Source organism: Silene latifolia, chromosome X (genome assembly GCF_048544455.1).
Source record: "Silene latifolia isolate original U9 population chromosome X, ASM4854445v1, whole genome shotgun sequence".
Classification (NCBI taxonomy): domain Eukaryota; kingdom Viridiplantae; phylum Streptophyta; class Magnoliopsida; order Caryophyllales; family Caryophyllaceae; genus Silene; species Silene latifolia.
Window position 1 is genome coordinate 69,964,776 of NC_133537.1, and position 65,004 is coordinate 70,029,779.

The 65,004-nt window shown below is 35.0% G+C and overlaps 3 protein-coding genes across 4 annotated transcripts; 2 read left to right on the forward strand and 1 right to left on the reverse strand.

Annotated features, from left to right (window-relative positions):
* The first annotated feature begins 22,037 nt into the window (after positions 1-22,037).
* LOC141623394 (LEAF RUST 10 DISEASE-RESISTANCE LOCUS RECEPTOR-LIKE PROTEIN KINASE-like 1.2) lies at positions 22,038-27,788 on the forward strand. Of its 2 annotated transcripts, XM_074439512.1 has the most exons (5): positions 22,038-23,001; positions 26,017-26,049; positions 26,138-26,383; positions 26,468-27,298; positions 27,567-27,788. In XM_074439512.1, exons 1-5 carry the CDS (start codon positions 22,242-22,244, stop codon positions 27,584-27,586), a joined length of 1,890 nt encoding a protein of 629 aa, XP_074295613.1. In that variant the 5' UTR covers positions 22,038-22,241; the 3' UTR covers positions 27,587-27,788. The 2 variants fall into 2 exon arrangements, with proteins under 2 accessions (XP_074295613.1, XP_074295612.1); XM_074439511.1 differs by having other exon boundaries at positions 22,039-23,001; positions 26,468-27,788.
* A 14,663-nt stretch (positions 27,789-42,451) lies between these two features.
* On the forward strand, positions 42,452-45,504 carry LOC141623396 (LEAF RUST 10 DISEASE-RESISTANCE LOCUS RECEPTOR-LIKE PROTEIN KINASE-like 1.1). The gene is made up of 4 exons (XM_074439513.1): positions 42,452-43,337; positions 43,416-43,448; positions 43,655-43,909; positions 44,411-45,504. Exons 1-4 carry the CDS (start codon positions 42,707-42,709, stop codon positions 45,340-45,342), a joined length of 1,851 nt encoding a protein of 616 aa, XP_074295614.1. The 5' UTR covers positions 42,452-42,706; the 3' UTR covers positions 45,343-45,504.
* An 804-nt stretch (positions 45,505-46,308) lies between these two features.
* On the reverse strand, positions 46,309-47,913 carry LOC141623397 (F-box protein At4g35733-like). Its single transcript, XM_074439514.1, has one exon. The coding sequence runs from the start codon at positions 47,786-47,788 to the stop codon at positions 46,658-46,660; it is 1,131 nt and encodes a 376-aa protein (XP_074295615.1). The 5' UTR covers positions 47,789-47,913; the 3' UTR covers positions 46,309-46,657.
* Positions 47,914-65,004: the final 17,091 nt, after the last annotated feature.

Genomic DNA, 65,004 nt, shown 5'->3' on the forward strand with positions numbered 1-65,004 from the left:
GGATCCGCCTCTACTTCTTACCTTCACTAGGCCACACAGATCCATATGTACTAGTTCCAGTGGTTCTTTGATGCTTTCCACTCTCTTAGATTTGAATGACGATCTCACATGTTTGCAACGAGCACACGAGTCACATAGCGTTTCTTGGTCAAACTTGTTTAACGGCAACCCTTCAACCAAATCCCATCTTTTGAGTTTATTCAGTATGGTGGAGCTAATGTGAGCAAACCTTTTATGCCATAAGCATGGATCGTCTAAGGTAGCTTTCATACATGTAAAAGAGTTAGTAGGTATTGCATTTAAATCAATCATATACACATTTCTCTTTATTTGGCCTTCCAGAATAACATTACTAGTTCCCTCAATTATTATACGATAAATATCAGACTGAAAGACGACTTTATTTCCTTTGTCGCATAATTGAGATATACTTAGTAAGTTATGCTTGAGACCTCTTAACAAATAGACATCACTGATAGCATGAGAGGAAGAGATGCCAATTTTACCTACACCAATTAACTCACCCTTTTTATTGTCACCAAAGGTAACCTTACCTCCATCAAAGGGCTCAAGTGAAAGAAACAGATTCTTATTTTCAGTCATGTGCCTTGAACACCCACTGTTAAGATACCATTGATTGTTTTCTTTAACCACAACATGCGAATATATTAGATGCAGTTTTTAGATACCCAAGGTAAGTTGGGTCCTTTGACGTTAGTCACTCTAAAAACTAGATCTTTTCTAACCCATACTTGTCTAATGACTTTTCGTTTAAGAAACGAAAAGGTCTGTCTAGGAGATGTCCTAGAATATACTCTGGGTTTTTCATGATGTTGACTTTCAGGTTGTTTTGGGGGAGCCTTAGTCTTATAAGAATCTATAGGCTTTTGTGGTTGTTTAGGTTCATTGACTCTTTTCTAATAATCAAAACTCATATCATAGAACCAACGAAAGTTGTTGTTTCTTTCATCATTCAAACTTGGTTCAGGTGTAGGGAAGACATTCTCCTCTATCACAGTGTCAGACGCTCTAACGAATTTGATACCCTCATTAAAATCTTTTATGCTTTTGACACAATTATCTAGAAGGTGTCCAATATGACCACAGTAATTGCAAATCAAATACTCAGGTAAGTTAACATATTTTCTTTTTCTGAAGTCTCATTCAGAATGAGTTGATTTGCATTTAGAGTCGTCTCTATAACCATAGCACTCATATCCTAAATCCATTTTCATGTTGTTGTCTGATTACTCAGTTAAGAAGTTTAGAACTTTTGTGCTTTCTGCCCAGTTATCATGAACCTTTCTAGCATGTAAGAGCAAATTTTTTTAAAGATTGGATTTCTTAAGACATTTGGAATGATCAATTTCTACATCTTTAGAAGGATTGTTCTCTTTATAATTATCACAAAAATCCTGAAATCTTTTATCAAGAACCCGTACCAACTCAGAATGTAATTTCTTAGTATCTGATAGCAAGATTTTAGATTCTTTCAATTGCTGGTTCAGAGAGTTGATTTCTTTCTTTTGATGTGAAACCACAACTTCTCTAGCTGTAGCTTCAGATTTAAGAAACTCTTTGACTTTTCTCAATTCTAAGGTTATAGCTTCATTAGCTACAACCTTGGCTTGAAGATGCTTAATGTTGAGTTTTAATTTCGAGGTTATAGCTTCATTAGCTATAACTTTAGACTCGAGAGCTATCTTCTCAGCATTTGTTGATTTTGAAGTTGTAGCTATATTAGCCGTAACTTTAGATTTTAGCTTCTTAGCTTTGGCTTTAAGAAGTTGATTCTCTTCAGCAATATCTAGAATTTTTTCTTTCAAATCTTTCAGTTCCAGATCTTGTTCGTGACACTTAACAAAATTTTGCTCGAAGTAATCTATTAAAGCACTCTTAGACAACTTCTTGACTTGGTTTTTAAGTTCAAGATAGCCTACCTCTTCTTCTTCATCATCTGAATCAGATTCTCCTAGAAGGCAACATACTGAACTTGAATCCATGCTATCATCACTGTCAGAAATATAGTCGAGACTAACGCTACTTAAATATAGGTTATCAACTTCTTCATCTTCAGACCCCTCGTCATCTTCTGTGTCGAGATCTCCCCAATGTGACGCCATCATGGCCTGTTTGAACTCATTTTTGGTCTTTTCTCGTTTAGTCTTATCCTTAATTTTCTCCCATGTGGGATAGTCCTTGATCATGTGATCAGTCTCTCCACACTTGAAGCATCCTCTATTTGCAAACGAAGTTTTTGACTCAGTTGCTATCTTGTTGAAAGACTTATTGTTATTGTAAGACGATTTTGGTTGCTTATTTCTAAATAGCTTCTATTTTAACCTTCTAGAAAACAAAACCGTTTCATCCTCGATATCAGAACCACCATTCTCACTTGCAGAGGCCTGCAGAGATATACTCTTATCTCTACTTGGTTCGGCCGCATCATCATCTAAAATGAGCTCGTGGCCATAAGAGCTCCTATAAGCTCTTGATAAGAGAGAGAGTAGTAAGGTCTCTAGCTTCCTCCATTGCAGTAACCTTAGGACGCCACTTTTTGGTAAGACTCCTAAGGAAATTTCTGACAATGTCCTCGAATTCGAACTTTCTACCAAAATTTCTCAGTTCATTGACAATGATAAAAAATCGTGCAGACATGCTATCAAGAGATTCATTTTTCTCCATTGTAAAGAGCTCATATTTTGAATCAGCAAGTCAATACGATATTTCTTAACAATTGTCGTTCCCTCATACGCTAATTCAAGACCATCCATATTTCCTTGGCCGAGGTACAAGAAGAAAACGATCAAATTCATTTGATGTCATGCCGTTTTGCAACAGGCTTATAGCTTTCGAGTTTTTCTCAGCCTTCTTGAAATCAGCCTCAATATAGTCTTCTTCCTTTTTCTCATAGGTAGTGCCTTCAGTTGATCCAACTAAAATTTTATTTGGTCCATTTTGTATGATATTCCAGCACTCCCAATCATGTCCTTTTATGTAGTGTGTCATCATGTTCTTTCAAAGTCCATAATTCTTCCCATCAAAGACGAGACATTTTATATACTTAGAATCCATTTCACACGTGTAAGGCAACGGGAAAAAAACAAATAAAATAAAATGAGATAGACAGATCAGCTTATTTGCGGTTAGGCAATCAAGAGCACGAGGCTCTGATACCAATTGAAGAGTCTATCGATCTGAAATACTCAAGGGGGGATTGGGTATTAAAAACTTAGCCCACTTTTTTGATTGTCTGTTTAAACGTGACTTAATAACTAATTATCTAAAGTTTTATCGATTAAACTTTAACTAATTAATTAAGTAAAGTAAAATGTAAAGAAATGAACGAAAAGATGCAAGTGACACACATGGTTTTGAAGTGGTTCAGTTTCACAAGTCAAAACCTACGTCCATTATTCTCGATTAATAACTTTAGTACCTTTCTACGGATTACAAAATTACCAATCCACTCGTACAACCCACTCTAGTTGTAACTCAATTGATTACTGTTAAATACTCGGTTTTGTCTATCTTACGTTAATAAGAAAGTACTTGATTGTTCTTCTAGTGTTCACACAATTGAACGAGTAAGAAACAATAAGAAGCACTATTATCCAATAATGTAATCTTTAGAAATAAGGAGCAATATGAAGCACAACTTTTATAAAAAAACGAGAATGCAAATCAAAAATCTTTTACTCGATTGAAAATAAAAGCTTAATTTATTGTTTTGAAAAGTTAGTTTGCAAAGAGTGAAGTACTCGTGTATATATAGTAGAGAGGAGACTTAGGTTTTCAATTGAGAAAACCCTAATGAGCCGTGGAGCTTTTGTGGAATGTTTCACAAAAAACAAATCCTATCCTCTTATATTTTAATTCATTAATATCTCATTAAGCAAAGAAGATAAATCCAAATAATTGTAAAGATATAATAATATATTTTAACAACTCAATCTAGATTTAACCTAATCATTTACTTGTACAATGAGTCACGTGAAGATGGACGACGGCTCATAAGCCCATCATCCTCAATTTGAAACCCTAGTTGAAATATTGATGCACGAATTATGGTTTAGGTTGAACAAGAGAAAACCCTAGATAGCATGACAACTCATAAGTTGTTTTACTAATCAATAGAATAATCACAAATTCATTCAATCTAAATAAACCCGAATCTCATTCTACTATACATTCATCATACTTGCTTTCAAGAAAAAGATATCAAAGTTTTATACTTTGAAATCTGAATTTAACCTTTAAATCGTGCTCATCATATCAGAGCTCAAAGTTATAGGTCAAGTGACTATAACATTAAGCTTGGTAAGTAGAGTTAGAGGTGAAATAGCTATAACTTTACCTTCCCAACAGTACTTCTAAAATTACCGTTATTAGACGATGTCCTATACTAGCTAATAGTCCTGGAGATCTTCAATATATTATCATCTTTTCATCTTGATCATAAGCTTTTCATATTGAGCTTTTTAAAGACTTGATCTTGTCTTTGCTTGAGGAATCATTAGGGTTGTAGTAGAAATAGCCACAACGATGCATTAGGGTTCTTCAATGTTATAGCTCAAGCAACTATAACATTACTTCAATGGTGATTCACAAATCTTCAATGTTATAGTTAAAACTACTATAAAATTACTTGCTTATATTTTAACCTTTATTCCATCTAACAAACGATTACGAGCAACAAAAATACATATTATAAAGCACGCTTGTCATTATCAAAACATAACATATAGCTATATAGTCCAACATTCATGATCTTCATCCATTTATTCATCATGGATGGCAATTTTCAAAGCCTCTTCAATCTCGGCTTCCTCTCTAGTCATTTCTTTAACAACTTAATCAATGATTTCAATTGTGAAAGCTTGATCCAAAATTGGTTTCTTCAAAAGATTAGGCAGATTAAACTCGACAACATCGCCGTCAATTCTAAAGGATAGCCGCTTATTTCTCACATCAATCAACACTCCTCCGGTAGCCAAGAATGGTCTACCTACGATAATGGGGGTGTGGCTATCCTCTGGATTATCAAGGACAACAAAGTCGGAAGGGACATAATGTTTACCAACTTTAACGGGTACATCTTCAAGCACCCCCATGGAGTGTTTGATAGATATATCCGCTAATTGAAGAGTCATGTTGGTAGGTAACAATTCATTCATTCCAATTTTATTAGCAATTGTAACACCCCGTATTTTATTAAGTTGGATAAAATTCTTTTAATTGCTATTTTGAATTTAATTACATCATTTAACGATTTATATATTTATGCTTAGCTAATTAATTAATTTCATCATAATTCGATACGTTAATTTTAATAATCATTAATAAGTTTATTTAAAGTTAGTTCGAGTTTATTGAAATTAGTTCGAGTTTATTTATTTAATAATTTCCGTTTCTTTACGAGTCCTTATGAAAGTTGTTTTAAGTAAACCCGAGATGGATTTTGGGAACAAAACCGTCCAATTAGCTATTTTGAGCTTATTTCACTAAATTAGCAATTTTTATTAATATCCGTTAGTTTTGTAAAAATCGCTAATAATTCCGATTCAAGATGATATTGTATTATTTACGTTAACTAGCTGAGTTTATTTTATTTTCACTCATTAAATTTATTTATTATTGATTCCGTTTTATTACTGAAACTTTTACTTAAATCGGTTAAATTTAACTCGAAACGGTTTTAATAACGATCGAAGTTTCTTAACGACGAAGAAACGTACGTATAATAAATAGCAGGGTGGTCGTCTGCTTCATTTCTTCATCCCTTCACGTCTTCTTCCTCCCTTTGTTCTTCTTTGTTCTTCTTTTCCTTCGTTTTAATTTTGATCTTCAAAATTGATACTGATGCTCCGTTTGTCATCCGTTTTCAATTATTTTTGTTCCATAGCGCTCCTTTCGTCGTTCTCGTCAATCCGTTGTAAGTAAAATTCATTTTCGTCATGTATTTTTACAAACCCATTTATATTTTCAGCTTTATTTATGATAAGACGGTTGTATGTACTAAAATAGACGGTCTGGTAGAAGATTAAAAAGGTAACGATAACGGATTACTCGATTTTACTTGTAAAATATGTTTATTTCGAATGCTGGTTAGTCTGTTTTATAATTAAGACGGTGTATAATTATATATAGGGATCCTTATGGATGTTAATTAGTCAGTTGTATAGTTGAGATGGTGTATACTGATATGTGGAGATGATTGAGACGGTGTATACTGACCTCTAGGGATCATTTGGGATGCTAGCTAGTAAGTGGTATATTTAAGACGGTGTATCTTTGACATGTATGGATTGTTTTGGGTGATAATTGGTGTGTTTTATAGTTGAGACGGTGTATACCGATTGTAGGGATTGTTTTGGACTAATTTGGACTCGTGTTGGGGCGATTTTTGTAGTCTTTAGGGTCTGTTTTTGAGTTGCTTTATACTTGTGGATTTCCGCTCTAAAACCGTTTTAAATACGGACTTAGTTGGCTCAGCTAGGACTGTTTTTAGGCGCGAGAATGGAGTCTTAAGGGGACGATTGGTACTCTGTTTTGGGCAGGGACGAGAGCTGTCATCGTGGGTTTTCACTTTGCATTTGAGGACTGAAGTTGGGGTCGAACTTAGGCATCTTTTGGGTTCTATTTTGGACTGATTTTTTGGGTCAGGTTATGAAATAGGGTGAAGGGTGACTATGGGTAGTCGGGTGGTGGTCATGTCGGACTCCCAGTGGCCTAGCTGTGGCCTGGCCGTGGCCTAACTAAGTCACGAGTTTGAGGCCATGTGTAGTTGGTGGTTAGGCCGAGTTTGAGGTTGTCATAATAATTTTAGAGCCGTGTCTATAATTTGTTTTGACGCTAGTTTGGTTTATTTAAAATATAATTAAATTAATTTCCGTCTCATATTTTATATAAAGATAATTCGTTAATATCGTCCTTTCACATAATTATTTTTAGGTGGCTCATATGTGGTTGAAGATGAAGAGTAATTTTGGGTTTTAGAAGCTTTCTCAAGTTATTACTTGTCTCTTTGCTAGCGTAAGGTAACTATTCCGAGTTACTCGACGAATTAATGTCACATTAGTAGTTAATGTGTGCCTGTTGTTTGTTAAGTGTTTAGGTGATTGATAATGTGTTACTTTCGTTTTTCACATGATAGAAATTAGAAATAGCATGAGAATAATATTGCGATAAAATTTGTAATTTGGGCCAAAGCAGGCCAAGACTCTGAGCTGGGCCAGATTGACCGAACGAGTTTGGTCAAACTAGGTTTAAACCAGTCAGCCTCGATTTGACCGATGACCCGTCGCGGGACTCGGGTCGAGGGTTTGTCTTTGAGGTGAGATTACTGGTTTAAACCTAGTTTGACCAAACTCGCCTCAAAGATGAAAAGTGTAATTTTAGTAACCTAGTTTGACCAGTCAAGAAAAGTGTAATTTTAGTCAAGAAAAGTATAATTTCAGTCCACTGAGAATGTAATTTTAGTCCATTGAGAGTGTAACATTAGTCCATAAGTCCAATGAGAATATAACCAAGTCCATTGAGAGTGTAACATTAGTCCAATAGAAGTAAGGGTAATTCTAGCAGAAAAAGTGTAATTCTAACGAAAAAAAGTGTAATTCTAACGAAAAAAAGTGTAATTCTAGCAGAAAAAAGTGTAATTCTAATGAAAAAAAGTGTAATTCTAGCAGAAAAAAAGTGTAATTCTAACAGAAAAAAGTGTAATTCTAACGAAAAAAAGTGTAATTCTAAAGAAAAAAGTGTAATTTTAACGGTAAACACTTTTTTTCTGCTAGAATTACACTTTTTTCTTTAGAATTACACTTTTTTTCGTTAGAATTACACTTTTTTCTGTTAGAATTATACTTTTTTCCGTTAGAATTACACTTTTTTCTGCTAGAATTACACTTTTTTTCATTAGAAAAAAGTGTAATTTTAGCAGAAGAAGTGTAATTCTAACGAGGAAAAAAGTGTAATTTTAACGAAAAAAAGTGTAATTTTAGCAGGAGAAGTGTAATTCTAACAGAAAAAAAGTGTAATTTTAACGGTAAAAAGTGTAATTTTAACACGAAAAAAATGTAATTTTAACAGAGAAAAATGTAATTCTAATAGAAAAAATTGTAATTTTAATGGAGAAAAGTGTAACTTTAATAATAGAATTTTAATGGAGAAAAGTGAGTCCATGTCTTACATTTGAGTCCATAAGAAAATTCACAAAATAAAAACAAGAATGCGATTTTTTTTTATGTATAGAGAAAAGTTGTAACAAGAATGCGATTTTTTTTTTATGTATAGATGGTAATAAACAAGAATGCGATTTTTTTTTAAAATATACATAAAAACGAGATCTGAAAAAAATAGATCTATTACCATCTATACATAAAAATGATATTTAACTTTAATAATAGGAAAAAATAACAAAAAAAACAAAAAAAAAAAAAAAAAGGAGTCGGTGAGGGTGGAATTGAAACCAAAAACACAAACCAACAAATTTGTATGCATGTGTATCAACAAATTTGTATGCATGTGTATCACACAAACCAAAAACATACACAAACCAACAAATTTGAACAAAAAAAAAAAAAAAAAAAAAAAAAAAACGAGATCTGGAATTGAAAGACGGAAAAGAAAAAGAAAAAAGGTGTCGGTGAGGGTGGAAGCAGTCGGTGGAGGTATCGGTCAGAGGAGAGGCCGAGAGGTTCAGGGAGGGAGGTGGGAAGCAGGCGGCATGTGGTTGTGGTTGTTGGTGAGCGTGGGCCGCAAAGAAAGGAGGGATGGTTTCGGTGGTGTGTAGCAGTGGCGGTGGTGGTGGCTTTTTTTGGTGGTGGTGGTGGGTAGAAGTGGTGGTGGTGTTGTTGGGTGCGTGGCGGCAGGGGTGGTTTCGGTGGGGTTATGGGGTGTCGTGGTGGGGTTGTGGTGTTAGTCGGTGGGGTGTGTGATGGGGTTGTCGGCAGATCTGACATAAGGGGGGAGGTGGTGGTGGTCGTGGGGGGAGGTGCCCGCGTGGGGTGGTGGTGGTGGGGTGGACGCGGCACAGTGGCAGCGGGGTGGGAGAAAAAGGGGGGGAATTTTGGGATTTTTTTGATTTTGAATTTGTTTGGTTTTTTAGAGAGGAGAGGTTTTTGAGAGATAAAAAATGGGTGAAATTATGAGATATGAGAGAGAAGTGGTGTTTTGGAAAAGTATATATATTAAATTAGTAGTTAATTAGGAAGAGTTGGTGATTAATTAGTATAGGTAGTGAGAGAGTGGGTTTAATGAGCTTTAATCCCTCCTTTTTTGCTTTCAATCTCAACCCTCCATCTTCCTCATCCAATGGCTCTAAAGGGAACTTATGGACTCAAGTGTAAGAGGTGGACTTAGATGATCTTATTACTATATATATATATATATATATATATATATATATATATATATATATATATATATATATATATATATATATATATATATATATATATATAGAAATGGGATCAAGTGAGTCCCTTAGTGTAAGTGAGTCCAATGAGTCCTAATCTAAACCATTAGATTAGAACAAAATTAAGGGCTAAGATTGAATCTGAAAATAAAAGTCCTATATAAAATCCACAAACCCTAATTCTTTTCATTTCACTTCCTGCTACTTCTCTCTCTTCCTCCCTTTCCCTCTCTTCCTCCCTTTCTCTCTCCGGCCCATCTCACTAACCCGACTACCCAACCCCGCCGCCGCCTCCTCTCCTCCCGCGCCCTCTTCCTTTTCTCCTCCCCTGCCTCTCTGCTGCTTCCCTCGGTCACCACTACCGCCGCCCTCTGCCTCCCTTCCCCGTGCCTCCCTTCCCCGTGCCTCCCTCGGCCTCCACCACAAATAAAGGTTGTCCCTGTCTGTCTCCTCAACCGCGGCTGTTCCGTCGTCCCTCTTCATCTTTTCTTCTCTTTTCTCTTTTTTTTTTTGTTTTTTTTTTCCAGATCTGGAAACTCGGGAAAAGAGGGAGGTGTGTGCGTGGTGGTGTGGTCGGCGTTGTGGTCGTGGGGTCGCATATACTGCCCCCTGTTCATATTTTTTTTTTTTTTCAATTTGTCGGGGTAAGGTTGTTGGTGGTGGGACAGGTCGGTGGTGATTGTCGCTGTTGGTGAAGGCTGCCATTCTCTTCATTTTTCTTTTTTTTTTTTGTTCATTTTTTTTCAGATCCGCTAGTGGTTGCGGAGATTGTTGGTGGTTGTGGTGATGAAGGTGTTGGTTTGGTGGTTGTGGATGGGACTTGGTGGTAATGACATATTGATATGGACCAAAGTTTCAAAGATATGGACTAAAATTTTGTAGATATGGATTAAAGTTTCACAAGACATGACTAAAATTACATTCCTAAAAGACATAAATTCAAGTTAGTATAAGTTACATTCCTAAAAAAATAAAGTTTCATAAATTATGATTAAAGTTACAATCGTAAAACATTAAAGTTATAACCATAAAATTAATAAATCAACAAAAATAATTAAAATCAAAATTTTATTTTAGAAAATGTCTAAAAATAAAGTTTCATAAATTATGATTAAAGTTACAATCGTAAAACATTAAAGTTACAACCATAAAATTAATAAATCAGCAAAAATAATTAAAATCAAAATTTTATATTAGAAAATGTCTAAAAAAAATTAAAGTGTCAATTTTTAGCATTAAAGTTTCACCTTTAAAACATTAAAGTTATATTTATAAATTAGTAAAATTAATTAAAATTAAATTTTTATATTAGAAATTGGTTAAAAAAGTTAAAGTTTCAATTTTTAGCATTAAAGTTTTACTCGTAAAACATTAAAGTTATATTTATAAATCAGTAAAATTAAATAAATTCAAATTTTTAAATTAAAAATTGTTAAAAAAAATTAAAGTTTCACTCGTAAAACACTAAAGTTACATTCAAAAATCAATTTTATATATTTAAAATAAAATTTTATAACATAAATCTAAATTTTTATTTATAAAATTACCTTAAATATTAAAGTTATAATTATAAAGAATTAAAGTTACACTCATAAATTAAAGTTTCATTTATAAAACACTAAAGTTTCCATCTTAAAATTTAAAAATCTCAACCATCAATCTTAGAAGATCAATGGCTAAGATGAGGACTTATTGGACTCACCATTTTAGGTGGACTCATTTGAACTCCTCTCTCTCTCTCTCTCTCTCTCTCTCTCTCTCTCTCTCTCTCTCTATATATATATATATATATATATATATATATATATATATATATATATATATATATATATAAGAGAGTTTTTTCGAGCGATCTGAGAGCGTCCACATCATCAAAAATTAATTTAGGAAAGTATTATAAATAATAATTTTTGATGTAAAAAATAAAGTGGGGAATCTTTTAATTATTATAATATATATTTCCTAAATTATATTCAAGTGATATTTCCAATTTTTATATCAAACTTTTACATTTCACTTGGCAAAAAAGTATCGTTAAAAAAATTATTAAAATAATATAATTAGCTTCGTGGTAAAAAAAATGTTATCATTAGAGTATAGATTTCATATTATTTGCACATATTAAAACTTCTTACTGTTAGTATTCATTAATCTCATTAATTTACATATTCATATATGTCACACTTTAATTTAGTCATAAAATTAAAACTAGATCTTATGCATGCAAACTTAAACAAGAGTAGAGAAGAAATTATCAATTCTTACATTGAGGTTTCAGATATTAAGGCACAAATGAGTTCTCCTTCTCACTTGTTCTTGAGCTTTCCTAATAATGGATGAACAAAAGGATCCAAAGTAGAATCCCTCCCAAAAGTTTTATACCCAAGGTAACCTCTTAAAAGACTAATATTATTAGATCTAGAACAATATTAATCTTACTAAAAATGACCCAAAATATTTGTTTTGGTCTCTTGTTATTCGGCCAAGAGAGGAAGATTTTTGAGATTTTATTTCTCTAATTTTTCATAAAATGTAGAGAGAGTATTAATAATTTCTTACACTAGAAATTATGTTGTGAAGTAGTGAATAATTAAGAGAGAAACCATTGGCATTTTACACCTCCAAAAACCGGTTGGCATAGGTAGAGTAGAGCCAATGCATGAGCTTGTTATTCTACCCAAGAAAGAATAGGTATGCATGGCTATATTAGGTTGCAATCATCATGTTTTCCACTTAGAAATAATTAACACAATTTAAACCTAATACTCCCTCCATTTTCGGCACTCATATAAAATGGGAGGTCCATTTTATATTTGTCATTTGTCAATTGTCACATGTTGCTAGTCATGTGTAATTGTAATGTATTTTTAACATATTAAAAATCAACGTATTAATAAAAATACGTCATGTACAAAATCGACTTAGTAATTCATAATTACTTGTACCAAAACGGTTTATCAATTATAAATCACAACGTCTTGTATTTATAATAAATTATTCATTCAATTTCAATTGTTTCATAAACAATAATTTTATCTAAGTAATAAAACAATTTGATTACTTAGACCGTATCTTATTTAATCGAATTACAATAAGACACGTCAATAATACTCACAAAATCGTCCGTCAATTTTAAGCAATTTAATTAACCCGTATCGACATACGATCAATTAAATAATCAATTAAGAGTGTCACTCTTTAGGTATGACCTAAGGGGATCAACTGATCACCACCGTCGCACGACAGTAATGTCAAACTCTAGTCAGCCAATCATTATCGATATGTATGGACTAGTTGACTGTAAAATATTACATCTCACATGTATTCTTAAAATGAGATTTAAACATGTGATCATCATGATCAACAGTTGTGATCGCATTATTGTCGGAGGACGCATATTCCAACACTTACTATGTAAAATTGTGTAATTTTTAGTATGTTTTGTCCCATATAGGAAAATAACGTAGGTGTGGTGAATATACTACATAAAAATAGTAGAATTGTTCCACATCGAAAGATTAGTATTAGGTGATGTGATCCTATGATTATAAATAGGAGGCATATTTGGAACTTATGTATCCACCCAAAAAAATTTGAGTCTCATAAATATTATTTTAAAGAGCTCTTAAGATTTTCTATCATTATCTACGATATGATATAAAAAAATAAAGTGGAAATCGTTGGGAACTACCCGGGAAAGAGCTAAGAACATGAACAAGAAAATCAAAAAATACAAAACTAAAGGTTTTACTAATGGTAGTCTCCTGACAAGTACAAAACTAAAGATTTTATTAATGGTTGTCTTCTAAATGCAGTAATAGAGCGTTACTGAGTCGTTATATGTACGATGTAGAGATCTCTATCTAATGATCGAGACTAAGTAGTTTTACCTTCAAAGAAAAATAATATGTATACAATAGTGGTTTTTTTTTAAGAAGAGACACGTACTTCTTGGTATGTTATATCTTTCACATTGAAAAATAATGTAGGCATGATGAACTACTACGTCTAAATAATTAAATTATGTATCTCACATCGAAAGAATAGTATACGGTAGGGTGATTCTATAAATATAAATAGGAGGCATCCTTGAAACCTAGGTATTAACCCAAAATTTTTTGATATAAAAGATATGTACTTTTTAGCATGTTATATGTCCCACATTGAAAAATAATGTAGGTGTGGTGAATATATTATGTATAAATAATAGAATTTTCCCATATATATACATTTTCTATATTATATTAAAGTGATGTTTATAATTTTGATATAAAAACTTTATATTTCATTTGACAAAAAAGGATCGTATGAAAATTATATAATTAGATTGTGACAAAAAAAAATGTTATCATTAGAGTGTAGATTGTATTGTATTTTCTCATTATTAAATCAGGTTGATGTCAAAGTAGGTGCGGAAAAAATGGTGTACTTAGTATGTTATTTGTCCTACATTGAAAAGTAATGTAAGTGTGGTGAACATACTATGTATAAATATTAGAATTGTCCCACATCGGAAGATTACCATAGGCAGAGTGATTTTATGATTATAAATAGAAGTCATAACCCAAAATCTTTTGATTCTCTTATGTATTGTCAGAGAGAACTCTTAAAAGAATTTGTATTACTATCTCTACAATAATGATTTCTAACCTAAGTTAATCTTTGGAAAATCTTTTAGTTATTATAATATATACTTTGTATTCCTTAATTTATATTCAAGTGATGTTTCTAATTTTTATATAAAAACTTTTACATTTCATTTGACAAAATAATGTCGGTAAAAAAATTATGAAAATAATATTATTAGATTAATGGTAAGAAATGTTATCATTAGAGTATATATAGATTTCATATAATTTGCACATATTAAAGATGGTGCATTTCATAGTATGTTATATGTCTCACATTGAAAAATAATATAGTGTGACAAATATACTACATATAAAAAAAATAGAATTTTTTCACATCGAAATATAGCATAAGGTGGGTGATTCTATGATTATAAATAAGAGGTGTCCTTGGAACTTAGGCATCAACCCAAAATCTTTTGAGTCTCTTAAGTATTATCTGATAGGTTCATATACCTATTATTAGACTCTTCTAATAGTGAACTAATTAACTTCTTAATTTGTGTTCTTTAGATCTAGTGCATGCATAACAAAATAAGAGATTAATAAGAAAAACAATGTCTCTTACATTGTAAATTTCGGATTTATGGGCACAAGTAAGGTCTCCTACCTTCACTTGTTCTTGAGCTATAATGAGTATTAGGATAATCCTCCAAAATCCCAATGTAGAGATTCTCCTCTTGATTGCACCCAAGATTAGCCCTTATCTCTACTAAATAATATTAACTAGATATTTATTTAGTAGTCTACCTTAAAATTGATTACTTATACTCATATATTACACTAATAATATTAATAATCTCATTGAACAATTTGAATCAAAATTTCTCAAGTTTTGGTGAAAGAGAAAAGAATATATGTGAGAAAGTGTGCATGTAAATGAATGAACATGCATAAAGAGAATAAGTAGAGAACAAAAATTCTCTAAATGAGAAGGAGGTGTACCGGTTTTGGAAGGGAGGAGGACCAATATATAGTCTTTCACTTTTCCTTTTTGTTCTTATCTAAACATTAGGTGTAAGACTAGGCTAGAGTACTCATCACATATATCATACACTATAAACAAATGCAAACAAACAAAAGCCATTTCATCCTACCCAAAACCGGTTTCTCCTCATAAAATGGACTTCCATTTTATTTTGTCAATTTGTCATTTGTCACACAATATGTCACATGTAGTATGTTACATGTTATTAATTAATTTAAATGCATATTTATCAAATAAATATCATTAAATCACATATAACAAATTGACTAGTGATACTTGATCACATAAATAAAATGGGTCATATAATTATAATTCACAACATCTTGTAATTATAATCAACCATTCATTCTCATCTCTATTGTTTTACAAACAATAAACAATTTAGTAATAAAATATTTGAATTACTAAAATAAATCTTATTTAATCCCATTACAATAAGACATTAATATTCTCTCTCACAATTGAATTGTTCAATTTTAAGGAATTGATTAACTTGTATCGTCATACAATTAATCAACTTTACTGATAAGGGCATCATCCTTTAGGTGTGACCTTAAGGGATCAACTGACCACCACCGTCATATGACAGTAACGTCAAACTCTAGCAAGCCAATCATTACCGATTAATGTTGATCAATTGACTATTTAATTTATTATCCCTTTCGTATTCTTATTATGAGATTTAATTATGATATTAAATCATGTGATCGCACTATTGTTGAGGACACATACTCCAACATTGTCTTGGAAAGCTCTTAAAAGTTTATATCATTATATTTTCTACCTATAAATTTTATATGTCCCATATTGAAAAATAATGTAGGTGTGGTAAATATACTACGTTTAAATAATATAATTAGAATTGTGTTAAAAAAAATTCTATCATTAGAGTATAGGTTCATATCATTTGCACATATTTTCATTATGATAAAAAAAAAATAGAAAACAAACGTATGAATATTAATAGATAATATAGTATTTGCTTATTATTAAACCGGGTTGGATGTCGAATTAGGTTCAAAAAATATGGTGTACTTTTAAATATGTTATTCGTCTCACATTGAAAAATAATGTAGGTGTGATAAATATATACTACGTATAAATAGTTGAATTGTCCCACATCAGAAGATTATCATAAGGTGGAGTGATCCCATGATTATAAATAAGATTTATCCTTGGAACTTAGGTATCACCCCAAATATATTGAATCTCTCAAAGTATACTTATTATATATGAGACTTTAAACATAATCTTAAATTAAATGTTAAATTTTTAAAGTTTTAACATTTTTTTAGGTGGGAGAAAGAGCGATAAAATGGTCAATATTATAACGCAAATTTTTCATGGTACCCTCGAATTTTGGTAGATTACACATAATACCTCTAATTTAAAGTTTCTACATATAATACCCTTGTGTTTACTTTTTTTCATAACGTCGTTACTCCTGTGAGTAATAAGATGAGTAATTGAGCATGCTATGCGATTTGTGTTTTGTTATTTAGGTATTAAATGTTAGTTTATTAAATAAAATATGGATTTAGGAATTAGATGATAAAGTGTTTGTGTAATAGATAACAAAAGAAAAAGGCGTCACAAGTCATAGGAGTAATGGCGTTATGACGGAAGTTGTCAAATGGTATTCTGAGAAAGAAAAATGTGAACACAGGGATACCATTTGTAGAAACTTAAAATTAGGAGTACCATGTGTAATCTATCAAAGTTCAAGGTTACCATGAGAAATTTTCAATGTTATAATTATATAGTTAATTAAATTTTCATTTAAAAGAGAGAGATATCCATACCAATAAAACAATAAAGGGGGTATTATTTTTTAATTGTTATTTTATTGTCACGCCATCAAACTTAACGTCCATCTAACAACCTTTACATTAAGGGGTACCATGGGCAAAAAAATGGAACCTCAAGGGTACAATTGGCAGATTCTTAAAAGTAGGGGTAACATGGAAAATATGACAAAATTAAGGGGTACCATGAGAAATTTCTGTATCTTAATTATGATAAAAAAAAATGAAGAAAAACAACATACAAATATTAATGGAGAGTACTTGATCATATTAAAAAATTTAAATATAACTATTAGATATAATGAGTAGCAATTGTTTGTATTCGGTATTCGGGATCTGGTTGGATGTCGAACTAAGTGCAAAAAAGATGGTGTAATTCTGAGTATGTTATTTATCCCACATTGAAAAACAATGTAGGTTTAATGAATATATACTACGTATAAATAGTAGAATTGTCCCACATCGATTGATTAGTATAAAGTGGGGTGATTATATGATTATAAATAAGAGTTCACTCACATATATATTAATCTTTTATTTTTTTTGAAAGAGATATTTTAATAATATGTAAACAAATCATTAGACATAGAATGTAAACATTAAACCCTTATAACATTTTTTTGGTATTATAAATAAGTTAATTACCCCGTTGCAACGCACGAGCATTCAAACTAGTATATTTATAAAAGAGACTTTTTTCGAGCAATTCTAAGCTGTCCACATCATCAAAAATCAATTTAGGAAAGTATCATAAATAATATTTTTTGATGTAAAAAGTAAAGTAAAAAATCTTCTAATTATTATAATATATATTTCCTAAATTATATTTAAGTGATTTTTCTAATTTTTATATAAATACTTTTTACATTTCATTTGAAGAAAAAAGTATCGTTACAAAAATTGTGAAAATAGTATAATTAGATTCGTCGTAAAAAAATTCTATCACTAGAGTATAGATTTCATATTATTTGCACATATTAAATGTGATATACTTCTTAGTATTTTATATATTCCACATTGAACATATATAAATAATAAAATTGTCTCACATCGGATGATTAGCATAAGGTGGGGTGATCCTATGATTATAAATAGAAGACATCATTGGAATTTATTTATCATCCCAAAATCTTTTGAGTCTCTTAAATATTGTCTTAGAGAGTTCTTAAAAGTTTATATCATCATCTTCACAATATGATATAAAAAATAATGTAGAGAATGTTTTAATTATTATAATAATATTTTCTATATTAAAATGAGTTATAATGTTTATAATGTTTTAGTTATTCAATTTAATGAGAATGAGAATATAAAAATGAGTTAGGTATGATTTCATTACAATGGGACCAACTCAATGCATATTAGTCAAACAATTAAGCGGATAATAGTGGAAGAAATCCAAGTATAGCAAAAAGCTCATGGTTCAGCTACCATCTTAGTTCTAGGAACTGCCAACACACTCATAATAAAATGTTACAAAAACATTTTCCTAAAAGACTCATAGGCCATAACGGCTTATGTAGTCTTAATACCAAATTTATTTGTATTTTGTTATCACGAATTTTTATCTGAGACGGAATTATCCGTTTTCAATCTTTTTTTTGTTTAAATAGGTACTTAACTTAAAAGACTTACAAACAGAGTTCATACATCAATTAAGGGGATGTCGAACTAGGTGCGAAAAAGATGATTTACTTCTTAGTATGTTATATGTCACACATTGAAAAATAATGTAGATGTGGTGAACATACTACGTATAAATAGTAGAAAAGGTGGGATCATCCTATTATAAATAGTAGAATTGTCCCACATCGAAAGATTAACATAAGGTGTGCTAATCCTATTATTATAAATAGTAGAATTGTCCCACATCGAAAGATTAACATAATGTGGGATGATCATTTGATTATAAATATGAGTCATCCTTGAAGCTTAAATATCAACCCAAAATCTTTTGAGTCTCTTAAGTATTGTCTTAGATAGCTCTTATAAGAGTTTGTATTATTAACTCCGATCCACAATAGTGAAATTTATTTGTATTATACTTTTGATTTTGGTGGTTTCACAATTATATAATTATATATAGTTATATCATCTCCTTTTCTACTCAAATTTAGTAGTTTAGCAATAAGTTATTTATTTTTTTAATTTTTAAGCTGAATTTTTAAATAACGAACATACATCAGTAGTATACTTATTATATAAGAGACTTTAAAAGTAACGTTACATAATGTTAATTTTTCATGTTAATTTTTCAAGTTTTAACATTTTTTTTCTTCTATAGAGTCCAACCCTTAAAAACTACTTAATATTTATAAGAAAAAAATGATAATTTTATACATAAGACAAACTTTGGACTTTAGATAAGATTAGTTTGTTAGCAATAAGATAAAATTGCACAAATGTTACCTATACACGTGCGAAAAACTTTAGACTCTAGATAAGATTAGTTTGTTAGTATTTGCTAATTATTAATCGGATTGGATGTTGAACGTACGAATATTAACATATAGTATTTGCTCATATTATTAAATATAACTATTATTAGATATAATGAGTAGCAATTGTCCGTATTTTGGGATTCGGGTTAGATGTCGAGCTAGGTGTGAAAAAGATGGTGGATTTCTTAGTATGTTATTTGTCCTACATTGAAAAATAATGGAGGTGTTGTGAATATACTACGTCTAAATAGTAGAATTGTCACACATTGAAATATTAGCACAAGGTAGGGTGATCTTATGATTATAAATAGAAGTCATCCTTGAAACTTGAGAATTAACCAAAATCTTTCGAGTCACTTAACTATTATGAAAAAGAGCTCTTAAGAGTTTCTATTATTAACAGTTAAAATTAAAATTTAACAAACTATAATTTTGTTGTCACTAAATTGTATGTTTGCTTATATATAGTGGCCAAAAACATAGATGAGTTTATCTTTTACGGCTTTACGGTGAAATGATAGAAATAAGATGATCATAGGAGTATACATTACACGTGCTTTGTGAAAGAAAGAACATAAAAATGAACTCTATGTATCAGTAATTAGAAGATTAATTATTATTATTATTAATTATTATTATGTAAAGCGGTCTTATTAATTGAACAGAAAAATTTGAAATGACTAATTTAAAAGAATGGCATGTGTAACTAAATTGTCCATATTTGAAGGGTAGGTATATGGTTCAAACAAAATATATACTCCCTCCGTCTCAGTCAATAGTTTACATTTGCTTTATTTCCCCTCACAAAATACAACAAATGTAAACTATTCATTAATTTCACACCTATCTTTATATTAATCATACAAAGCGTCTTGCTTGTGACGGGCTAATCCTGTCACAAGCTGAAGACCTCTCACAAAAAGGGAGAGGAGACAAGGTGGGGCACCCCCCATGTGCTCCCTCACTCACCTCTCATGGGTATTTTGTGTGAGAAAATGGTATCCGTCACAAACTTGTGACGGATATCGCCCTCTTCAATGAGATTTTGTGTTAATCATAAGGGATACCTCTAAGATGTCTACCTTCTTTCACTGTTTATGCTTTATTTACATTCCTAGGGGTATGAATAAACGGGCTCATGGCTTGGCACGTAGGGTCATGCGAATGTAGAAACATTTCTTATCGGCTGCAAAAAAAAAAAAAAAAAAAAAAAAAAAAAAAAAGCCCAGATTTTATTACACTTATGATGATTAGTACTTAATAAATTTTGCTAGAATTCGAGATAACAAAGATTTAGAGGCTCATTAATGCTTAGAAACAAGTACGTATCAAGAGACCATAAGGGATTCGAATATTTCATTTTTTTAGAATTAGGTGACACCCGGATTTGAACTTCAAAACATTTATTCGATAATGTTCTATAACTTAGTTTTAAAATAATCAAGGTCATTAACCTGTACGAAATACGGGCTTTCAAACTAGTAACTATTATTCACAACTAATTTGATAAAAACAGACTAAAAAATGACCCAAACATGAAATAACATGACACGATTAAATCAGGACCTAGTTCTTGCAATCCCAAAAGTGTTTCGACACATACTGACCCTCTTAACCCGCTTGTCAAGTCCGAAATAAGAATATCAAAACAAGTGAACTAGTTTGACAAACAATTGGTCTCCCTTGTGACGGGTTACCATTTGTGACGGATATTTTGTGAGATAAAATGGTAACAAAATGGGTTAGTGGAGAAAGGGGACCACATGAATAGTGTTGCAGAGAGAGAAAAAGTGGGTACATTGTGAGGTAAAATGGTATCCGTCTTCAGCTTGTGACGGATATGTCATGTCTTCAATGACAATTTGTGTTTGACAAATCGATAGTAGCATAAAACGCTCCTATTATATCCCCACACTAATTCGCACATGCTTGTTTTAAGACCGTTTATATTTGTGTTTGATCAATGCCTCGCATATGCTACTAAACAAGGGGGCCATCAAAAGAGGTCGTCCACCATGCAACGAAAGTTTTTCAATTTTTTCCTTATTAAATGTTTTAAATTACTTAGCTAATTTTCATCCTACACACTAATTTAATAAGTGATAATCCCATCAACTACATTAATTCCTAAGGACATTCAAGTGATTAAGTTAGTGGAAATTATCACGAATACGAAACTATGTTACTCTGACTCGTCTATAAGTTTCAGACACGACACACTGTTGGGAGTATCGAATACAGTTATTTTCTGCAAAGTTTCTATTTTTTTTGTCTAAAATGGAAGTTTATGTATTGCGTCGTATGCGACAAAACACGTGATATGACAGTTAAGTGAAATATTGGAGTAACCTGATTATAGAATAGATGTTCACAACTATTTTCATGTTAGTGATTGAGTGAACACTTTTGAAGGTATATTATGTCAAATAATTAGAAACCTTATACTCCTAATAAAATAAACCAAGTAAAGAAATAATGTGGGGTTAATACTAAGATACCCACTACTTTAATTACATTATTGTACTTACAGTACTTGCACATGTCTTTACCAACAATTAGTCTTGCTGAAGACGGGTCGTAGAAAGTGACGGATAATGCCATTCACAAAACGAATAGGGGGACAAGGTGGGAGCACTCCCATGTGCTTCCCTCTCTCCTCTATTTGGGTCATTTTTGAGAGAAAATGGTATCCGTCACTTTAAAGTGACGGATACGTGCCGTCACAAATGAGATTTTGTGCTTTACCAAAACAATTAAATCAACAATTTGACACAAGATCTTCAAGGTCCAAGATATACAGCAGACAACCCACCCAACACAAGTAGGCCAAAATTAAAGGGAACCATGGAGTCAACTACCTCCTAACTATACCTTAAACATTACCCCTCTTACTCTATACATCTTCTTCTTCTTCTTCTTCTTCTTCAATTATATTGTATCTTGTTCCATTTACTAGTTATAGAAATGATCAGATTATGTTGTTTCTCAAACTGTAATAACTTGATGTTCAAGCTAACATTTTTCTTGCAGCTCAAACTTTACTTTTCTTTATCAGCCAATCATTTTGGAGATTGTATACCCAAAAAATGTGGTAATTTAAATATAAGTTATCCTTTTTATATGATTGATAAGCAATATTCATATTGTGGGTACCCTGGTTTTGAGGTTTCTTGTAAAGATGACAACTTTCCATATATCAACATTTCTGGTAGTAGTTATGTGGTTAAGAATGTTTCTTATGAAGAGCAAACTATTCAAGTGGTTAACTCAATGTTGTTAGAGTCATCTGCTGGTCAAATCGCTTGTTCCGAGTTACTGGGGCATCTTAACTTGACAGCTAGCAATGATAAGTTCAAGTATACAGCTAACCATAGTATATCTTTGGTATTGGATTGCCCACAAAAGGTTTTGCAAGAGCATTCGCCGAATTGGGTGATTTGTGGAGCTGTAGGAGTGTATGAGGATGAATCAAGATTGAAAGAAATGGAAGGGAAGTGTAATGGTGGGGTGGTATCAGTGCCTTATGAAGGGGAAACAATGAAAAATGGGAATGTAACAGAGATGTTAGGAGAGGGTTTTTCTCTGAAATGGATGGCTAATAATTGCAGTGCTTGTCATGAGTCAGGAGGGCAGTGTGGTTATGATCAGACTATCAGTACCTTTAGTTGCTTTTGCCCTGATAGGACTCATGCTCATCAGTGTTTTCTTCATACACTCAAAAAGAGTAAGTCTCTTCTATATCTTGATCGATTTTGCTGTCTTTTAATTGATTATTACTGCTGTTGTGGAAGTTGTTAATATGAAGATTGTCACTATATGGACATTAGATGTCCTTCTAACTTGAGTTATTAATTTCTGTGAACGGAGCCACAAGGGTAATTTTGATGCTAACGGGTTTCAAACTCAGATTATGAGTACCATCACGTTGACTAGTTTAGCTGGCATTTGCTAGTTTGAGTTGTGGTTTTACATTGATAGTCCTAGTACACAGTAGTTGCTTTGTGTTACTGTGGTGTGTTTTGAACTTAGGTCATACTTGTGTAGTCAAAGCTCTGACTTTTAGGATTGGTATATCATATATGAGGAAAATATTGATGATGAATATTCCTTTTTTAATTATTTGATTGTGTCTTTGTCACAGATTTGTTGATTTCTGTACTAGTTTAGGACAGTCTTGTAAGTTGTATCCCATATACTTCATCACTTTGGTCATTTTTTAAGGTACATAGTTATTGATAGTGTAAGGGCATTGTGATTCTTTAATAAGACCAAGTACAATGATTTAATTTTTTACTGCATAACCACATTTTTTTTTGGTATTCAGGGAGTCGCGAAGGCAGTTTCAATTCTGATAAATTTCGAATATGGGTCGTGAATACCACAATCAATGACTTTACCCGATAAGCTAGCTAATATCTGTGAGGCGTAACCATTTTATAGCCAAGACTGCTAACACTTTAGGTCTGTTGTTTCTGGGTTTCCTATGTCTAGGACTCTAGGTCATAGTGATCCGAAATCTGTAGTTTTTCATTAGATCTTTCATGTCATTATATATGCCTGACAAGTTTTTTTTTTTTTTTTTTTTTTTGGTATGAATAGCTACTTCCTTAGTCAATAGGATCATAATGACACAAATCGATTGCTGTCGAGTCAATCAGTTATAACCCTCAAGGATTCAGTCAATTTCAAGATCCAAGGCACACAGAAAAATATTGATAGTAGTGAGAACAGAAAAATGCAGCATACATAATTCTTTGCTTGTGGCCTATAGCTTAACATTCCAAACTACTTTAGGGTAATAGTTTTCAATTCCATTCTGTAAAGTTAGGAAGATGTTGGAGCTAATACAGTGCAGCTCAAATGTCTGCTTTGTTATACACCACTCCGTTTATTCCTACTTGAGTGAGGTAGAATCACACTCCGGGGTTCAAACTCAGGAACCTCTGGTTAAGCTAGATACCTCCTGCCACTTTGAGTGTTCAGGGATGCATCTGAAGCTATTGATATTTGAATTTTATGCTAAAGATCCTCAAGTTTAGATTCTCATTAGTCTTCTTGGCATACTTCTACGGCCGTCCTGTTTTAGATTCTCATTAATCTTTGACTGTAGTCCGTTAGTCCATAATCTTACCTTTGATGATGCAAGATTTCAGCTTTTTTTCCAATCATAATACCGTAATTTTACTCCAAAATTGCACACAAGATGTAATCAAGGGGGAAGGCATTAAGTATTAAGTGATTTCCTACATTTCCGTGTATGAAACGAGAAGGCTTCTTGCAGGTTTTGAGCAAGAAATTTCTTTCTTTCTTTCCTTTTTTTTCTGTCTTTCCTTTTTTCTGTCTTTCTTTCTTTCTTCATTTTGTCAGCACTTTAAGCACCATCTAAGAGTTTTTAGGATGGAAGAGAGACCACACCACTCTGTAGCACTCTCACAAATGCATTTGAAACTATCTCCTCTATGTGTTGTTATCGATGCATTTCAGGGACTGGTATTGAAACTCAGCACCATACGGGAGTGCCCTATCATTTTACTCTTAATGCAGTATACTTTACACATGTTAATAAAAATCCTGCATAGCTTTTAGGAATAGAAAGAGCAGACATAATTATGGACGTACAAAATTCCTTGGTTCATGGTACAAAGTATTTGATAAATTGATACTGATTAAGCCACTCTTCTAGCATCTTTAGCTGAGATGAACTATATTAGGTCATATTTTTTCAAGGTTTCAGTCAGCTTCATACGGTCAAGTGGTTTCATTGCGACAGGGCCTCGTGCATGAGAGATCTAGTGTTTCTTATTACGCCGAGTTCAGTTCTGACTGTATTGTCTGTCTATCCTCTTAGTACTGATGTGTTTTAATGGTTCTTTCAGAGTGGGCTTTCTTTAATATATGTGGGTATTAAAGTTTAGTGGTCTAACAAAAAAGATTAGATAAACCGAAAGTAAATGATCAATGTTGATCGTGATATTGATCTCTAAGACTAATGCCAGACACACACAGCTCAACTCAAGAACCTCAACTTTCTCTTATGATTGTATGTCTATATGTTTCTTCTGTTGTGTAGCACTCTTGCCTTAAATTTTTCCTACTTAAAGGAGCGATTTACGATTAGGCAACCAACGAGATATATGGCTAAACCCTTAGCCTTCCTATGCTATGTTCTTCAACTTATCGTTTTACTAATAGGTGGTAACTGGTAACATGTAACGAGTTGGGTTTGTCAGGAATTGTTTTACACAAATATATTTCAACCACAATTTCATTACGGGTCATTTGAAAATCTTAAGTCCTAAATAGATGGAAGGTTTTGAGGAACTATTGATTCTGTCATTTCTGTTCTTCTTTTCGCATCATATCGATAACTTTCCTTTGTTTTAGGATCCTGTTTTCCCTCTCTCAACTTTTTCATTATCTAACCAAACACTGATCTTTCCGTACGATGGTTTATGCAAACTATCTTTTCAGAACTTAGGGCTTTGATGTTGCAGCTGTGATCTTGCTGTTGCTTGATGTCTTACGGAGTATAAGACTTGTCTTGACTAATTATTCATCTTTAAAAAATCAGTGTAGGCATTGTAACGTATTAGAAATGTCGTATCTACACCCGGCATGCAGACAAAGTGAAGTGTTGAAGTAACATAGATGATCATCATGTCTTTACTACTTACTAGCACACAACTGTTTATTTTTCTTAATTTCCAATGTTGACTGATCATTTTGTTTTTCATCGCAGAAAAGGGACACCTACCTCTTATTTTGGGATTAGGTAATTTAAGAAAATTCAAAGCATACTTCAACAAAATGTAGCTTCAAAATCCCAAATAAACTAATTCTAGCTGCTTATTAACTTTCAGTCATAGCGAGTAGTCTACTCATAGTTGCAGCATTCATAGCCATCTGCTGGTGGAAGAAGCTCAAACCGGCTCACGCAAAGTATGTTTCAAGGAGTAACTCCCTTGACCAATCTCCATCAGAGGTTGAGAAGGGTAACATATACTTTGGCGTGCCTCTCTTCTCCTACAATGAACTTCGAGAAGCTACAGACAATTTTGATGAATCCAAAGAGCTTGGAGATGGGGGATTTGGAACTGTTTATTATGGTATGCTTGTAATTAACTATCCGATTTTCTATTCTCAAAACTCAGCCTCTAAAAAAATGAACTAATAAAAGATTTGGATTTCAGGCAAACTAAAAGACGGAAGAGAAGTAGCGGTAAAACGTCTGTATGAAAAGAACTACAAAAGGGTAGAACAGTTCATGAATGAAGTACAACTGCTTACCTGTTTGAGACACCATAACCTTGTGTCACTCTATGGTTGCACATCCCACCATAGCCGGGAACTTCTTCTGGTGTATGAGTATGTCTCCAATGGAACTGTAGCAGATCATCTGTATGGTAACAAGGCAAAAGACGGATCCCTCTCATGGTCTGTTCGACTCAAGATTGCCACAGAAACAGCCAATGCTCTCTGTTACCTACATGCTTCTGACATCATTCACCGCGATGTCAAAACTAATAATATTCTCCTAGACAGTAGTTATAGTGTCAAGGTTGCTGATTTTGGATTGTCAAGACTCTTCCCGAATGATGTAACCCATATCTCCACAGCTCCTCAAGGGACTCCCGGGTATCTAGACCCGGAGTATGGCGAGTGTTACCAGCTCACGAATAAGAGTGATGTCTATAGCTTTGGAGTTGTCCTGGTTGAGCTCATATCTTCCTTGCCTGCCATTGACTTCGACAGGCATAGACATGAGATCAACCTGTCAAATTACGCCATGACTAGAATCCAACGGTGCGCATTTGAGGAATTGGTGGACCCAAAACTAGGGTTTTCATCAGACGAGAAAGTGCGTAGGATGACTACCTCAGTCGGTGAGCTGGCATTCCAATGCTTACAGCATGACAAAGAATTCAGGCCATCTATGGATGAGGTTCTTAAGATTTTGAAGACGATCCAGAGTACTGATTACGAAGCATTGCTAGCAGAAGAGCAGGCAGAAAATGATACAGGTGAGACAGTTACGGGTCTAGAAACTTCAGCTGTAAAGGATATCCATGCTAAGCAAGTGAGTGATCAAAAGCTAAGCCCAACGTCGCCAATATCGGTGATGGGTGAATGGAGTAGCAAAACTACTACACCTAACACCAGCAATAGTATCTTGTAGAAAACATATTTATGCTGAGGCCCTAATGTATTGTCATGAAATGTCTTTTTCCTTGTAGAAATTAGAATGATCGATTTCTGACTGTTGCACATAACTATGATGTTGTACTGTAGGAAATGTACAGAGAAGATGAAGCCATAAGAAGTCGCAAAGACACATCATACAGTTGACATCTTTGAAAGGGTTAATGGTGTTTTAATTTTGTCATAAATATATGTTAATATCATGTGATGAACTCTGCAATCTACTGCACCTGAAAGATGTAAATAATGTAAACAATCATTGTCGTCGGTGCTCTTAAAAAGGATATAAGTCCTATAAATTTGATTTTCTTATAATTGGGACATGAGTACATGACCTTAGTCTATGAAACTACACTGCAGTTTGATGGGAAGGCTACCTTCTTTTTTTTTTTTTTTTTTTTTCTGATATTTTTTCGATTTCTATACTCAAATAATAAACATATTACTCCGTATATCATTATTATAAACTTGTTTATTCAATTTTAGCTACGCCAATATCACACATAGTCAATTAGTAAATGAACAGTAATAAAAGAGATTAACATAACGGATTAATCGAAACATGGAAAGCAATGGGGGGTATTTAATGCATTGGAGTCCCAGCAAGGGCAAAACCAAGAAAGAGAGGTCACAGAAGTCTTGTGTTCACAATGCAAGCCGCCAAGCTGTCGCTGAGTCTCTCTCTATCCAAATCTAAGTTTACCAGGTTTTGTAATTTAACTCTAATCATTCAAACAACTTTGTTGTGTATATATATAATACAGTACTTTGGAAGACAATTCTACCTGATAAGCCAATATATCAATTTTGTTATAATCTTAGTTAGCTATGGGAACGCATCTAGAAGAACGGCCAAAAGTCGTGCAATGATTTGGACATATCCAAGTCACATAAATTATTCAATGAAAATAACAAATAATATATAATTGAATAGGTCAAGTCTAGGGGAATTTGGGAATGGTTAGTCCAACAAGAAACTCACTAGATTACATCTTCGTATACCACGTTGCATACTCGCATTTACTATATTGTTCCACACATTTTTTAAGCGCATTTGTGGATGGCATGAAGCAATGCGGAGTGTGGAACAACAATCGTTGTAAGACATTATAAAAAAAATGGCACACAATGTCAAATTATTGTACCACCACTAGAGATGGGAGTTGGCACTTGGCATGCGGGCTGTTGGGCTGGCACACCATAGCACGGTTCACGGTCCATTTTAACACGATATAGAATTGGCACAGCCCAACACGACACGGCACGCTATGGGCCGTGGACCGTGTCTGGGCCGCCATTTTCATTTGAGTGACACAACACGGTACGACACGAAACCCACTTTCATGGATCTTGGCCGTGCCATTTTCTCGTTCAGGCATGAGGCACGACCCACTTCCATCTCTAACCACCACCCTATTATCCTTTAGTGGACAAAGTATTAAAGACTCGTACACATGGAAGGGAATAGAATTTATCGACTCCCCTAAATCTAACATGGTCCTTTCAAATCTTATATCACTTATAGTGTAAGGTATAGTAAACACACCCAGATCACTGTGGGAGGGATTTTAGGCTACGTTCTTTTTGGCTTAATTTTGGCTATCATTCAACTCACTTCAATTCAGCTCGACTCATTTAAACTATATTCATCTCAGCTAGACCTGGCAAAATAAATCCGAAAAACTGATTGAAAATAGTGAAATTGATAACCGACCGAACACCCGATATGAGTAACCTGAACAGTACCCGAAACCTAGGTTGTACGGACACTCCTCCTAATCGGTGTTCCCGTGTCGGACACGACACTCGTCGGACACACGTCAAAACGTGTCGGACACCTGTAAAGCCGTGTCTAACTTTCATCTTTTATTTGGGCACGTGTCCGACGCGTGTCCATGGTATTTTGAGCCGTGTCCATGGTATTTGGACACACCTTCAAACGGAAAGTTGAATTTAAGGTAAATGGCGTGAATTGTTATATGGTTGAATTTGGTGGACAAATGATGTTCTTTAAACAAGCAATGAGATGTCGAAATACATTGATTATAAGTTGGTTTTTGGTTTTGGAAATGAGAATCAGTTATAATTAACGTCAAATTTTACATTCACTTATTTAAATTTAATATCAAATAATTTTTCAAAAATAAAATCACACATATAACTATAAAATATATATTTTATTAAATTTAAATAACGTGTCCCGTGTCCTAAATTTTATGGGATGCCGTGTCACGTGTCCGTGTCGTGTCCGTGCCCCTGTCCGTGTCCGTTTTGGTGCTACCTAGCCCGAAACCTGACTCAATCCAATCGAACCGAATTCAATATAACCGAACGATATCTGAATCGATAAAATTGTATCGATTGACCTGAAATCAAAATACTTAATTTCTCACGAAAACACGCATATTTAGGTGTTTTTTCATTGATTCTTTATTCACTAATGGTAATATAAATTATTACATTCAAATTGCAAAGTAAAAGGTACCTTTAAGCTAAGCTAATTATTATTACCATTGACTCGAGAAAATTATGACCAGAAATTCAACTAAACTGAACTGATATTGACCTGACCTGAACTGTATCCGACTCAAAATAGCATAAACCGATTAAAATGGCTAACCGAAAAGAATCCGATCGAAATCGAATTGAAACCGAAACATAGGTCAACGTGATTTAAACCCAACCGATTATCCTGATTCGAAACCGAACTGAATGACTTGTTTGTCAAGTCTAATTTTAGCTAATTTCAATTTAGTTCAATTCAGCTTTACTCAGACCAAAAACAGAGCCTTACTCCTAAACAAAGCTCAGCTTAATTCACTAGCTTTACCATTAGCCTTATTCAAACTATTAGAATATATTGTGTATATATTTGGTTATTGTGTAAATTATTATGTTATTTTTTTACCTAGTTTATAGCCTCTATTTATATAGAATATCTTTGTAATTAGACTAGAATATCATATCATCTTTGTGTATATATTCTGATCGATTCATTCAACGAAAGGCAGGCAACATATTCTTTCATGGTATCAGCTTCCTAGATTAAATCGATCCTCAAATCGCTTCTGCAAAACCAAGACTCTCTCCTTCCCACGGCTGATTCTTCTTCCTATCTCGACCTCACGTCACAAACTCAGCCATGTCAGGAAAGAACACAAACACCTTTCATCCTGCTCTCGCAGTTACGCAAATCCGCAATCACGTCACCGTCAACCTCGGGATGGATAATGACCAATATCCCCTCTGGGTCGCTCTTTTCACAAATCACGCAAAAACTACATACGTGCTTCATCACATCATCGAACTCAAATCAGGCAAACCCGCTACGCCTGTTACTGCCGACGAGAAAGAGGTATGGGAGACTATTAAGGATACGGTCCTTCAATGGATCTACGCGACGATCAGCACAGAACTTCTTGAAATAATTGTTGAAGCGGAGTCCACTGCTATGGAATGTTGGACTCGGGTTTAAAATATTTTTCAAGATAATCAATATAGCCGCGTTGTGACTCTTGAGCAAGAGTTCTCCTGCACGTCTATGGGGGATTTTTCCTACGTCCAGCCTATTGTCAACGACTGAAGGCTCTTGCCGATGAATTGAAGAATGTAGGTTCTCCGGTCACCAACAACCGTCACGTTCTTCAACTTGTATCGGGTCTTACACCGGTTTATCAAGGAGTCGGGACTCTCATTCGACAAAGTAATCCGCTCCCTCAGTTTTATAGCGCCCGCACGATGCTTACACTTGAAGAGGCTGGTATCGCTAAAGCCGCCTCATCCGCACTATATGTCAAGCAGAACGAAGATGGCTCTAGTTCTTCATCCTCTTCAATTCTTGGTAAGCCTCCCGTTTCTTCAAATAAAAATAAAAGTGGTAATAATAAGAAGAAAGGAGGGGGTTACAAGGGGAACAAGGGTGGTAAGCAAGGCGATGGTAATGCGAACGGGAATTCGAATTCGGGGACTGCTACGAATGGGACCCTTCCTGTTGCTCCGTGGATAGGTTATGGTGGCTGGCCATGGGGACCTTCCTCCTGGCCCTACTCACCATGCCCGTACCCAACCACACCAAGCTATGGAAGTTGGCCTCGCCAACCTACCCCGCGGCCACAGTTTGCTCCTCGACAACAGGCATATTCGGCCGAGTCACCGCCATCTCAAACGGATGTTGAGCGAGCGATGTACACACTAGATTTGACTCCTCCCGACCCACGATGGTTCATGGATACCGGAGCGACATCTCATTTGACATCAGATGCCGGTAATCTCTCGTCTTATGTTAATTCGAGCATTAAACATGGTATTATTGTCGGTAATGGTCAGTCTATTTCAATTAGCGGTCACGGACACACCACCCTAGGTAAACCACACCCTCCCCTTCTCCTTAAAAATGTCATTCACGTACCTCAAATTGTCAAAATTTTAGTCTCCGTACGAAAATTTACCACCAATAATTCGGTAGCCGTAGAATTTGACCCTTTTGGTTTTTGTGTGAAGGACTACAAGACGGGGACGCGTCTCATAAGGTGCAATAGTCAAGGCAGGCTCTATCCCATTACCGTGTCAAAATCATCGAGTCTTGCTGCCTTCGCTACTCTTGCTCTGTCTATCTGGCATGACCGCTTAGGACACCCCAGGCCTTCTGTTTTTAATTCTTTACGTTTTAAAATTTTAATTCCATGTAATTCAAATAAATTGCGTTCCCTTTGTTCGACCTGTTCTATTGGGAAAATTGTTAAACAACCTTTTATTATCTCTATTTCTCATATTTTGTTGCCTTTTGATATAATACATTGCGATCTTTGGACATCCCAATGTTCTTAGCTCGTCTGAGCATCGGTTTTATCTAGAGCTATTGGATGATTTCATAAATTTTGTTTGGACGTTTCCTTTGTCTCACAAATCTCACGTTTATGACAAGTTTGTAAAATTTCGAAAATACGTTAAGACTCAATTTGAAATAAATGTAAAATCTATACAATGTGACAATGGTAAAGAGTTTGATAATAGTTCGTTTTGGGAGTGGTGTGCGAAACATGGGGCGATTTTTCGCCTCTCTTGTCCGTATTCCTCTTCCCAAGTACTATCAATAACGTTGTACGGACTTTACTCCTACGAGCGTCGCTCCCATCGTATTTTTGGCATCATGCGTTGAAAACGGCTACATACTTGTTAAACATCCTTTCCAATAAACAATTAGAATATCACACCCAGTGTTCTGCTCTTTATTTGAAAAACCCGTCTTATACAAATCTTCGTATTTTTGGTTGCTTATGTTATCCTCTTATACCATCTACCAAAATTCACAAACCTCGACCACGGTCAGTGCCTTGTGGCTTTCTCGGGTTTTCGGATAATCATAGAGGATACAAATGTTACGATCCTAAAACAAAGAAAATTCATATCTGTCGTCATGTCGTCTTTGATGAGTCTCGTTTTGTAACACCCCCATACTCCAAGTGCCTTACCAGGACCACTCAGGTATAAGGATACTACCATCTCGGTTGCCCGAGGTACTGAATATCATAAGACAATAAAGAAACGTACTTTTAAAGTAATTATAGATTAAGTGATTACATGTTCAAACCAAAACTAATAAAAGGAATTACAAGGTTCTCATACGGTCTACAACTAAAACTATTAAAGCTACTAGACTTCGTCGACACGGGGAAGACTTCTAACCGCCACGTGATGACTCATCCCGGCTATCCCATACGCGTCATATCACACCGCTCAATAACCGCTCACCACCCCGAATGGATCACCACGGTTTTTTAAAACATTTAAACGGGTCGATACTAATCACACAATTCAATACATATATCAACAATAAGATAAACAGACAACAAATCACACACACACACACACACCACCAACTCCCATCGTCTCAATCGACCGTCCACTGGACCAGCCCGCCAGTGGGGGACCGCAGGCCGTTCCCACCTAAGCCCCGCTCATCGTACGAGCGATAACCCTGTCCCATTAATGTGCACATCCCCTTCCGTGGCGGGTTCCACGAAGGGCGAAACTAGGGCGTGAGATCACTCCCGCAAGTGACCCACTCAGCCGAGAACGCATCTCGAGAACCATCATCAAACACAACCACAATCACATCACAGTCATTATATCAAACAACCAAATACAACACATCACCAATATCCCATTATGGGACTAATACTGAGTAGGAAATCCTACCTGGAAAGCACAACAAGCAGACGGTATCTACTGCTGTATCAAAACGGCTCCTCTACGAATTCTCCTCCTATCATACAAACACATAAAGACTACACATCACAAACTACACACCAAAACCCCCAATTCCTAAATTAGGGTTTAACCAATCTTAACAAAACATTATAAAAACTATATTAAAAGCTTACCCTCGACGCAAGGAATCCAACGACACGAAAAACGACAAGAACCGACCGTCGAACTCCGGAATTGCTAAGAATGCGATTAGGAAGATGAACTGGTCGCTTTCTCTCTTAAACAGGGTTTTACGTTTTGTAAAAGTGAATTAAAACAATGACGAATATGTTTAAATACCTTAATCGCATAATTAACAAAGCCCGAGAAAACTCCCAGTAAAATAGGACACTCGATCGAGTACCCAAGGTACTCGATCGAGTACCCCTTACTCGATCGAGTACCCCTTACTCGATCGAGTACCCAACAGTCGAAACTATTTTATCTCGCAACTTACCCTTACTCGACAGAGTAAGGGCTACTCGATAGAGTACCCCAAGACTTATAAATACGGAGTATTACGGTCTTCCCTCCTTAAAAGGAACTTCGTCCCCGAAGTTCAACCCATACATAAAAACAACCATACAGACTCGACCAAGACACAACAACTTAGCTAAGGACTCAAAAACTCGACCGAACATAGAACATGAACTCTTAACGCCCACTCCACCAACTATGTTTACTTCCACAACATGACTCACTATATCGTATCTACCACATATATATCTCTCACGACACCAACTCCATACATAACCAACTACCATCCTCTAATGCTGCTAGCTCCATAATATCATCAACTATCAAATCCAATACCAAGACACTCATAGACATCAAACGGGATGTTACATTCTACCACCCTTAAAAGGAACTTCGTCCTCGAAGTTTACTCACACTCGTAACCTCATCATCCAATCACAACACTAGCGAAATATTCTCACACTCCTAAACATCACGCTACTCCAAGCACGGTCATGACCTTTAATAAAATCACCCACAACACGAATCGATCTTTTATTCTACATCAAGACTCAACTTCCGAATATATTACCATATGTACAACCATCAAAATCTGTTTTATCGCATCCTACTCCTCTTAAGACAAATGTTACGTCCTCGTAACTCACTAATACCAAACCATATCTATATCTCATTACCCTCTGTACCACCACATGTCAAAGATAACCGTCTATAAACCAAACACTCACCATTCTTATATCCAAGCTCCCATACATAAACATTTCCCATTCCTCAACTCATTCGGCAAAGACCTAACCTATACCATAAACTCGTAGCAAATCACCATACCCACTCTTCATTATTACTGCCAAACAACATACCTCTCTACGTAAGGCACTTATCTCTCAGAAGCATAACTCACGATCCGCACTCGTTACGTACACGCACACTAGATCCTCAAGTTCTTTCTTTCATTACCGCAAAATTCATACACAACTTAACATGACACTAATTTCCCCAACACCCTACACTCACTGTCTCAACAAAAGATTATGAACTACCTGCCGCTTTCAGCTCATTACAACACATGTTCCACGAATCATTTTCCATTACCATGTCTACCGATGTCTCATCTGAAAACAAGATCAAAATTACCGTAACAACCTCTCACAACCGTGTCCCATCAACAGATTATCACTATCCCATGACAACAACGAAACATATACAACTCTATTTCACATCATACTCTACCTCATTCCCAACTTAACCTGGTAAAGAAAACATGAATAAGCAAGACAACTGTCTATCAAAGACAACCGACACTCGCAGAGAGCAACATCAAACAAAACAACAATCTATGTATAATCGGTATGTACTTTGAAACCCGAATCATAATCATCCCGCCTACTCCACCACAACCGGTGACGGCATCACAACACCGCCACCAACGGCCACACCGTAGTTCGAAAATACCCGCATCACAAAGACTATGTACCGTGGGATCACCACCCGAGGCACCACAACCACACCGATAGACATCACAACTGCATACAATTCCCATAAATACTGACTTAGCATAACTTCTCAGACAAGAAAAACTTACTCAAATCCACTTTATTAAATCACCACGCAACATATTATATGGATAAACAGATAAGCATCTCATGAACATCCTCTCTGCCATTTCCCGGAATACCCATGTGTTATCAATACACATAAAATTATAACTAGCCATGACAAATCAATCAAATTATTACCTTTTTGGATATCATTAAATTAAATTACCGTGTCCAACATGTATATTACCGAACATACCATACCATACCACTTCTTGTGAGGTCAGAACCTCACACAAACATTTACACAAATCACAGACCCGTAATCACAACCAACTAGTCAATCCTGACCACGTAAGTCACCACTCGAAAAAGGTTACCTGCCGCCCGAGTTTAACTCATATGCCCCTCATAACATATTCCCCCATTCGCACAACCATCACTTCCTGCCAAATATAACCATACCGTCACTATTCAACTAATAGCGTCCGCCTCATCTAACCACATCTTATACCCTCTCACAATCATACACAACAATCAGGTCCCTACCAAATCAACCTCTTTAGAATTGTTACCTTTCTAATATTCCATCACTCTTAACCATTAGTGATAACACCACAATGCCACCGCTGCTCGTATATCAAATCTCTTACACTCATATCAAAATAACATGGTTTTTCTACCATTTTTGGTTAATATTACAAATAACGAACATCAAACCCATCCACAAAATTACCTCAACATTATTCCCAAAGCTAACTTATTTGTATTGTCATCCAACTCTCCACCAAATATCTCGTATCGTGCCAATGCTCCACCAACTTCTTACTCCCTTAATTCCTCGAAACTCATTACCAATCATGTTGTCCTGAAACTCCTATATAACCTTTAGCTAACATCCTCGTGATACCATCACACATTTCGATGATTCCTTATCTTTATATCACATAGCTTCGGTGGACATTTTCCTCAGCTTACTTTTATCCTTCTTTTCTCTTTACACTCAATAATACCAATTAATAGTTCAACTCCTTATTCCTTCTAGCTAACTCTTTAGAAATCTGGTCACCCCTTCGTTGCTCCAAAACTTAGTTCCATTATTTTCTACCGACATCATCTCACTCTTTCTTCCCATGGATCTTCTCTTATTATGCTATCACTCATACTTGCCACTAATCTATCCATAGAACCAACGTTTAATGTTCAAACAATTGCATCTCCCTTTTTACATCTCTAGAAATCAGAATTCATTTAATACCGTTAATTACCCAAGGAACTCACACAGTAGTTTCATCTTTTAATAAACCTCCCAAACTCACTCACTGTCTATAAATACACCTCGCGACATGTCTCCACAAAGTTCACTATATATTACTCTTCTCAACCCCTTTAAACGAACTTTCACTACATAAATCCATAACCCACACGACTCCTAACCATTTCCTTCCATAACTCTTTACACATCTCAAGCTGCCACTATCCACATTCTTACTTTCAATCTTTTCATCCTCACGTTCATTATACTCACATCATCCCTTGCCTATATTCACTTATTTTTACATTACTCAACACACAATCATATCACTCATCCCGTCTCGCAAAACGTGCGCCATGCCTCAATAAACTATACCAATCTTCCTTTTCTTTTTCCACCATCTATCATAATCACATATAACTCATGTCCTCCCCACCGAACTCATACTCATCATAGTGCCACTCTTTACATCATAAGATTGGGTAACTTACGCTTCAGGACCAACACATACGTAAAACAATGCATAAAGAAGTAATACAACACCTTTGAATTAAACATAATATGCAACGAATGTCAAAAGACAAACATATGACCCGAAATACGCATATGACCTGCACAGACCCCACTCGATCGAGTACCAGAACCTACTCGATCGAGTTGAGGCTACTCGATCGAGTGCCCAACATGCTCGATCGAGTGCCCCGACTTTAACCCAAACAGACCTTCTGATCTCTGACTTACTCGACCGAGTAGCCCGGCTACTCGATCGAGTGACCCCATACTCGATCGAGTGCCCGAGGTACTCGATCGAGTGCCCAAAAACACGATTCTGGTCAAAATAACGACAAGTACCCACTCGATCGAATCAAACCCACTCAATCGAGTCATGCAGACTCGTGAATACTACCCGAATGTTATCTCACATACCCTAACGTACTATGCATTCATTATTATTTCAACATTATGATTACAACTACGCATTCAAATCTGCGCGACTCCTCATACAATTAACAAAATAATCTACTTCGTGTTATCAAGTGCCACGTTATAAACAACCATCATGCTTTTCATCCAATTCGTTATATAAAACACATATCATTGAACCTCTATTCTTCATGTTACTACTTACCAAAAGTCAAACGTTACCATCTATCATGCTCATATAACATTCAACTTTCAATCATGTATTACCCGCATGTTTAAATTTTCATAACTTTTCATAACACAAACCACACCCATACACTACAAATCCTATTTCCATGTTGCTAATACAACAACATTACAAATCCACTTCATCACACATCATCATATACGAACTACTTTCTTTTTCTACCATATCATTCATCATTCTCATATACTTTCCCAACGATTCCAACCAACATGTCAACCAACTATCATGCAACATGCTTTCAACAAACCATATACAAAGACAATTAACATACACGTCGCACATATACACACGGACTCCACGTTCCCATACCATGTGACTGGCTTAAGTATCATGGGGCCAAGATTTTGAAGTGAGGGCGCCTACTCACCCAAAACCTAGCATCAACCGGGGCTCCCATTACACATACACCAGGTTCATTTTATTAGACTCCCTATGTTCATTATGTTCATTAGTTACAGGTTCCAAAATCGTCGCTCTGATACCATTTGTAACACCCCATACTCCAAGTGCCTTACCAGGACCACTCGGGTATAAGGATACTACCATCTCGGTTGCCCGAGGTACTGAATATCATAAGACAATAAAGAAACGTACTTTTAAAGTAATTATAGATTAAGTGATTACATGTTCAAACCAAAACTAATAAAAGGAATTACAAGGTTCTCATACGGTCTACAACTAAAACTATCAAAGCTACTAGACTTCGTCGACACAAATGGAAGACTTCTAACCGCCACGTGATGACTCATCCGGCTATCCCATACGCGTCATATCACACCGCTCAATAATCGCTCACCACCCCGAATGGATCACCACAGTTTTTAAAACATTTAAACGGGTCGACTACTAATCACACAATTCAATACATATATCAACAATAAGATAAACAGATAAATTTGAATCGTCACACACACACACACACACACACACCACCAACTCCCGTCATCGTCTCAATACCGACCGTCCCTTTGGACCACCACGCGATGGGGACCGCAGCCGTTCCCACCTAAGCCCCGCTCATCGTACGAGCGATAACCCCGTCCCATTAATGTGCACATCCCCTCCCGTGGCGGGTTCCACGAAGGGCGAAACTAGGGCGTGAGATCACTCCCGCAAGTGACCCCACTCAACCGAGAACGCATCTCGAGAACCATCAACAAACACAACCACAATCACAACACAGTCATTATATCAAACAACCAAATACAACACATCACCAATATCCCATTATGGGACTAATACCGAGTAGGAAATCCTACCTGGAAAGCACAACACGCAGACGGTATCTACAAATTTTGTATCAAAACGGCTCCTCTACGAATTCTCCTCCTATCATACAAACACATAAAGACTACACATCACAAACTACACACCAAAACCCCCAATTCCTAAATTAGGGTTTAACCAATCTTAACAAAACATTATAAAAACTATATTAAAAGCTTACCCTCGACGCAAGGAATCCAACGACACAAAAAACGACAAGAACCGACCGTCTCGAACTCCGGAATTGCTAAGAATGCGATTAGGAAGATGAACTGGCTGCTTTCTCTCTTAACGGGGTTTTAGGTTTTGTAAAAGTGAATTAAAACAATGACGAATATGTTTAAATACCTTAATCGCATAATTAACAAAACCCGAGAAAACTCCCCGTAAAAATAGGACACTCGATCGAGTACCCAAGGTACTCGATCGAGTACCCCCTTACTCGATCGAGTACTGACTACTCGATCGAGTACCCAACAGTCGAAACTATTTTATCTCGCAACTTACCCTTACTCGATAGAGTAAGGGCTACTCGATAGAGTACCCCAAGACTTATAAATACGGAGTATTACACGTTTTCCCTTTGCTGAAACAAACCCATCTCGCCTACCTGACTATGACTTTCTTGATGACGTAACTCACCCTAATGTTCTTCGACAAATTCTGGACAGCCTTTCCCAAGACCCTCAACTGACCCCCTCACCACCACAATCCTTCACCCGTGAACCACCTGCTATGGCTACCTCCAACTCCTCTGCCCCGAGCTCACCTCCAACTCCCCACACTGACCATCATTCACCTCCTATACCGTCCCATCAGCCCCATGTTCCTAATATCACTAAAACAATTACACGAGGTGATAAGGCATACGTAAACCGACACCTATTTTCGACCTAAATACAACCCTTGCAATATCTCTATTGCCCCGTAATTCCGTCCCATCAGCCCCATGTTCCATGAGTATAATGCTTTTATTAGCAATAAGACGTGAAAATTAGTCTCGTGTCTGTCTCGTGTGAATGTTATTCGGTCTATGTGGATTTTTCGTCATAAATTTAAATCTGACGGATCTTTTGAAAGATATAAAGCTCGTCTTGTAGCTGATGGTAAAACTCAGCAGGTTGGCATCGATTGTGATGTAACATTCAGTCCGGTAGTGAAACCGGCTACCATACGCACGGTTTTATCTTTGGCTTTGTCTCATGGCTGGTCAATTCGACAATTGGACGTCAAGAATGCCTTTCTCCACGGTGACCTTTGTGAAACCGTGTATATATACCAACCTCTTGGCTATCGTGACCTGCGCTTTCTGAACCATGTCTGGCTTCTTCGTAAATCTCTTTACGATCTCAAGCAGGCACCACGGGCGTGGTACACATGTTTTGCATTATTTGTGGAGTTACTCATAGCAAATGTGACCATTCGCTTTTTATTTACCGCGACAAGGATGGTAATTGTGCTTATTTAATTCTTTATGTTGATGATATATTTCTATCTTCATCGTCTGACAAGCTTCGCCAGTTAATCATGCGCCGTCTAGGAGCTGAATTTGCAATGAAGGACCTCGGTCCACTGAGCTATTTTCTCGGCATAACTATTTCTAGGTACGATAACGGGTTATTTTTATCTCAACAAAAGTATGCAGCTGAAATTATCGAACGAGCGGGGATGTCAATGTGTAAACCATCTCCTACATCTGTTGACACAAAACCGAAGCTAAATGCCACTTCCAGCCCCCCGTTTCGTGATCCTACCTTATATAGAAGTCTCACAGGTGCGTTGCAATATCTCACATTCACCCGCCCCGACATATCTTATGTAGTTCAACAAATTTGCTTGTTCATGCATAATCCTATGGAAGATCACATGAATGCTCTAAAACGCACACTTCGCTACATACAAGGAACGAAATGTCATGGTCTTTGGTTAGGCAAGTCCTCTCCCACGGCTCTTACTTCCTACACTGACGCGAATTGGGCTGGTTGCCCCGACACCCGTCGATCCACAAGTGGATATTGTGTCTTTTTAGGTGACAACCTCATTTCCTGGGCATCTAAACGCCAACCAACCATCTCTCGCTCCAGTGTCGAGGCCGAACACAGAGGTGTCGCCAACGTTGTGTCCGAATTATGTTGGTTACGCAATCTATTAGTCAAGCTTCATCATCCTCTTCGCAAAGCTACTCTAGTCTATTGCGACAACATTAGTGCAATATATTTGTCCGGCAACCCGGTTCAACACCAACGAACAAAGCACATTGAACTCGATATTCATTTTGTTCCGGAAAAGGTTTCCGAAAGGGGACGTTCGAGTTCATCATGACACGTTCCCAAATAGCCGATATTTTCACAAAAGGACTTCCTTCGATCTTGTTTACGGACTTTCGAACCAGTCTTAACGTTCGTCTTCCTCCCGATACTTCTGCGGGGAGTGTTAGAATATATTGTGTATATATTCAGTTATTGTGTAAATTATTATGTTATTTTGTTACCTAGTTTATAGCCTCTAATTATGTAGAATATCTTTGTAATTAGTACTAGGATATCGTATCATCTTTGTGTATATATTTTGATCGAGTCATTCAATGAAAGGCCGGCAACATATTTTTCCACAAACTCCATTCCTTTTAGTAAGTTTACATTAGTTCTATCAAAAACTTTGCAAAATCAATTTTAAGCAAATCAAGTAAGGTAATATTTATCTCGTATTTTTGAAAGATTTCATAAATATTAGGCGTTGTTCTTTGGACTCAATTTCAGCTCATTTCAGTTCAGTTTAGCTATATTCAATTCAGTTCAGTTCAGTTCAGCTCTTCTCTTCAGAATTTAACTCTTACTTCAATTCAATTCAGTTAAGTTCATCTTCATTAAATTCAGTTCAGTTCAGATAATTTCAGTCTAAAAAAAACAGTAGAGCCTTAGTGTCATGCTCCTTCTTCATGGAATCCTTCAAGGCCAATCACTCAATTTTGTTTAAGATACTGTCACACCCAGATAAAACTAATTAAATAGCCATGAAAAAGAGAATGAATGTAATCAGTAATAGATTGGTCATAGTCACAACTCATAATTTGCAAATAATTCCCCATTCCACACTTTTCACCATTATTATCCAAAAGTCTATACTCCGACTTTGAAGTCAAATGCGTGTGTAACATCCCAACAAATAAACAAATACGAACTGCTCCTTGAATATGATGTAATACATTTATAAGAACTTAACCCAAAAAACTTCATTTATTTAGCTTCAAACAGTAGTTCAGCTAGATATTTCAAGTATGGCTTCAATCTCTATTGCTCTCATCATTTTCTTGTCTTACTGTCTATTACAACTCCCTCAAGGAGCACCAACTAGTTGCCCATCGTCGTTTCGCTGCGCAACTCTTGGCGTTCTTGGGTACCCTTTCACAACCAGCTTCAACCCAAGTTGTGGACTTTCTGTGCTGAACTGCACTGAACCCACTCCGACAATCGGGTTAACGAATTCAGGTCCATGGTACGACGTCCTGAACTCGTTCTCCAGTAACCGGAGTTTCCTAGTGGGTGACTATCTCATGCTTCATATAGTGAATGACAAATGTGATGTTATAGAAAACAGGTTTAGGCTTCCAAGATCAAGCTCTGTTAGTTTTACGGTTTTGATAAATAAAACAGTATGGGATTGTCCAACGAAATTTGATGATAAGAAAGGAAATAGAAGTGGGACCCTTCGTCGTTTGACGGATTGTCCATATCACAATGTTTATCATATGAATGATACTTTAGCTGAAATTCCAGGGTGTGATGTTGTTAAGTATCCTGCCGTAGTGATGGTGGATTTGTCTGACCAGTGTTCACAGTGCATCAGTGAGTCAGGCAGTTGTCAGGACCTTCCCAATGATGGCTTTCGATGCATCAATAAGCGAAAAGGTGACACCAAAGTTTCATGTATTGAATTTTATTGATACCAGTAGTTTTATGTATTTTTACTGATGGAACTTTATGCAGAACGGAGAAGACGGAGACTAATACTCGGATTAGGTAAGCACTTTTTTATTACATACATAATCTTAGTGACTCAAATTCTTCTGCATATGACGAGTTAAGAAAGATCTGACGCACACAGCTTTGCCCTTATGTAGTTATGTTTAGCTGTTTCCAGATGCCGCAGTAATAAATCAATTTTGTGGTAAATGGCATGATTGGAGAAAGCTAAAAGTTTGTGTTTTCTTTCTTCTGATTTTTAGGAATTTCAGTAGGAAGCATTGTCATCGTTCTCGCTGCATTGCTTTGCTGGTATCTGAAGAAGACAAAATTTAGATCACTGGGCTTGACTTCAAGGAACTTAACTCGAGAACCCAGAAGAATGAAAACAGACCTTGAAGCAAGCAAGGTGTATTTCAGTGTACCCATTTTCTCCTACAGTGAACTTGAGGAATCAACAAATAATTTTGATTCCAACAGAGAGCTTGGTGATGGAGGATACGGAACTGTTTACTATGGTGAGTAGGGAAGATTCACAGTTCACTGGCTAAATAGAGCTGATGAAAGGTCATGTCATGTCAGTGTTCGTGTTTGTGTTTGTGTTTGTGTTTGTGTTTGTGTTTGTGTTTGTGTTTGTGTTTGTGTTTGTGTTTGTGTTTGTGGCACTTATAAATGGTCTATAGTTCAATTCCCTTAATATGAACATGAGCCATTTCACTAGATAAGTTAGAGTCAATATCCTCAATCCTAATCCAACCCTTAAATTAATAGGATAAGCTGGATAACCTGCAGTGACCTGTTTAACCCATAGGTGAAGTTTACAACTTGATTAACATTAATTCCGCTAAATGCGAATGTTTTTAAATTGAGCTTATTATTCAGTCACCCTTCACAATTACTTGTAAGTGACTGAGTAATATGGGTTAAGCTAGCCACAACTTGAATCCAACTTAAATGATTTTGTGTTAAGTTTGTGCAAACCTTTTCCTCAAAATTGAAGTTCCTTTTTATTCATGCAGGGAAACTGAAAGATGGACGAGAAGTTGCAGTTAAGCGTCTTTACCAAAGGAACTTCAGACAACTTGAGCAGTTTATGAATGAGATTGAAATACTTGCTGGTCTACGCCACCAGAATCTCGTATCCTTGTATGGCTGCACTTCACAGCGTAGCAAAGAACTTCTACTAGTGTACGAGTATGTGCCTAATGGAACAGTGGCTGATCACTTGAATGGTGACCAATCAAAATGTGGCACACTAACCTGGCCTGTCCGCTTGAGTATCGCCATAGAAACAGCCAAAGCATTGGCTTACCTTCATGCTTCGGATATCATCCATCGGGATGTCAAATCCAACAACATTCTCTTGGACAGCAATTTCTGTGTAAAGGTGGCGGATTTTGGACTATCGAGACTTTTTCCTATGGACGTAACTCATGTATCAACTGCTCCACAAGGCACTCCAGGTTACCTTGATCCCGAGTACCACCAATGTTACCAGTTGACAGATAAGAGTGATGTTTACAGCTTTGGAGTTGTTCTTGTTGAGCTCATTTCATCATTGCCTGCCATAGATATCTGTAGGGAACACGATGAAATAAACTTGTCGATCTATGCAATGAAGAGAATCCAGAGCGGTGCAATTGATGAGCTAGTTGACCATCGTCTTGGATTTGAGACAAATTGTAAAACGAAAAGGATGATCACACTAGTCGCAGAGCTTGCCTTTCAGTGTTTACAGCAGAGGAAAGAATTACGGCCTTCAATGATTGAGGTTGTCCAGGCCTTAAAGACAATAGAATCTACAGATTGTGATACTACTATGGTATCAAAAACTCGGGTGGAAGGTGACGACACCTGGCTGTTGAGAAATAAAGAAAGCCCACCTTCGCCTGTATCAGTTATTCAGAAATGGGGCAGTAGCAAGTCCATCACACCGACAGTAAGCAAATGACCTGCAGATAAAAGTTAAGTGTACAAGCTGTATGTAAGATTTCACTTTTATGTTTACTGCATGCCATTTTGCATTGCTGTGAGTACAAATAAGGCACATTGATCACGAGTCCCACGACTATTCAAATAATATTTCTTCATAAGCATTCTTGCCTTGCCTAGCCTAGCCTGGTCATCTGGTTGTGTTTGAAACACTGAGCATTTAGTATTACATTGATTGCCAACTTTCTTTAGCTTTGGAAAATGGCAATTTTGATAATGCTAGAATCAATACTTGTAAGATGCACATAAGGACCTACACAACAGCAGATCGACAAAACACGATGCTAGTCATTGTATTCATTATTCCTGTCCAACAAGAACGGTAAAGGACTTCCCGCTAATAAATCAGAAATAAATTGTCAATCACAAAGGAACTCAGATTACAAATAATATCTCAACGTTACATTCCTTTGTTTCCACTGTTTGTCCTTCATTTAAAAAAAAAAAAAAAAGAAAAAAGAAAAAAAAAGTATCTCACATTCACGACAAGCTTTTTTGGTCCTTCATCTTTGTTATAGACTAATTGTTTTAAGTGTGTTTCCTCCACCTAGAAAATGATCAACTTTTGTACTTGCGTATCTCATCTTATCTTCACCTTTCAGCACATTCGAGTATCTGATTATTTTGACAAAGAGAAGGGAAGGCGGAATGAAAAGAAAGAGTATCTGTTAGTATTGTTAGATTTCCGTTGAATTTGCATGCCATTGTTGGGATACATTCATCAGTTTTCCCTTTCAGAAGTTGTGCTATTTCTCCCATAAACTATACTCCGGATCATATAGTCAATGATTGTGTGAGCTACATATCTCTAATGTTTGTAATTGAATTACCTGGATAAACATTAAATAAACACTTTAACAGACAGAGTTGAACAGCATCATTAAGCAGCGGACCAGAAGGCCATTAAAAGTGTGAAGCAAATACCTTCATAATGACGAAAATACTTAGGTTGTATCTGTCACGTAATACAAGCTCTTGTAAAAGATTAGGAAGATGGAAAACGAGATAACTCGATAATTTACAGGAACTCCATGCAATTTGATACAACCACCAAAATGCCTAGTTGAGACTACAAGCATATCTAAGATATGACCTCACAATATAATATTGAACATTCATTCATACACAGAATCTACATAAGGTAGCATCATTCACAAGTAGGAAGGCAATATCAGCCCAGCCAATGTAGTAGACGAGCGACATACTGGAAGGGAAACATTGTTATGCTGCTCACTTAACTACGGCAATGGTTTTATTGTATCTATACAAGCGTCTCACTCAAGATTCACTGGGAATTCTGGAGGAGACAGTGTACAGGGAAAGTTCATAAGCAAGTCAAACAGCTTTCGATGAGAAGGGTAGCAATCAACCATCTTCATCCTCTTCCGATCTTGTATATCAAACACACGAGCAAAAAATCGTTTGAATTCCGTGGTTAAATATCGGTCTTGCATTTTTGCTTCAGAGAAATACACACAATTACAATTACAATTACAACCAGGAATGTCCTTAGTCGAAACAGAGAAGCAACCCTCTTTGGCCAACAAAAAAACGCGATCATCCAACGATCTAACATCAACCCATCTCCCCCATTCTTCATCCAGCCTATAAATTCTCATATCAACCCTCTCAAAATCATCTACGAGTCTCTGCGACTGTCCATCATCATAGTAGGTATCAACAACAAACAATTCCCCACCCGAAACTATCAGGTTTTTCACCTGACCAAGACCGAAAAGCGGGGGTGAAAATTGAACAAGAGTCATGGATTCAGAATCAATCCAATAAACAGTACCCAAAGTATCAACCACATAATACTGACCCTTGTAAACGACAACATCGTCGTACTTTGTCCCTTCATCGCCCAAATTAGTCCAATTTTGGTCGTGAAATCGAAAACACCTCAACTCTCCTGCATCATTAACCATAAAAATCCCACATTTCCCAAATAAAACAAATCTCTTCACCGTGATATCCAAGGTGGGCTTGTGCATATAGTATATAAAGCGGTAACTTTTAAATACTTGAACAAGACGCAAATTTAAAATGTTAATACTCTTAGCAGGAGTAAGAGAGTTTTTTCGGATGCTATACTGTGAGGAAAGTGGGTCCATGATTTTCATTTCTCCAGAGGTAGATTGGGTTACCTTGATCAAACAGGAAGCCGTGCGGGTCTCGTCTTCGAGAAGGTAGAAGAAGACTGGGGAGAGGACTGCGGTGACGCTAAGAGGAGGAGGGAGGTTGAAGGGTGGAGAGATAGAGGAGATGCTGGTTGAAAGAGGGATGACTGATCTCCATGAACTGCAGATGGCTCTGAAACGGTATACTTCTACACGTGTTTCGAGGCATTTTCCGATCAATTCTAGGATTTCTCGTGGGAGGTCTGCCCATTTGTGGCTGCTCATCGTTTCGCGTTCGCCTACTTTTCAGGGCTTTTTTGGATCAACTGTTTTTGTGTTTGTGACTTTGTGTTAGTGGAGGAGCGGTTGGTTTGGCTTTTGTTGAGTCTTTACAGTCAACGACGACTTGTATTCTACTCTCTCACTTAAGAGTTAAGGATGATGGCAGTGGCCAGTGGGTCAAAAACCCGCCCCAAGCCCTCCGGCTAGGCTCTTGGGTTGGATTCTTGAATATACACCTGACAAAGTTGATCTAACCCGAATAACTCGGTCTGGCAAGGCTGACACGAGACCTGAAAGGAACCCGAACTTATTAACATGAAATACGTCCCAGACCCGACTCGAACCTTGATTAACCTAGTGTTGACCCGACCCGAAAAGACAAGGTCTATAATTGACTCGTTATAAAATGACATAAAGTGAACCGAAGTAAGGGTAAATAAGAAATACTAAGTCGTATTAGTGTCATATACAATAAAATAAAGTTTTATTAATTAAATTGTGTCTAAAAAATAGTTAAACTTGTTAATGTTATGAAATAAAGATAAAAGATTGTGAAATAAAGATAAGAGATAATTATAGAGAGAAGGTAGAGAGAATAAAACAGAGACAAAACTGCATTCTCATTCCATTATGAAGGATATATATATATATATATAGTATTAGGATCATATGTGTCCTCCTCTTACATGTGAGTCCATAAGTCCCCCTTATAGCCCTTGGATGAGGAAAATAGAAGGCTGAGATTTGGTGAAGAAAAAAGGAGATTAAGGCTAATTAAACCCACTCTCTCACTACCCTTCCTAATCTACATTAATCAAACACCTAATTAACTATATAACATTATTTTTCCACACACTTTATCTCTCATCTCACAAAATAACATTCACCTCATCTATCTAAAACCCAAAAAGATAAAAAAAACCCCAAAAAATAAATCACTCCTCTTCCTCACTCACCACCAACACCCACTCCCACCCGACACCACCACCCGACACCACCACCCACCCTCCCTCCCTTCTTCCCGGCCCACCAGCATCCCTCCTTTCTTTCCGGCCCGTGCTCACCAACAACCACAGCCACCACGTCCAACGCCATTGTCGATTTCTGTTTTTCAGATCGTAATTTAAATCGTTTTTTTTTTCGAGTTCCATTTTTAAGATCTACCTGTTAGAGGTGGAGTTCTTTTCTTTGCTTTTGTGTTTGTTTATGGGCGTGGACGTGTGGTTGCGTTTTCTCTATTTTTTTTTATTTTATTTTTATTTCTTATCTATTTTTGTAAAATAGGATGGTGGTAGTTATTGTTGTAAAATATGATCCTAATATCATTTTTTTAAAGACGAGATGAGGGAGGAGGACTTATATGATCGTAATATCATTTCTTTGGTATATTTTAGTGTAACTCTTTGAAAAGAAATTTGTTTTTTTAAAATTTTGGATCTCACATAATATCATTTATTTTTCGAGTAAAAGTTGTTTTGGTGTTGTTGTGATGGTGGAAATTTGATTTTTTTTTAAAAAACAAATGAAAAAGTTAGATCTAGTTTTAAGTTACACTTTTTGATGTTAAAATTACACTTTTTTCTGTTAAAATTACACTTTTGTTAGCTAAAATTACACTTTTGTCTGTTACAATTACACTTTGTTAGCTAAAATTACACTTTTGTTGCTTAAAATTACACTTTTGTCTGTTAAAATTACACTTTTTTCGGTTAAAATTACACTTTTTTCTGTTAGAATTACACTTCTTCTGCTAAAATTACACTTTTTATCCTTGGAATTACACTTTTTTCTGCTAGAATTACACTTTTATCTGCTAAAATTAGACTTTTTTCTGCTAGAATTACAGTTTTTCTCATTAGAAATACACTTATTTATCTCAATGGACTTGGTTATATTCTCATTGGACTAATGTTACACTCTCAATGGACTGAAATTACATCCTCAGTGGATTAAAATTACACTTTGCTGGACTAAAATAACACTTTGCTGGACTAAAATAACACTCTCATTGGACTAAAATTATACTTTCCTGGACTAAAATAACACTTTCCTGGACTAAAATAACACTCACATTTGACTGAAATTACACTTTTCTTGACTAAAATAACACTTTTTGTCGTTAAAATAACACTCGTAAAATGTTAAAATTACAATAAGTTGTGATAAAATTACAAAAATTTAAAATATTATTCGTCAAAATCACTCAAAAAAGACTGAAGTTAAACTCGTAAAACGCAAAATTCCCGTAAACATTCCTTTAAATTACAAATTTCAAAATAATATCCGTCAAAACCGCTTCGTAGATTAAAATTACACTTTTTGCTGTTAGAATTACACTCGTAAAATCATAAAATGTCGAAAACTTGTCTAAAAAAACGAAAAAAAAACAGGAAAAGTGTTAACAAAATTTTCATAAACTTTGAAGTATAAGACAAAAGGTGGTTTTAATTGTGTATGATAATGAATTAGTAAATGTATTATTAAAACTAGAGAGAGAAGGGAATTAATCTATAAAATCTTATTAAAAGGTTAGCCTCAAAAGGTCACGCAGACAATGCCACGTAGGATAAGTAAAAGCCACGTATGCATTTACAATGCCACATCTTAATCCGCGTGTCACTCTAATCTATAAAATTTTATTAAAAGGCTACTTGAAACACCTATTAAATGTCACGTAGACATCGACTAAAAGTCACCTAGGATTATAAATGTCACGTAGACATCGACTAAAAGCCACCTAGCAATAAATTATTTTTTAATCCACTCTTTTTTCCTTCTTTAAAAAAACCAAAATCGGATTAGTAATCCCCTGTTCTTTTACTCAACCAACAAATGAATCAACTACATATACAATTTTCAAAATATCATCTTCCCCAATTTTTTTTTGCCAAAATGCATTTGGATTGCCGATGTCCGCGTTGAAATATATTTCTATCTATACAATATAGTTAAATGACTAGCTAAATCATCTATAAAATACCATTAAAAGACTAACTTGAGTAGTATTTAATTGTCATGTGACAACTCTCAAAACCTCCTAATATGCTATAATATTTCATGTCTAATTAAGTTCTAATAATAATAATAATAACACATTCAAGATGTTTTATTATGCATTTACTCCACTTTTGTTTTTCCTCTTCTCCCATTCATTGTAAGTTCGTAACCTAATTTCAACCTTTCATCTTACTCTTGAATTCTTAATCTTAATGAATGTTATAGCATTTTATATATATATATATATATATATATATATATATATATATATATATATATATATATATATATATATATATATATATATATATATATATATATATATATACACACACACACACTTCAACCTTTTTAAGTGAAATTACATATCTTTTGTGTATATCTTGGTATTGATTTTTTTTATGGTTTTTTTAACATTTCTATTAGTAAATTAAGTCTAACCTCTTTATTTTGTTGTGTTTTATAGGATTCAATGTCATGATCTTCTTTGATGTGAACGCTTTATTGTTATGTTGTAAGTTACTACTTTCGCATATTGTCTTATTTTTCCATTTTTTTTTTATTTGTTTCACCCTTTAATTTTCATATATGTATAGTTTCTATTCTTATCAGCTTTGAGTTCAACATGACAAACAAAACCTTATATTTCACCCCATTCATAAATTTTTTTAAAAAAATTAAAAAATATAAGTTGCAAACAAAAAAAAAAAAAAAAAATTGATGCAAACCTTTTATCTCTCTCCCATAACTTTGGTTATCAATTTACCCTATTTATTTAACTTTATTATCTTCTTAATGATGATCTTTTTGCTTTTCCCTCACCATTATATAACAATAATCATAATTTCCATGTTATTAAAAAAATTGGTATGTAAAGTACAATATTATAAAATGGCAAGATTAAATATTTCACTAAGTCATCTTACTAAGCCATGTGTCATAAAAAAATCATTTTTTATTATCATGTGTCACGTGTTTATTAGTAAAAAAAATTTAAAAAATATAAAGTCTCAAACATACAAAATAAATTAAAAAAAAATGATTCAAACTTTTTATCTCCCCCTCATAACTTTAGTCATCAATCTACCCTATTTATTTAACTTTATTACTTTTATCAAAATGATGATCTTTTTGCTTTCCTCTCACCATTATATAACAATCAAAATTTCCATTTTATTCCAAAAATTGGTATGTAAAGTTTACATAGATAACTAGAATATTTTTTTTACTTTTTTTCTTTATTGTATATTGAATTAATTAGAATCTTATTTTTATTATTTTTGTGTTTTCAAATTGCAGGAGGATGATACATACTCACATAATTTAAAAATATTACCTTAAGCAACTTTTTATTAGTTGAATATGCAACTCTTTTCACTATGAAGTTTCATGCGGCGGCCCTAAAACCCCATCTATAATCTATACAATCTAATTAAAGGGGTACTTAAAATGACAAATATAATTAAATGTAACATGGAAATTTTAATGTGACGTGGATTGTCAATTTATAGTTACATGGCATTGATTTCATTCACTCATCTATAAATAAATCTATACAATTTAATTAAATGGTACCTAAAATGAAAATTTGAATGTGACAAAAGAATGTAAATGATATAAACTTTTTAATTTCCTCTCATCTTTATACCTATTAATAATTAATACATTCTACTAATTTAGTATATCATTTTTTTCTTAAATGATGAATTTTTGGCTTCCCTCCTCATTTATACTACCTATACACATTGTCATATTTTTATCTACGATTATCATCTCTTATGTTATCACAATATCTCTACTTGTCTACCTTAAACACCTTTGAGATTTTATTTTGTCGGTCTAAACACTCTAATTTGTTCAATCAATAAAGAGAACTTAAAATAACGCCTAAATATTTGTTGGAAAATAAACATTCATAGTCCATAATCTTTAACCTGATTAAAATAATAAATTATTAACGATCCCGTGATTTTCACGGGCTCCAAAACTAGTTAGTGTTAAGTGTGTTTCTTACTTTCAATCTCAAGCACCCACCAAGCATGATCTAAGGGTTATGGGAGGGACTTATGGACTCAAAACATATGAAGGACTTATAAGAACTTTACTATATATATATATATATATATATATATATATATATATATATATATATATATATATAGAGAGAGAGAGAGAGAGAGAGAGAGAGAGAGAGAGAGAGAGAGTTAAGATCCAGTGAGAACGAACACTCGGTGAGAACGAAGTAGATATATTGAGATACATGTCTAGATACACCCTTTTTTTTACTAAAAATCTCATATACACTTTAGATACTCATAGATACACTTTTTACATAAATTATATATACGATATGTAACGATGTAGATACATTTTTTTTCATCCTAGGTACATTTTTTACATAATTTTTAGATACGTTTACATAAATTATACTCCCTCTGTCCCGGTCATTTGTTGTTCTTTTCCATATTGGGGTGTCTCAGTGAGTTGTTGTCCTTTCTATTTTAAGAATGAATTTGATGAACAATTTGATCATTCACACTCAATTTGTTCCACTTGTCATTTAGTAATTGGTTCCTTCCTTTTTTCTTGGTCTTTGTGCCAAAACCAAAGGACAACAATTGACTGGGACGGAGTGAGTATATACGTCTTGTAACGATGTAGATACATTTTTTTCCAACCTAGGTACATTTTTTTCATACATAATTTTTAGATACGGTTTATAACGATGTAGATACATTTTTTCTCATCCTAGGTATGCTTTTTTCAAAAATTCTAAATACATCATATAATGATGGAGATACATTTTTCCCCATCCCAGGTACACTTTTGCTCACTTCCTTCGATTTCCGCAACTGAATTTGTGCTGCCTTGGAGACCGGCCAGGATGTCTCGCCGACCAACCGACCAGAAATTTTGGCCTAATTAAAAAATATCAATTCACCACCTTACCGGCCACCGCACCACCACCACAAAGCGCCCCTGACCAACACCACCACCGCCGCCCCTGACAGCCAGCCGCTCCACCACCACTGCCTTTACCGACCTCCGATGACGGCGCCTATTCATTATTGACCACCTCTGACGACCAAATTGCTCAATCCCTATTTCCAAAAAGAAGATCAATCACCAGGCGTCACCCCTGCCGGCGACATCACAGGCACCAAGATGGCACCAATGCACCATGAAACCACATAAACACCACGTACAACTCTACCGTCCTTCCCACTCACCGTCTCGCTACCTCGAGCATAATCAAAGAACTCTGAACTCTGCTTCGTGGGTGATGGCGATAGCTGACACCTTTGTCATCGACACTTCAACCACTGCACCATCTTCGCCAACCCCGCAAATCTTGCCGGATGAGATAGACAGTCTTGGAATTAGGGTTGTTCGATCCACCGATTGAATGATTCCGCTCCACCACCGCCACCCAATACAATTACCCATCACCATTAAACACCTCCTACTTCTTCAGTGACCACCACGCCACCACGTTATTACCGACACGCCACCAGCCACATCAATCACCATCTCCCACCTCATCTCCCCAACCACTGTGGCCTAGACAACCACCACCTAAAAACGGGGTATACTAGCAGTTCAAATAGCGTAAATTGAGCAATTAACCCCCAAACTTACAGCGAAAACCATCAGCCATAACATCCATAAAATAATAAATTAAGAACCCATTTCCAATTTTAATCCCTGAATTCCCATAGTAATTCCTTTAAACATGCTCCTTTTGCATTAAAATTAGAACCAAGTGATGCTCTGAAATCAATTTGGGGGTTAGGTTTTTGGCTCGCGGATTTTATGGTGGTTGGTGGTGACCGATGATGCGTGCATTTTATAGATGGTTTTTACCCTATATTTACACGCATTTCTGTGTTATTTATGTAGCAACTAGCTACAAATGCCCCCAAATAGTTTACTTTGGTTTGTCTTGTTTTATTTGTAGGTATGAACCGGAAAGGAGCATAATCAAGCTTGAACCTGTCCCGTCTGCATGCATTTTGGATTTAGAAGAATCGGAGTCCGAAAATTGTCACCGAAGGATGCATGAAGTGACTTCAAAAGGTGTTTTGAGTTCACTTATGCTGGTTCATTGTTAGCTACCTCGATCGAGCATATGAGTATGCTAGAAGACCTCGATCGAGTACTTGCTTTACTCGATCGAGATGGGTATTTACTGAGTTCCTCGATCGAGTACTTGCTTTACTAGATCGAGATGTTTGCCCCTTATTGTTCTCGATCGAGTGGTTTGTTTCTACTCGATCGAGAGGTTTTATCAGTTACGCAATCTTTTAGTTTTATATTTTGGATATTTTATTTTTATCTTAGAATAAATAAGGAGGAGGAGAACGACGGCAGTCTTTCTCTTCTCTTGGCAATATACTCTTTAGACCTAAAATCTCTATTTCTTGGAACTCCTTTGTACTCGGTATTTTTCGATCATTAATTTGAATTCATTATTTTTGCAATTGTTCTTTTTGTCATCTCTTTGCTTTATTTCTTCAACTCTTTCTTCTTTAGCAATTTACTATCATGTTCAAATTACTTATCTCGTTTGCCTTCATTGATTCTTCACTTTTCATTATGCATAGATAATCCCCCTATGCTAGGACATAAGGGGAGCCATGGTAATTAGGAAGATAGAATTAGGTGATTAGGCTTGGCTAGAATTAGGTTTGTGTTGTTAATCACCGCATTTAATAGCAATTAGCTGCTTGAGTCGACGCATTTAGTTAGTTGATTTGATATGCCCTGACCTAGATCGGAAGATTGGAAGGGGTAAGATCTGCAGTGAACATTTGGACATTCTAATGAGGGCGGAAGCTAAGTTAGTAATGTTTTAGGGCGAATAGCGGACCGGAAGGACCTTTTCACTACCCTGCAGACCTAGTTCAAGCTGACCTTTGACCTTAGATTTGATCTCTAGAAACCATGGTGAACCGATTGTCCTAGTTGTTTCTCTCTTTCTAATAATTTAATCATTTATTGCTTGTTCTTTTATTGTTTCTTCCTTCTTTATCTCCGTAGTTTAGAATTAAATAATCAAACCCCCCAAGAAACGGTTACTCAGGCAGACTTAGTTTAGCTTACATTATTCCCATCTCTCTGTAGATTCGATACCCGACTGCCTCTACTACATTTTATAGAGACCAGTTGGTTTTATTTTTGATAGGGTTGCGACAACCGTGTCAACCGACGGCGATAGGTTTTGGCTCGGTGTTGGCGTCAGGTGTCGGCCGTCGACTTGATGAGAATGGGGAATCGAGATCTGGGTTTGCAAATCAGGAATGTTGGGGATTGGTGGTGTTCAATAGTGTCGCCGGCGGGATGTTGATTATGGTTCGCTTGCCTTGGTGGTGGTTGATGTCGACGGCGATGGCAGGTACTGGGGAATATAAGAGGTGGTTAGGATTTGAGGAGGGAGGGAAATTTGCGACGGTTCGTCGGTATTGTTGGTGGTCGTCGCCGGCGATGACTCTAGGTGAATAGGTGGCGACAACAGGTGATGAATGGTGATGGAGGAATTTGAGTGGTGGTTAGAGTTTGAGGAGAGACATGATTTGTGAGAAATGAATGTTGGCTGTGAGCAATAGAATGCGTGTTAGTTTATAAGTCTCTTGTTCTCACCGAGTGATCGTTCTCACCGGATCCTAAATATATATATATATATATATATATATATATATATATATAGGCCGGATCTGGTGAGGCCGTTAATTATGGCGAGGCGGCCGACCTCACCAAATTCCTTCATTGGAGTGATTTTCAATGTTCATTGGGCTGGAAATTTGGGTCATTCCTAACTTTTTATTTAGCCCAAATATTTTCTCTATCTAAAATAAACACCCAAAAATTATAATACTTTACTCTCTCTCTACAGTACAAGAAAGAAGTAGAAGCTACGCAAAACTATTCATTGCAGCGCACGATTTCTCGTTCTCCAAAATCGAATCAACAAGATCAATTGTTCGTAGATTTCATCAAAACAGCACACAACAACATGATTTAAGCAATTTAAGAAGAAGATTTTGATTAACTTACAGGTAATTTCATATTTTGGATCAAAATTTAGCATATTTATATAATTCTGTTAATTCAATCATAAATTGATGATATAAGGCTCGGTTGATCGACATTAAGCGATTTCGTAAATATAAGGTTCGATTGATCAAAATTGTGTGATTTCGTAAATATAAGGTTCGAATTTGATCAAAATTGAACGATTTCCTTATTATAAGGCTCGATTTTGATCAAAATTAAGCGATTTCCTTTACCTCGAGATTTCCTACTACTTATTACATTTTTTTGATGATTTTGCAGCTCTAATAGTCATGAAGATTGTAGATATCACAATACTTGTACTAAGGTTAAGATAATAAAGGTTGAATCTTTGATGTGCTTGTACTAAGAACATTATGTTAAGTTCTGAAAGTTCGGAGCTTGTTATGCAATTTGCATTAATCATTCTCGGATGGAGTTGCTCTTTTTGTTGTCAACATGTTATTTAGAGTTTTTGATTGCGAAAAGTTTGATTCTTCGATACACCCACATATTTTAGCTAGCTCTGAATTCAGAAACTGATGAGCCATTAGCTTTTATGTCCGGATCATTCTTCTTTCTATATTATCACTCTTTCCAGTAGATAGTACAAGGTGCAGATAGCATTTGCTATTTCATACTGTTTTTGAGCTGTGAATATAATGATTACATAAAAACATTTTTTGGTCACTTGTGAGAATTGAGAAACTGTCATTTTGGGCTGAAGTTCTTGTATGTATAAATAAATGGTAAAGATGATATTGCGATGAACTTCTGTATTTGTAATCATCGGAACTTATAGTTTATATATGGCATCGGTAAGATTAAGCTTCTTACATTATTCAGAACAAGTACTTCGGCCTAGGTTTATTCTAAAATAAAAAGTGAGAACTTGGGTCTGGATTAGGGGGAATATCTCTTTTGCTGTTTGTGTATTCATTGCACAAGCACATGGATGTGATTCTGAGTTCTGACCATCATATTGTCTAGACTAGAAAATCACATATGGCATCTTACTTTTAGATAGTTAAGCAGGCTTGTACTCTTATCGTTGAATCAGTGGATTCTTGTTGTAGTTATTGTCATCTTTAATGGACTTGTAGTGGTTATTTACTTCTTTATTCTTTATTTCTTGCTAATTTCAGGATTACTGTCTGCTGATTTAGAAGATGCCTTTGATTCACCTTCTGAGCTACTCGTACAAGGGTATGATTGATTTAAACAACTTTTTAGGAACTATATATTTTTTTTCTCGGCATCTCTAAATTAATATGCAGTCTTTTTCATTAACAAGTTAATAAATGATGTAAATGTGTGATCATTATTTATGTCAAATAGGTGGACAATTGATACAAAATATTACTTGGCTGATGTTGCGGTGTGGATGGCTCATCTCCATGATGGATTCTCAATTGGTTCCATGCCATGTTTAACCCAACTTGCAGCACTTGTGATGGTTTTTGACTTGAGCGAGGTGCTCTTGCTTTCCTTACGTATTTTGCTCTTTTTTGTGAATCTCAGACCTTGTTTTGTGAATCGTAGAGCTTGTTTTGTGAAACTAGAAGATAATATTCCGAAACTTGGTCATAAATGGTTGAAATCACCTAATTGCTCTTTTTCTTATTTTGTGAATCTCAGACCTTGTTTTGTGAATCTTAGAGCTTATTTTGTGAAACTAGAAGATAATATTCCGAAACTTGGTCATAAATGGTTGAAATCGCCTAATTGCTCTTTTGCTTATTTTGTGAATCTCAGACCTTGTTTTGTGAATCTTAGAGCTTATTTTGTGAAACTAGAAGATAATATTCCGAAACTTGGTCATAAGTGGTTGAAATCACCTAATTGCTCTTTTTCTTATTTTGTGAATCTTAGAGCTTGTTTTGTGAAACTAGAAGATAATATTCCGAAACTTGGTCATAAAGGGTTGAAATTACCTAATTGCTCTTTTTCTTATTTTGTGAATCTCAGACCTTGTTTTGTGAATCTTAGAGCTTGTTTTGTGAAACTAGAAGATAATATTCCGAAACTTGGTCATAAGTGGTTGAAATCACCTATTTTGCTATTTTTCTTATTTTCTGAATCATAGATCTTGTTTTGTGAATTTTACAGCATGTTTTGTGAAACTAGAAGGCAATAATATAAAAATTATTCATAAATGGTTGAAATTACGTATTTTGCTCTTTTTTGTGAATCTCAGACCTTGTTTTGTGAATCGTAGAGCTTGTTTTGTGAAACTAGAAAATAATATTCCGAAACTTGGTCATAAATGGTTGAAATCACCTAATTGCTCTTTTTCTTATTTTGTGAATCTCAGACATTGTTTTGTAAATCCTAGAGCTTATTTTGTGAAATAAGAAGATAATATTCCGAAACTTGGTCATAAATGGTTGAAATCACCTAATTGCTCTTTTTCTTATTTTGTGAATCTCAGACATTGTTTTGTGAATCTTAGAGCTTATTTAGTGAAACTAGAAGATAATATTCCGAAACTTGGTCATAAATGGTTGAAATCACCTAATTGCTCTTTTTCTTATTTTGTGAATCTCAGACCATGTTTTGTGAATCTTAGAGCTTGTTTTGTGAAACTAGAAGATAATATTCCGAAACTTGGTCATAAATGGTTGAAATCACCTAATTGCTCATTTTCTTATTTTGTGAATCTCAGACCTTGTTTTGTGAAACTTAGAGCTTGTTTTATGAAACTAGAAGATAATATTCCGAAACTTGGTCATAAATGGTTGAAATCACCTAATTGCTCTTTTTCTTATTTTGTGAATCTCAGACCTTATTTTGTGAAACTTAGAGCTTGTTTTGTGAAACTAGAAGGCAATATTATAAAAATTATTTATAAATGGTTGAAATTACGTATTTTGCTCTTTTATGTGAATCTCAGACCTTGTTTTGTGAATCGTAGAGCTTGTTTTGTGAAACTAGAAGATAATATTCCGAAACTTGGTCATAAATGGTTGAAATCACCTAATTGCTCTTTTTCTTATTTTGTGAATCTCAGACATTGTTTTGTGAATCTTAGAGCTTATTTTGTGAAACTAGAAGATAATATTCCGAAACTTGGTCATAAATGGTTGAAATCACCTAATTGCTCTTTTTCTTATTTTGTGAATCTCAGACCTTGTTTTGTGAAACTTAGAGCTTGTTTTGTGAAACTAGAAGATAATATTCCGAAACTTGGTCATAAATGGTTGAAATCACCTAATTGCTCTTTTTCTTATTTTGTGAATCTCATACCTTGTTTTGTGAAACTTAGAGCTTGTTTTGTGAAACTAGAAGATAATATTCCGAAACTTGGTCATAAGTGGTTGAAATCACCTATTTTGCTATTTTTCTTATTTTCTGAATCATAGATCTTGTTTTGTGAATTTTACAGCATGTTTTGTGAAACTAGAAGGCAATAATATAAAAATTATTCATAAATGGTTGAAATTACGTATTTTGCTCTTTTTTGTGAATCTCAGACCTTGTTTTGTGAATCGTAGAGCTTGTTTTGTGAAACTAGAAAATAATATTCCGAAACTTGGTCATAAATGGTTGAAACTAGAGCGTTGTGCAATGCACAAGGTGTGGGTTCGACTGACTGCTACTGTTACTTCAAAGCCTAATTGGTATTTCTCTAGTGGACTTTTGGGTTTTGGCATTTTCTGTCATGTCCAATTGCACCCAATTTAGATAATTTCTAACATTGACTTTACAAAGGACTCAAAATTGTAATCCTTTGCTCCTTTAGTGGCTCTGCACGACGTTTTGGCTTATGCACGCCGTTTGTGGACATCTAAGTTTGAGCTTCTTCTACTCATCCTCAATTTTGCACATCTGAGTACAGATTTGGCTAACTCATCCTCAATATTATTGTATTTAAGTTTAATACACTAGATTCTCAAATTAACTAGGCTATATGAGATTCGAACTCATACCTTTGTGCAAGATTTGCACATTGCTCTCCCATTTGAGCTAATAGCCGTTAAGATATACGAGTACATAACAAAAATTAAATAAGGGGAACCTTAAGCTAATAGCCTTTAGATATGCAACAATGAAAAGTCTTTGCCAAGCTTAACATCCCGGTTTAAGGAGTTTCTTACAAGAATGATGAAAACACCGCCACTTTTATAGTATGCAAGAAGTTAAGTGTCCATGATAGCAAAACATTTCTGGTAGAGACAAGTATGTAAACGGTAAATGGCGAAAGTGTCCAATTTTGCAGAAATTTGGTAATAAAATGGCTTCCAAGACTTGACCGTATACACAGTGGAGTAGAGATAGTATGTATTCTAAACCAGTTTGGTAGGAAGAAGCTGAAATGGTGAAATGACAATAATTGGAGAGTAGTAGCTAAAACTGAGACACGTATAAAAGTATAAAAGACTCAAGTTGAGTGGATTTCACTTATTCACTACAAGTATCCATTAAAACTAAGATGATATCATGACTTGCAAATCAAGCAAATGCTTCTGAAAATTACCAGGAACCACAAAATCATAAAACTAACTAAAGAATACAATGTCAGGCCAACAATATCTCATAATCATAAAAGTAACAGCAACCTGACCTTCACCAGCTAAAGTTGACAAAAAAAAATGACGAGTTGCATTAACTATCAAAAAAACTGACAAATTGGAAACATCCAATGCACACATAAGGAATTCTGAATTGTGCTAGGAATGGGTCCGTCCATACATGTCATTGAAATTGTAGATACACATGTCTCTCGCTAGTTAGAAAGACGGAATAACAACTAATGTAGAGAGATCGAACCAGCACAAAAGTCGCACCATCGTTAAATCACTTAAATCTTTGTTGTTGCACGCGTCACAAGATTATCCATCGCAATCAATGTCCGCTACTCAGAATGTCATTCAAAGCAAAACTCAAAGCAAAGGCAAGTCAACAATAATTAATCATGAACCTGATATTAGGGAGGGTAAAACAGAAGGGTTATTCTACAAATTTGCTTAAAACAGAATTCAAGTTTGAGTATATTCAAGGAGGGTAAGGTAACTAACTCACTAACCTGATACAAAGCGTCTTGCTTGTGATGGGCTAATCCCGTCACAAGCTGAAGACCTCTCACAAAAAAGGAGAGGTGACAAGGTAGGGCACCCTCCATGTGCTCCCACACTCATCTCTTATGGGTATTTTGTGAGAAGAAATGGTATCCGTCACAAGCTTGTGACGGATATCGCCGTCTTCAATGAGATTTTGTGAATCTGATATTAGGTACAAATCAAGGAAAACACATTATACCATTACAGTAACACCCCTATACTATTATTATAACACATTTATACCATTAGAGTAACACAAATATACCTATATAGTAACACCCGTATACTATTATTATAACACATAGATACCATTAGCGTAATACAAATATACCTATATAGTAACACAATTATAACATTATAGTAACACCCCTATACTATTATTATAACATATATACCATTAGAGTAACACAAATATACCTATATAATAACACAATTATCCCATTATAGTGACGCCACTATACCATTATAATCACACAGTTATACTACTTCATATTAAAGTTACAATGACACCTTTGTTACATTATTGCAATTGGTCACTGAGAAACAAAGGGAATTAGCTCTACCATTAAAATAACATTAGTAAGCCATTATAATAACACAATTATACCATTAGAATAACAATGTCTATACAATAAGAACAACACATCTATACCTCATTAACCAGCAGAACTAGGACCGTACAACATAGTTGTTTGTTAGTGCAACACTAACAAACTATTATTGTAACACACATTATCTTTTGTTGTAACATAAATTTGTGATGATTGAAACACATTTATCATGATCGCCTTTACACTGGGTTTTCTTTGGAGCAAGTTGTGATTTTCAAGCTAAAAGTAAAGAATATGTACCTAAATCAATGCCACGAGGCCTGATGCATTCACATTTTGAGCATCTACTAAGGTGTACTGCCAATCTGCCATCTCTAATTCTCGAGAATTTGTAGCAGTGCACCAATTCACTCTTGAACAATAAAAAAAAAACCTGAAGCTTCAAACTACAACAACAAGAACACAATCCAAACTTTTTTCAATACAAACTTTTAGTAACACTAATCAATACCTACAAACTAAATTAGTTTCAATCCAAACTTTTAGTAACACTAATCAACATTTACATTCTAGAGACAATAAATCGTCAAGTAACCCTAAAAATTGGTAAAATAGGAAATTGAATCATTCAATTCACAAATATAATTAACTACATAAATCTCCATTATTCTGGATCTTTTTTCAAAACTTATTAATCTCGATAGCTAACAGAACAAAGATAAACATATTTCGCCATTAAAATCGGAGATGAAAGTGAAATTGGAGCGTTGGATATGGAGTTGAAGAGAGAGAAAGAGTTAGTGAATATGAAACAGTAAGAATGAGGTGAGATTGAGAGTCAGTTGGTTAGAATTAGAATTATATAGGGACACGTGGCATAATCTGGTGAATCTATAATTTTTAGATCTAATGGGTTAAAATGAGTCCAGCCGCCTCACCCTAAGAAGGGTGCCTCACATGATTCAATTTCTATATCTATATATATATATATATATATATATATATATATATATATATATATATATATATATATATATATATATATATATATATATATATATATATATATATATATATATATATATATATATATATATATATATATATATATATATATATATATATATAGAAATTGCATCAAGTGAGTCTAGGTATCTTAGGTGAGTCCGTCCTACCAATCTAAGCCGTCCGATCAAACTTAATCAATGGCTCAGATTTGACGCGAGTTACTAAGGGTATATTTGTAATTTACTGATACCATATAAAACCCCCCTTTTTCCCCTTATGTCAGAGTCATTCATTCCTCTTTATTATTATCTCAACTTTCTCTATCTAAATCTCATAATCCTGTCAAACCTACGACTTCTCTCATGTCAAAACAAATTTAAGCTCGAAGATTCGGACGACGGTTTCTACGATATGCGAATCTCGGAAGTTAATTAGCGCTAACACCAGATCAATTTGTTGTTGATGTTGTTCGTAAGGTTTGTCACTATCTTTGATGAACAATTATTTAACCCTAGATTATGAATTTTAGTCATATTTGAGATGTTGATGGCTTTGTTTTTGTGTATTTCATCATTGTCTGCTATATTTGAGAAATTGTTGGCCTATTATTACAACATTTAGGTCGTTTGTTGATTTTGCGATTGGATCTGAGTTTTCTTCCAAATTCAATTTGTTTTACTATCGATTTTTATCACTTGAGTTTTCTTACCAATTTTTATCATATAATTAAGGTAACAAGCATTCAAGGTTTTGTGTGACATTCGGAGGAAGCGAATTAAAAGTGATTCGACGGTCAACTAAATAACGTAAACTATTGTTATTCTTTTTAATTTATCATATAATTTGGTGAGTTAGTATAATCTGCATAAATTGTGTTGCTTCAGATTAATTTGGTCAATTTGCTAGATTTTTTTGAATTCTAGGTTTATTGATTTAACATTGACATTAACTCTCAATTAAGCAAGAGGATAACAAAAATAGTATGCGTACAAGTTTGATATATTACAATTTTTTCTGATTTCATTTCGATTTTTTTTTTTTTTTTTTTAACTTGTTACAGTAACGGCCTTAAGAGCGCATAGTAATCTTAAGTTTTTGTTTTGTTTTTAACCTGTTACAGTATCGGTGTAAGTGTGTTACAGTAACAATGTAACTATGTTATACTAATAATTATTCCAATAATGGTGGAGTTGTACGAAATGATAAATAAAAAGATAAGATTTTTAGCAAATCATGTAAGATTGAATATTTCTCTCTTCGGTTTAATTATGTCACTATAATGGTATTATTGTGTTACTCTATCGGTGTTATTGTGTTACAATAACAGTTATACTTTGTTACAATAATGGTTTACTTGTGTTATAGTAACTGGTAAAGTGTTGCAACACATGCTCAAAATGATGGGAAGCTCAAAGTGGTGCAACACCTACTCTCCTTAAGATACAATCAGGTGAGCTTTCAATACGTCTAGTAACTCCACTCCCAAGATGTAAGGTTACCTGTTATGTTTTAATAAGGTAGAATCGTGCTCTAATACAGCAGGTGTGTTATA

Coding starts and splice junctions, on each gene's coding strand:
- LOC141623394 (XM_074439511.1), top strand. CDS start 22,242: ATGATCAGATTATGTTGTTTCTCAAACTGTAATAACTTGATGTTCAAG. Junction 23,002..26,016: donor TCTTCATACACTCAAAAAGA/GTAAGTCTCTTC, acceptor TTTTCATCGCAG/AAAAGGGACACCTACCTCTT. Junction 26,384..26,467: donor ATTTGGAACTGTTTATTATG/GTATGCTTGTAA, acceptor TTTGGATTTCAG/GCAAACTAAAAGACGGAAGA.
- LOC141623396 (XM_074439513.1), top strand. CDS start 42,707: ATGGCTTCAATCTCTATTGCTCTCATCATTTTCTTGTCTTACTGTCTA. Junction 43,338..43,415: donor ATGCATCAATAAGCGAAAAG/GTGACACCAAAG, acceptor AACTTTATGCAG/AACGGAGAAGACGGAGACTA. Junction 43,449..43,654: donor GAGACTAATACTCGGATTAG/GTAAGCACTTTT, acceptor TCTGATTTTTAG/GAATTTCAGTAGGAAGCATT.
- LOC141623397 (XM_074439514.1), bottom strand. CDS start 47,788: ATGAGCAGCCACAAATGGGCAGACCTCCCACGAGAAATCCTAGAATTG.